The 72,089-nt window shown below is 32.4% G+C and overlaps 3 protein-coding genes across 3 annotated transcripts; all 3 read left to right on the top strand.

Annotated features, from left to right (window-relative positions):
- Positions 1-42,117: 42,117 nt before the first annotated feature.
- LOC108453483 (receptor-like protein kinase 7) lies at positions 42,118-46,024 on the top strand. Its single transcript, XM_017751607.2, has 2 exons — positions 42,118-45,311; positions 45,414-46,024. The coding sequence occupies exons 1-2, from the start codon at positions 42,758-42,760 to the stop codon at positions 45,809-45,811; spliced, it is 2,952 nt and encodes a 983-aa protein (XP_017607096.1). The 5' UTR covers positions 42,118-42,757; the 3' UTR covers positions 45,812-46,024.
- An 11,228-nt stretch (positions 46,025-57,252) lies between these two features.
- Positions 57,253-60,745, top strand: LOC108450563 (receptor protein-tyrosine kinase CEPR1). Its single transcript, XM_017748242.2, has 2 exons — positions 57,253-59,895; positions 59,985-60,745. Exons 1-2 carry the CDS (start codon positions 57,411-57,413, stop codon positions 60,380-60,382), a joined length of 2,883 nt encoding a protein of 960 aa, XP_017603731.1. The 5' UTR covers positions 57,253-57,410; the 3' UTR covers positions 60,383-60,745.
- Positions 60,746-65,291: 4,546 nt separating this feature from the next.
- LOC108451886 (uncharacterized) lies at positions 65,292-66,371 on the top strand. The gene is made up of 2 exons (XM_017749589.2): positions 65,292-65,782; positions 66,093-66,371. The coding sequence occupies exons 1-2, from the start codon at positions 65,426-65,428 to the stop codon at positions 66,120-66,122; spliced, it is 387 nt and encodes a 128-aa protein (XP_017605078.1). The 5' UTR covers positions 65,292-65,425; the 3' UTR covers positions 66,123-66,371.
- The last annotated feature ends 5,718 nt before the right edge of the window (positions 66,372-72,089 follow it).

The following is a 72,089-nucleotide window of genomic DNA, read 5'->3' as shown; positions in this document are numbered from 1 at the left end:
GTCAAAAATCACTTTTAAAAATATTTTTAAGATAATGAAAGTCATTTCTATTTTCTGAAATCAATCGAAAAATTTTATAATTTAAAAAAAAATTGGGTTGTATAGTAATAACATAATTTGAAATTATATTTTATAATACTCAAGGTTTTATCACACTAGAATGCATCTTCATAAATTCCAACTTAAAATATCATACAACTTGACATAATCTGAATTTTGATTAAATAGCATTTCAACTTTTAACATAATTCCTTGAGGAAAAAATTAAATAGCATTTCAACTTTAACATAATTCCTTGAGGAAAAAATTAACATATTTCTTATTTATATGTTTATATAAAATCATATCGCTTTTCACCTTGATAAGCAATATTAAATACACTCAACAATTTTAATAAATTTAAAATTAATGTTATTTTTAACTAAATAAAATATAATTACATAGAAATAATTAAATTTTGAAATTAAAAAGTTCCATGATAATTTGGTTTATTTGAAATTATTTTATATAAAAAATACTTTGTTTTACTTGATTAATTTGTAGTTTCCAGGTCATTTTCGAAAACATGTTGAAAGATTGAATGTTGACGAAACAATAGTGGACTATAAGAAAATAAATGGAATCGTTAAGCCTAGATAGTGACAATTAATATTACTATACATTTATTGTAACAAGTTGTACTTGTACCTTTACACCATTTTCTTGGTCAAATCTAACATAATCGATGTACAAATTTCTTCATCATGTATTCTAATAAAATGGATCTAACCCATAGATAATGATGTTTTAAGAGATAAAGATCACTAAAATTAAAGGGTGAATAATGGTGGATTAATAATAATTCATAAATGACTATATCAACTAAACTTCAACCTTCAAAATTATCATGATTAATATTTCATTTTTATGAGGCATGCAACTAGATTTTGAGATATAATTACTATCTGGATAGTTATACTTTTTTCGATGCGGAATTCTGGGATATACTGGATGGGATCCTCATTCTGTTAAATAAAAGTTATAAACGGGCCACAGTTCAGATTAATAATTCAAATGTGACTAAAGTCTTGATCGTAGAATATTCCAATATCACAGTACTTAGATGAGCTCAAAAGATTATGTATTTTGAAGGACAGTGGCAGGTTAGATATGTGCCCAAAGAGAGAAATCTAATTGTTGACCATTTGCCTAAACTCTATTTAGCCTGGAAGTCAAGCTTACAAATTTTCAATGTGCCACCTAATGAAGTGTTGGGAGTTTTTTAACATGATAAAGCTTGTGATACTTTTAAACAATTGATTTGATATAATTATTTTATTTTCTACCAAAAAATATATTTCATTTTTATCTTCATTTGAACATTAATGACTTTTTAATTTGATTTTCTCCAAAATAATTATAATTTATAAAAAAAAAAGAACGGTTGAAACTTAGACTTTATAAATGGGCATAGCAACAACAATGAAGTTGTTTTCTAAAGCACTAGAAAGATTAAAGCAGCTTTAAATAAATGCTAAAGAAAGGGGGAGAAATATAAAAGATAGGCCAAAGTAAAAAGTGAAAGTTGGGAAAGGTTCTTATCCAGAAAATACAAAGAAAAAGGAAGTCGGGAAAGTGGAGGGATGAATGGGGTGGTCAAAGTTGTAAAAATCAAGTGGGTTGGTGAGTAGGAAAAATAATTTGATAAACAAATAAGATCTAAGCAACAAGTGATGGGTTATAAGTTTATGACACAACATGCACTTCAATTATTGTCTATATTTTATAATTTTATACATACATCAATAATAAATGGACCCATGAATCATTTCACAATCAATAAGGCATTAGCCAGGTCGACTCCACCTATTTCTTTTGTTTTCTTCTTCCATTATAAATCTTGTTTTAGATTAAATATGTGCTTTCAGTGAATTTAGTCCTTTTTTTTATTATAATTATTTTTACTTTTTTCGATTTGTATTTTTACTTTATAATATTTTTAGTTAATTTTGTCAAAAAATTTGATATGTTATTTTTAAACATTAATTTTATTATTGGTTTTATCATATCTGTTTACTTAAAATTATTCATAGTCTCTCTCCCATCCTTAAATGAGATGATAATGTGATTTAGTACATTCGAACTCATATCCTCCTACACTGGCAACCAAGGGCGAAGCCAGGGGGCTGGCATGGGCCCCGGCCTCCCTAAAATACAAAATTACATTTTAGGCCCTTAAAATTTTTTAAAAATTTTAGATTAGTAAAGGTAAAATTACATTTTGACCTTTTAAAATTATAAAAATACGATTTAATCATTTACAAATTATAAAGATATAAACTATAAAAAATTAAAATTTCATCCGGCTCTCCTAAAAAAATTTTCTGACTTCGCCCCTGTTGACAAAAATATTGATACCAATCGAGTTAAGACTCAATCGACATATTTTTTTTAAACATGTAATAGACTAGTATATGCACTTAGAATTTTTTGAACTACTACATAAATTTTTTTTTACACATCTAAAGAAATTAAAAGAGGTGAGAAAAAAGTGTGCATTATTATTAATATTAGACGAGATCAGTTGGTTGAATTAAAATTAGTAGTTCAACATGTTCAATTGATACTATAAAATTGGGAAAAAATATTACATTTTTAAACCGAATTTAATTTGGTTTAAATATTTGATTTGATTTTTATAATTTATAAAATAAACATTTATATTTCTATCTATATTCTTTTATTTTTATGATTTAAAAAATTATTTTATATGATTGAACCGATTGAACTAAAAACTAAAATCACTACCTAATTTTTACAACATTGAGAGAAGATATATGTTTAACAACATAAAAAATTAAAAAACGATATGTGCCACATCATTACATTTTTAAAAAACAAATAAGTTCAAATTATTTGAAAAAATTATCATGAAAAATTGATCTCATGAATAAAAATACATATTTTAAAAATAAAGAGTAAATAATAATAATAATAATAATAGTAAAGAAAACACATAGCACAAAAACCTTTCATACCATTTAATCAAATTTTTTATATATTTAAATATTTTTAATGTACTCATATTATTTGATATCAAATATCATATTATATATATATATATATATATATATATATATTCAATTATTATTATTATTATTTTAAAATTTGATCATAAAGGCATATGAAAAAGTGATGGGAGTGGATTATGATTCCGATCTAAGAGATGGGGGACAGGTGAAAGTGTGGAAAAGGAATCCAAAATTTGGATCTACACCTCTCACTTTTGAGTTGTGATCATTGTTGATGTGTGTTTGTATATGCTGCATTTTCAGAATGATCATCTTGGATTTTTGTGCTTTTTCCTTATTTAATTCCAACTCTTAATCAAAGGCAATCCAAAAGTAGAAAAAAGAAGGTTTGATCTTCTAAGCTTTGTTGCTATGTTTTGAGCTTGATTAAACACAAGAATCTATTCTAATTTCTTCAATTACCATCTTTGTAACTGTTCATTCCATTTGTCAATTAAATATTAGTAGGTTGGATTTTTCCTTTCTTTTTTGTTCATATAGAGATTGAATGATTGTCTGCATCATTTAACAGTCCCAGTTTTCAAGTGAGAATTATTTTTTTTTGTTAAATAATGATGTGGAAGGTTAATTTAACTGATTAATTATTAATTTAGTCCCTAAATTATAATTAAAATGTTATTTTGATTTTTAGAATATTTTTAATAAAATATTTAAAATATTAAAATTATGTTAAAATATTTTATAAATAAAAATATAAATAAAATTTTCCAAAATTTCAAAATGTATATGTAAAAAATTCTAAAATATTTTTAAAAATATTAAAAAAAGTCATCAAACTTTTGATTCGAAACTCAAAAACCACCGTCTTTTACAAGATTTTCTTCCTTATTTTACAAAACCCAGAAAAATCAAAACAATTTCTCATGCTTGATTGAAGCCAAAAAAAAAAATTAATAACTTGATTGAAGCAAAAAAAAAAAGATTGACTAATGATTACTCACTTTCAAATTTTTCATACTTTCAACTAAAAGATGCATAAAATATTATTTAATATTTACTTTTTCTACTTTAGTAAATACTCATTTTCGCAACTCTTAAACTTTTATATTTCTTAATGGTGTGCAATCATCATTATAAAATTTTGATTACTCATTTTCACATCCTCTTAGCTATTACAAATTTTCTCATTTGAAGATCTCATTTGAAGATATATGCATAAAAACTTGAAACGATTAAAGAAAAGCAGAATAAAATGATGAAAAGCAGACGAAAAACGGGTGAAACGCAATGAAGTGATCGTATATCAAAACCAAATTCTCAATTTTCGAAAAAAGACAAAAGTTGATCAACTTGTGGCTTGACTCTCTTATAAAAGTCCCCAGTGGAGTCGCCAAGCTGTCGTAACCATTTTTTGAAAAAAACGGGTATCGACTTGGAGAAGAAAAAAAAAATGAAAACAGGAGTCGTCACCAATCTTTTTAGGTGTGATCGGATCACCTTAAGTTAATCATTTTAATAAAAGTTAAGATTTACTAAAACGATAATTTTTGGTCTACGAAAATCGAAAATGAGTTCGGAGTCGATTCACATACGAGGAAGGATTAGCACCCTCGACACGCCCAAAATTGGTACCTAGTTGATTAATTAGTGTCTTAGTGTCGAAAATTTGAAAACTTGAAAGAATTTAAAATCGATCCCTCTTTGTAAAGAAAATGCTCAAATGTTAAGGACCTTCTCGTCTCACAATATAAAATGTCACATCCGTAAGTTAGGACACGACATCTTGAATTTTCGAGAACGAGCTTGCCTTTTATATAAAAATTGTGTATTTCAAAAGGTTATTCAGTTAGTTAAGGTGAACGAGGAAAATCGAAACCCGAGTAAGTTAGGGCACGTTTCCTCGAATTCCCAAACACCGAATATTGCCTTTACTTGCAAAAATCTTATTTCGAGGTAACAAAATGCCATACCCGTAAGTTAGGGCACAACACCTCGTATCTTCGAGAATAAGTATTTTCAAAACTCATGTCATGATTTAAAAGAGTATTCCGTTATTTAGGTTAAAGGAGAAAATCGAAACCCAACAAGTTAGAGCACGATTGTCTCGAATTACCAAATCGGAATATTACTTTATGAAAGAATTATTATTGGGTTGGATATAATGATAATAAGAATAATATTAAAGTAAAGTAAACAATAATACTATATATAAATATATATATATATGTATATAATAGAAATACACACTACTATATAATAATAATAAATATAGAAATACAAAAGCAAATATAATAAAATATTAAATTAAAGTAATAAAAACAATACTATATATAAATATATATATATATACATAAAATATACACTAATATATAATAGTAATAGTGATAGCAAAAATAATGAAAATATGAGTAATATTAATAATATATTAGAATACAAAAGTAAAGTAATAACAATAGGGTGATAATAATAATAATGATACAAACAATAATACATATATATAATAATAGTAGTTAGAAATAAAAATAATAAAAGTAACAATAATGATAGTAATAATATAAATAAATATGAAGAGGGCATATATAATATAATAATAATATAAATAATAATATATACATGAGGAATAATAATAATAATATAAATAATAGTAAAAATAATAAAATAATAAAACAAAGCTCTCAACTCTCTTTCTCCTCTTTTCTAAATCCGCCGTTGGTCCGCTTTGCTTCAGTCATGGACCCCACGGTCACATCGCCGCCAGCTCCACCACACTACAATGGGACCTCAAAAAAAACTTTTTTGGTAATGAAAATATGGGTAAGCTTCTTACTTTTATTTTTACTTTCGTATAAAAAAACAAAATAAAATTGAAAGGAAAACAATAAACAAACAAAGAACTAAAGATAAGAATAGACAAAAGAAACCTCTTTTGCTTTGATCTTTGATTAATCTCCAAAAACTAGCCTTTCCAAGAAACAAAAATAACCTTCTTTCCAAAAAAACAAAAAAACCTCCTCCAAAACAAAGAACAATCCTTCTCCAAAAAACCAAAAACCCACCCCCTAAAACAAAGTCTTGAATGGCTTTTATAGCCAAATTTTACAAGTGGAGTGGTTGGGGTGGTTTAGGTGGCCAAGGGTGGTGGAGTTGGTGGCCAAGGTGGGTGGCCAACAAAGGTGGTGGAGTAGGTGGCCAAGGTTTTTATTTATTTATTTTTTTTTTTGTGTTTGGGTTGGGATTAGGTTGGGCCAAAATTGGGTTTGGGCTTGTAGCTGGATAATAGGCTAGGTTTAATTCGGGTTTGGTTTTATTGGGTCCCGGCAAAATTTGGGTCTTCTAATGCCCTCTTTGCTCATTATCGTAACGAGAATGGAGCAAAGACTACAAAAAGACCAATTTTGCCAGGGCTCGCCGAGTCTTGAGTTCTTGATCTTCTTTAAAATGGCCTCTTGACGGCTTCAATCTGCTTCACTACAACTCAGGAAGGCGATATCCGCTATCTTTGATCTGCTTCACTATAAGCACAGGAATGTCAGATTTGCTATCTTCGATCCGTTCCTATAAGCAGGGGATGCCAAATCATTGTTTTCAACTTGTTCCTATAAGCACGGGGATGTCATGCTGAAATCTTCAATCTTCTTCACTGTAAGCACAGGAATGTCAGATCTGCTATCTTCGATCCGTTCCCTATAAGCACAGGGATGCCAAATCTGTTGTTTTCAACTTGTTCCCTATAAGCACAGGGATGCCAAATCTGTTGTTTTCAACTTGTTCCCTATAAGCACAAGGATGCCAAATCTAATGTTTTCAACTTGTTCCCTATAAGCACGGGGATGCCATCTTTGAAATCTTTGATCTGCTTCACTGTAAGCACAGGAATGTCAGATCTGCTATTTTCGATCCATTTCCTATAAGCACAAGGATGCCAAATCTGATGTTTTCAACTTATTCCCTATAAGCACAGGGATGCCATGCTGAAATCTTTGATCTGCTTCACTGTAAGCACAGGAATGTCAGATCTGCTATCTTCAATTTGTTCCCTATAAGCACAGGGATGCCAAACCTGATGTTTTCAACTTGTTCCCTATAAGCACAGGGATGCCATGCTGAAATCTTTGATCCGCTTCACTTGTGAGTACAGAATGTCGATCTGCTATCTTCGATTTGTTCCTATAAGCACAGGGGATGCCAAATCATTGTTTTCAACTTGTTCCCTATAAGCGGGGATGCCATCTTTGAAATCTTCGATCGCTTTCTTGTAAGCACGGGAATGTCGATCTGCTATCTTCGATTTGTTCCCTATAAGCAGGGGATGCCAAATCTGCTTTTCAACTTGTTCCTATAAGCACAGGGATGCCATGCTGAAATCTTCGATCGCTTTCTGTAAGCACGGGAATGTCGATCTGCTATCTTCGATTTGTTCCTATAAGCATAGGGATGCCAAATCTGCTATTTTCAACTTGTTCCTATAAGCACGGGGATGCCATCTGAAATCTTCGATCTACTTCACTTGTAAGCACAGGAATGTCGATCCGCTATCTTCGATCCGTTCCCTATAAGCGGGGATGCCGTCGATGTTTTCAACTTGTTCTCTATAAGCAGGGGATGCCATCTGAAATCTTTGATCCGCTTCCTTTGTAAGCACAAGAATGTCGATCTGCTATCTTCGATCCGTTCCTATAAGCACAGGGATGCCGTCGATGTTTTCAACTTGTTCCCTATAAGCACGGGGATGCCATCTTTGAAATCTTTGATCCGCTTCACTTGTAAGCACAAGAATGTCGATCTGCTATCTTCGATCCGTTCCCTATAAGCACAAGGATGCCGTCGATGTTTTCAACTTGTTCCTATAAGCACAGTGGATGCCATCTTTGAAATCTTGGATCCGCTTCACTTTGTAAGCACAGGAATGTCGATCTGCTATCTTGATCTCGCTCCTCTGTAACTTTAGGGAGATAAGACTTGTTTTAATCTTCTTCCACTTTGAAACTTCAAGGAGATCTGCTGTGGCTTTTAGCGCTCCAATGCCATTTCGGAAGAAGAGGTTTGCTGAAACTTCAAGGAGATCTGTTGTGGCTTTTAGCGCTCCAACGCCATTTCGGGAAGAAAAGATCCTTTGAAACTTCAAGGAGATCTCTTGTGGCTTTTAGCCGCTCCAATGCCATTTCGGGAAAAAGAAATTTGTAATTTCTAGCACATTACCCTACTACTTAGGGGTTTAAGGCCCATCATCTTCGATCTATTTCTCAACTACTTAAGGGTTAAGATCGTAAATCTTCACTTGTTATCCTCTTGCTCGGGGGTTAAGGCTTGTAAATTTGGCTTGTTACCCTCTTGTTTGGGGGTTAAAGCCCATCATCTTCGATCTGTTTCCCCGCTAGAGGGTTAAGATCAGTAAATCTTGACTGTTACCCTCTTGCTTAGGGGTTTAAGGCTTGTAAATTCGACTTGTTACCCTCTTGCTTAGGGGTTAAAGCCCATCATCTTCGATCTGTTCCCCCTCGCTTAGGGAATAAGATCTGCAATTCGATCTGTTACCCTACCGATTAGGGGTTTAAGACCCTTCGTCTTCGATCTGTTTCCCTCTTGCTTAGGGGGTTAAGATCTGTAAATCTTCAGCCTGTTACCCTACTGCTTAGAGGTTTAAGGCTTGTAAATTCAACTTGTTACCCTCTCGCTTAGGGGGTTAAAGCCCATCATCTTCGATCTGTTTCCCTACCGCTTAGGGGATAAGATCGCAATTGATCATTACCCTACCGATTAGAGGTTTAAGACCCTTCGTCTTCGATCTGTTTCCCTCTTGCTTAGGGGTTAAGATCGTAAATCTTGACTGTTACCCTCTTGCTTGGGGTTTAAGGCTTGTAAATTCAGCTTGTTACCCTACTGCTTAGGGGGTTAAAGCCCATCATCTTCGATCTGTTTCCCTACTGCTTAGGGGGATAAGTGTAACACTCCTTACCTGAGACTGTTTCCAGAATCGAGCACGAGGCATTACTAAACTTATTCTATCCCTTAAATAGGTTTAAATTGTTTATTTAAGCATTTCGGAATGTGCTGCCATTCTGCGTCGTAGTCGCCTAAAAATTCATATCTTGAGTTCCGAAACTCGAAATTAAGATCCGTAAATTTTTCCTGAAACTAGACTCATATATCTATCTACTAATTTTTTTCATAGATTTTTGACTTGGCCAATTAGTACAGTTTATTAGTTAAAGTTTCCCCTGTTTCAAAACTCGACTGCACTAACCTCTTGTTACTACGAACCATGTTTCTTCCTGTACAAAATTCATATCACTAAGCCGTTTGTTTCTCTTAAAACTAGACTCAACAGGGATTATAACCATATAAATTATACCTTCTAATTAGTTTTGTACAATTTATGGTGAATTTCCAAAGTTGAAATAGGGGTTCCAAAAATTGCTCTGACCCTATTTCACTAAAACTCAGATATATCATGAAATATAATACCTTTACCTATTTTTCTTATTCCATAAGAAAATAGACATAATAAGCTTTAATTTCATATATTATTCATCTTCAAACTATGTTTATAAAATTTTAGTGATTTTTCAAAGTTACGTCATTGCTGTTACTTGAATCTGTTTTAGGTTACTTTCACATTTTTCATAATTTTCATGTGATAATCACCATTCAATCATACATATTAATAAACATGCATATCATCGGCCATTTTATTAACTAATAACTAGCAAGTATTTACACATCATTCATTGTTCATATTATACCAAAAGTGGCTAAGTTTCTATACATGCCATACACAAAACAAAACGTCTAATTATACCGAGTTATTTCTTTGATAGTGTGATCGGCCTCCGACGTTTCCTTCGATCCCCAGTGGCTAGATAAGTACTATAAGAAGAAGAAAATAAAGAGATTAAGCACTAGGCTTAGTAAGCTTACAAGCAAATAAATCACAACATTCAACATAATGGATAATTATGCATAATATCATCTAACATCATAAATTTCTTTACTTCTCAATTTCTATCTTCTTCTTTATTCCCTTACCTTCTTTCTTACCTGACCTTTCCTTTTCATAAGTATAATCTACTTTTCCTTTGCTGTTAATTCACTGTAATTTAACTCGTATCCTGACCCGTTGAACCACTCGGAATACTAAGGATACTAGGGTCGTTCCTGTCTATCAATATCCTGCCAATGCCATGTCTTTGACATGGACTTACATGAATTATTCCTGTCTCCAATGCCATATATAATATGGACTTACATGGCTCAATCCTGTCTCCAAAGCCATATTTCTAATATGGACTTACATGGCTCATTTCGTTCGTCTCCATCAACCCTAATATCCTAACATTCCTAGGGTTCAACCGGGCTTTCTAACACTTTTCCTCTGTCACTTCACCTTAAATTCGACTTTAAATATTTTCATAACATAAATATATAAATGCTGAAATTGACAATAATAATGTAAAATAAAAGAATATTGCATTTATTTCTGTAAACTTACCTCGATACAAAATGTGACTAAACTTTACAATTTAGTCATTTACTTTTCTTTTCCCGATCTACTCTTGAATTTCGCTCTTCTTGATCTATAATAGCAAATTTAGCTTATTTAATATCAACATTTATCAAAACAACCCTTTACTCAAACTTTGGCAAAATTACATTTTTGCCCTAAACTTTCACATATTTGCACTTTTGCCCCAAGACTCGTAAATTAAACTTCATCCTATTTTCTTATGTTTTATGACATGCTGATCATTTTTCCCTTCTATGGCAACATCAAATTCACACACTAACATGTACTTATGACTATTAGGTATTTTTACTGATTAAGCCTTTTACTCGTTTTCACTTAAAACCAAGTAGCAAAAGTTGTCTAACATAATTTAAAACCTCATATTCCATCATAAAACATCAAAATACACAAATTTCACCTATGGGTATTTTTCCAAATTTGATTCCTAACTTAAATTATTGCTAGCATAAGCTTTATCGAGCTAGGGACTTCAAAACGTAAAGATCATTAAAAGCGGGCTTGGAATCACTTACTATGAAGCTTGAAAGTTGAATAAACCCCAGCTATGGAGAGAGGTAAGGTTCTGCTGGTAACTTGAAGAAGATGATACAATTTTATCATCTTTTCACCTTTTATTAATGTTAATAACCAAATGACCAAAATGCCCTCCTTACTAAACTTTCAAAAATTCCTTCCATGTCCTAATTTTGTCCATGAACTTAAAATTGGTCAAATTACCATTTAAGATCTCCTAATTAATATTCCAAAATAATTTCATACTAAAACTTCTAGAATGCAAGTTTTGCAAATTATTCGATTTAGTCCCTAACCTCAATTTAAGCACTTTATGCATAGAATTTTATCACGAAATTTTCACACAATCATGTAATCATACCATGAACCTCAAAATAATAATATATATATATATATATATATTTTTACCCTAAATTTGTGGTTTCGCAACCTTTATTCGTTTAGGCCCTATTTCGGAATGTTACAATAAGATCTACAATTCGGTCTGTTACCCTACCGATTAGGGGTTTAAGACCCTTCGTCTTCGATCTGTTTCCCTACTGCTTAGGGGGTTAAGATCTGTAAATCTTCAGCCTGTTACCCTACTGCTTAGGGGTTTAAGGCTTGTGAATTCACTGATTCTAGGGACATCACCTGTAAAATCAGTTCCATATATCTATGCTTATGTCAAATGATTAGGATGCTATGATCGAAATGAATCAAATGCTCCTAACCAGATGTGTTATGAATGTGTCAAATAATTAGGATGCTATGATTGAAATGAATCAAATGCTCCTAACTAGATGTGTTATTATATGAATGTAGAAATGTCATGAGCCCTTTTTAAAAAGGCTTAAGGTATCATCGTGCGTTGTTCATTAGGACATTATCGCTGACGTATTATGCTGGCATCTTATTCAGCTGGTATTCTTGATAGAAAAGTTAAAGAAACAATCACATTTTGCTCGGAAAGCTTGCCCAACTGTAATTTCAGAGTCCCTTCCACTGTACCTTTTGGGACATAAAGTTTGTGCCTCCTACTGCAATTTCAGAGGAATAACATTCGGTTTCTTCCATCCATTCCGCTGCAACTCAAAGGTATAGTATTTGTATCATCTTCAATCAGTTTGATCTGTTACACTATTCCCTGGGTGTAATGACCAGATGTACATGAATGCAAAGTATCATTTCTTTTCTCGAGAATGACCCTCTTTTACACTTAGGTTGACATTACTCGTCATTTGTCGAGGTTATATCACTGACGAAATGTCTTGTCTTTTGGTTCAATCAATAAAGAGTCCAAAGAGATAATATTTCCAACCCTTAGGCTTGGTGAGTTCTAAACAATAGTCTGTTTGGGTTCTTGTGTTATTTAGAAACTTCCAGAGTAATATGTAAAACTTCTTTTGTGAAAGTGTTATTAGTCCATTAATCGTTATTTCAATGCAAAATACTTGAAAAAGATCAAAACAATTAAAAGAAGGAAATTGATTATGAGCATAGCTCGAAATGGATAAATTAATCAAAGATTGCAAATGCAATAAGAATGAAATCAACTCAAAACGAATGATTTAATCAAAGATAGCAATGCAATAAGAAGAAAATTTATTTGGACATATCTTGAGAAGAATCAAAGATAACAAATTCAAAATGGGCAAAATGGAAGCTAGATGCCCCAGATATCGCAGCCTGAGCTTCTCTGTACCAACTTCTTGAGGACCTTTCTGAGTTTAATATGTGTTTAGGGGATCCGGAGTACTTTGTCGATGCCCCAAGACGTAGCATACTTCTTCATTGTTAATTTAGGCATAGCAAGACTAATGTATGCCCTACTTTGATCCAAATTTGAGCTGCTCTTTCTGGGTTTTCAACTCGAATCCCTTTTGGTCTCAAAGTGCCCTTTGCGGGTTTTCACTTTGGCCTCTCCTTTTTCTTCTTTTTCTTTTTTTTTTTTTTCTTTTTTTGGTCTTAAAGCGCCCTTCGCGGGTTTCTACTTTAGTCTCTCACCTTCTAGGTAGAATACACTCCTTGATTGGATTTGAATTCACTGATTTGGGCAAATCTTTGCCATCAATTTTGGTTAATATCAATGCCCCTCCAGAATAGGCATTCTTTACTACATAAGGTCTTTCTCAGTTCGGCATCCACTTTTCTCTGAAGTTCTTTCGTATAGAGAGGATCTTTTCGTTATCAAGTTCCCCTCGTGGAATTCTCTAGGATGAACCTCTTCATTGTAAGCTCACATCGTTCAATGGACCATGACGGAAGGCTTTCAACCTCCTTTCTTCAAATTCAACTGATCGTATTGGGATTGGATCTATTTTGCCTTGTCCAACTTCAGCTCTGACAAGACTCATAGACAAAGAAGCTCTTCTAATAAAATATGTTGCCCGGTGAAGGTCTTGTAGCGTTCGATGAGTATAGAGGGTAAATGGTGACTTATTATGCCAATCTTTACAAGTCTCGGTCATCTTCCCATGATCTTTAATTTGTTGTTGGGTCTTTTTTTTTTTTTGCTATATAGCGCCTAATCTTTGAGCATTGCAACCTTTTGAGATTGTACAATTTGTGTTAGACATGATTTTCGGCACTCTTTGTTGGCACCTTTTTTTTATAGAATTTGATGATTGTCGACCTAGTGACATTGGCATATGAAACAACTTTTACCCTTTCCGAGGAGTAATCGATGACCCCAAAGGCGAATCGGTATTGGTTAGAAGCTTTCAAAGAGATCGGCCTATAACCTCCATGCCCCACATAGAGAAAGTCAAAAGAATGAAGGGCACATGAATTTTCTCTCTATAAATTTGGCATTTACAGACATCTTGATGCAATCCCTTTCTATGGTGGGCAGTGAGAACCCAAATCTCATGATTAGCTTTGGCCATCGTAAAACCATTAGCATATGTCATTCAAAACCCCGCAACATCCTCCTTTCTTAGTAGCGGGCATATCTTGATATGATCGTGCAAAAAATCTTTAAATTCTAGGAAGTGACTCACTGACGTCTCGCTTTGCCTTTGTGGTAATGCAGACTCCGATGTTTGCCTTTTTCTCTTGTCTTAGGCCTACTGTCTACTGCCTTTTTGTAAGAGAGGATCTGTTTTCATCTTACTTTACCATCCTTAACAAATCGGAGAGTAATCTACATCTCTGTCATCTTCAAAGTGTTGAGATCCCTTTAGGCCCATATTTCGCTCAAAAGGAGACTCGGAGTTAATGACAGCGTTACTCACATCATTGATATCTAGGGACCCGCTGAAGGCAGATTCCAAAGAATAAATGATTCTAAGGATGATTATTTGTATGGTATGATTATGAATAAATGAATATTTGAAATAAGTTCCAAAGAACAAAAGAATCTAAGAACAATTATTCGTATAGTATGAAATGAAACAAGAGAATATTTGCTCACAAAGATACATTTATTGAAACAAAGATTTAGGACACAAGCCTATTTCACAAAAGGACTTTTGTTGCTTCTAGGCTTAAAGCAACAAGCGTGTTTTGAATATTACTCTAGATTAGCTCTAAAAATACAGGGATCTTTTCCACAGTCCCATTGTTCAAAACACTCCCAAATATGCAAAAGTTTGGAGACTTTTATTCCTCAGTTCCCTTTTCAGATATATCATTGAAATTCATCGATATTCCTTTCAGGCTTTTGACTTGTTCAAGGCATTGCAACTCTTTGTTCATTGTCGTGTAATGTAAATATGCCTAGTCATTTGACTTTTGTCGGTTTCCAAGTTAACTGAGATAATTTTACCTAATTAGGGTCCTTTTAGGAAAAGTCTAATGCAAAATAATGCAATGCAATGCAAATGCATGAAATGAATGCAAAAGAAAGGAAGGTGTTGATTCTAAATTCAATTCTATTAGAACAATTTTTCTAGAAAACATATTTCTTTACATGAAAATAGATTACATATGTGGTCTTGCCCTTCATAGTCCAAGTAAAGGCTAATCTTTTCTTCATGGTCGAATCCTGTAAATTCTCTAAAAGATGCCTTTACTAGTTCCTTGCTGCTTAATCTGAGCCTCGATCTCTTGCTCACTTATCTCCATGATACTCATCAAAAGTGCCGGCTCTTGGATAATCTTCGTTGGCAATTAAATCAAGTCAAGTATTCCTTCGTGGACTTCCGGCTTTCTCTCGTCATGCCTTTGTTGGCTTGAATCTCTGGCAATTACATCATGTATTCCTCCATGAACTACCGTATTATAATCCACTTTATCAAAAAATTCATTTTCTTATGACAAACTGTTCTATTTAGCAATCAAATATGAATCAACACCTCCTTCCTAGGATGATGTAATGTAATGCAATTATAAACAAAACAAAAATAAAACACGTTAGTGCAGGATAAATAAATAACAAATAAAGCAATTCGGGTGACCACTAGGGGTTCGAAGTGGCTCTACCTAGGGTGGGCTCCTAGGTTTCTCTATATGTGGTTTGGTTCTAGAGTAAGGGTACCTGAACTAGCAGATTCCTTGATCATCACCCATTATAGGCTCATTTGAATCGAGTTCAATTCAGGAGAATACATTTCCCTATGGCTACACGGAGATGAAAATCTCACGAAACCATAGGTACGGATGTATTCCGAAAGTGATCCACTATCCTGCACGAAGGTGAAAACCTCACGAAGGCGTAGTTTCTCACTCCCACTTAAGGGTGTGACCACAACGGTCATGCAATGCAATGCGAGAAGATATATGCATAAAAACTTGAAACGATTAAAGAAAACAGGAATAAAATGATGAAAACAGTACGAAAAACGGGTGAAACGAAATGAAGTGATCGTATATCAAAACCAAATTCTCAATTTTCGAAAAAAGACAAAAGTTAATCAACTTGTGGCTTGACTCTCTTATAAAAGTCCCCAGTGGAGTCGCCAAGCTGTCGTAACCATTTTTTTGAAAAAAACGGGTATCGACTTGGAGAAAAAAAAAATGAAAACAGGAGTCGCCACCAATCTTTTTAGGTGTGATCGGATCACCTTAAGTTAATCATTTTAATAAAAGTTAAGATTTACTAAAACGATAATTTTGGTCTCGAAAATCGAAAATGAGTTCGGGAGTCGAGTTACATACGAGGAAGGATTAGCACCCTCGACACGCCCAAAATTGGTACCTAGTTGATTAATTAGTGTCTTAGTGTCGAAAATTTGAAAACTTGAAAGAATTTAAAATCGATCCCTCTTTGTAAAGAAAATGCTCAAATGTTAAGGACCTTCTCGTCTCACAATATAAAATGTCACATCCGTAAGTTAGGACACGACATCTTGAATTTTCGAGAACGAGCTTGCCTTTTATATAAAAATTCGTGTATTTCAAAAGGTTATTCAGTTAGTTAAGGTGAGCGAGGAAAATCGAAACCCAGTAAGTTAGGCACGTTTCCTCGAATTCCCAAACACCGAATATTGCCTTTACTTGCAAAAATCTTATTTCGAGGTAACAAAATGCCATACCCAGTAAGTTAGGGCACAACACCTCGTATCTTCGAGAATAAGTATTTTCAAAACTCATGTCGCGATTTAAAAGAGTATTCCGTTATTTAGGTTAAAGGAGAAAATCGAAACCCAATAAGTTAGGGCACGATTGTCTCGAATTACCAAATCTGAAATATTACTTTTATGAAAGAATTATTATTGGGTTGGATATAATGATAATAAGAATAATATTAAAGTAAAGTAAACAATAATACTATATATAAATATATATATATATATGTGTATATAATAGAAATACACACTACTATATAATAATAATAAATATAGAAATACAAAAAGCAAATATAATAAAAATATTAAATTAAAGTAATAAAAACAATACTATATATAAATATATATATATATATACATAAAATATACACCAATATATAATAGTAATAGTGATAGCAAAAATAATGAAAATATGAGTAATATTAATAATATATTAGAATACAAAAGTAAAGTAATAACAATAGGGTGATAATAATAATAATGATACAAACAATAATACATATATATATAATAATAGTAGTTAGAAATAAAAATAATAAAAGTAATAATAATGATAGTAATAATATAAATAAATATGAAGAGGGCATATATAATATAATAATAATATAAATAATAATATATACATGAGGAATAATAATAATAATATAAATAATAGTAAAAATAATAAAATAATAAAACAAAGCTCTCAACTCTCTTTCTCCTCTTTTCTAAATCCGCCGTTGGTCCGCTTTGCTTCAGTCATGGACCCCACGGGCGCACATCGGCGCCACGTGACACTATGACGGACCTCAAAAAAACTTTTTGGTAATGAAAATATGGGTAAGCTTCTTACTTTTATTTTTACTTTAGTATAAAAAAACAAAATAAAATTGAAAGGAAAACAATAAACAAACAAAGAACTAAAGATAAGAATAGACAAAAGAAACCTCTTTTGCTTTGATCTTTGATTAATCTCCAAAAACTAGCCTTTCCAAGAAACAAAAATAACCTTCTTTCCAAAAAAACAAAAAAACCTCCTCCAAAACAAAGAACAATCCTTCTCCAAAAAACCAAAAACCCACCCCCCTAAAACAAAGTCTTGAATGGCTTTTATAGCCAAATTTTACAAGTGGAGTGGTTAGGGTGGTTTAGGTGGCCAAGGGTGGTGGAGTTGATGGCCAAGGTAGATGGCCAACAAAGGTGGTGGAGTAGGTGGCCAAGGTTTTTATTTATTTATTTATTTATTTTTGTGTTTGGGTTGGGATTAGGTTGGGCCAAAATTGGGTTTGGGCTTGTAACTGGATAATAGGCTAGGTTTAATTCGGGTTTGGTTTTATTGAGTCCCGGGTAAAATTTGGGTCTTACAGGTTTAATCTTTAAGTCATTATTGTACGTTTTAAAATATATAATGATTAATTAGCTTATTTTTTCTCTAGAGAGGCTCAAATGCAAATTGTCCCTAACTACAGAGGTTTCCCTAATACTTTTTACCTTCATTTTGAACGTGTTTAATATGATTAAAAAATGAGAGAAAAATAAAACAATTATCGTTATTTTTTATCTTAATGTATAAGAATAAATAATTTCAAATTAGAATAATAAGAAATGAAAAAAAGAAGACAAAATTGTAAGTAGAGTTAAGAAATTTTAATGTTTCCCATTTCTTTTAATATTTCATCATGCTCTGAACTTTTTTATATTCTTTCAATATTTTCATCCTTTTACCGAACATACCGATAGAAAGAAAAATTGCGCACATCTCTTTATCTTCCTAATTTTCTATTCTTTCATCAAGTAAAACATAAAAATAGCCGACAATGAAATTAAAACATATATTCCAAGATAAGACAGAAAAAGAAGCAGAAGGAATAAACAAGGTGCATAATTTAATAAAAAAATGGTAATTTAGGATAAGATTCATAATTAAACAAAAATATTGAAGTAGCCAATAACATGGGTTGGCAAAAAGTCCTTCACTCGGCTGATGGAAGCAGCACCATAATAAAAAGTAAACAAAAGCTAGAAAGAGAGCATTTGATGTATCCATTATTTCGAAAGATGTGGCTAATTGCTTCGTGCCTGACCCACACACCATCAACCTTCAACGCGATTGCCCAAGAAAATTGCAACTTGGATTGCTCTTCTTTACTACTTTTTTCTCCATTCCCATTGCCAGCGGTGACTATTGAGTATAATTTTTGAAAATTTTTTCTATTTATGTTCGAATTTTGGTGGAATATTGAGGTTGAATAGGTTTTTTTTTTTAAAATATTTTTAAGATAGATAGCAACAGCCAACAATCAAAGATCTAAGTGTGGAAAACATTTCAATATAGAGTTTGATGGATCACGTTCAACCAACATCAAATGTGGGGTAACAATTCAAGTACCATATGTGGAAAAATATGCGTCTCCAACTAATAGATGATTTTTCTCATAAAAATATAAAATTATAATACACTCATTATACGAATAAAAAATATGTATATTTTTTTACACGTGCATTGTATAGGATTATTGTATGTATACAATAAAATTTTGTATATTGCACATTTTATATATGTTAAAGAAATATTATACTTTTTAAAAAAATTGAAATCTATAAATATATACAAATTCTATTTTTAACTTTTTATTTTAAGTAGTTTTTATCAAATTTATTTTAATTTTGATATTCACAATTACACATTGAATAATTTTTAAATCTGAAGTAAAAAGCGTAAATTGAATAACTTTCACATAATATATTAATAATTTTTTTAACAAAAATAAATTAAAAATGAGACTCATATCATACTTATAGTCAAAATGTTTACTAGTACATCTTAAAATGTGTTACTTGCCCTAATATGAAATACTCCATATCCGGGCACAGGTTGAAAATTTTGTTAGAGGAACTAAAATTAAATTTTAATTTTACGATAGTATCATAAAAATACAATTTTACCATTTGAATAGCCTATATCTTTATAACTTTTAAAGGATTAAATCAAACTTTTATTATTTTTGGGATGTCAAAGTACAATTTTACTTTTATCGATTTAAAATTTTAAAAGAAATTAAAAAGCGTAGATAAAAAAAATTATTTTTGGAAGGGACGGAATACTAATAAGCCCCCTTAACTACATGTCGATTGACATAAGAAAACATTCATAAATGTGTGTATACCTTGTATATATTATATTAGTTTACATACCCTTATATTGTATGAATTGATTGTATTGATTAATTAATTAAAATAGATTAACTTATTTTTATATTAAGTTGTGATTATTTTTATAAATTGTACATATAATACAATAAAAAATGTAATTTTAAAAAATCAATCAACCACTACTACAATATGACTAAAGCATTAAAGATAACAATTAGAAAAGTACTTTATCATGTGAATCATTTATTAGATTAAGTGATAAATTTAAAATTGTAATTATATTAGTGTTAACAAATTTAATTTATATAAACAAAATATATATACAACTAATAGGAAACACACCATTATTAAACTCAATTTACTAATATCTCAACCAATTAATGGTAACACTTGACAAGAGAAGAACTAATTTAGAACTAAAATTTACATAAAATAATTTAAATTAATTCATCTCTAAGTTTAAATTAAATATGTTGGGGATCGACTTGATTAAGCAACGAATAAATAAAAAATAACAAAAGAAATTGAGAAATTAAACACAAATTTAACGTGAAAAAACACTTTAAAGAGGATAAGAAACTACGAGCAAAAATAATTTTACTATAATGACAAAAAAACGAAGAGTACAAAAGATGGAAATAAAAAACTAAAGCCCGAAACCAGAAAACAAAAATCCTCAAAACATAAACATAAAATTCTCCAAAAATCTTATGAGTTCTAATATTTAATGGGTGTATTTTCTAATTGTAAAAGAGCCTATTTATAGGCTAAATTCGTAGTTTAAAATAATAATAAAATAATCTAAACTAATCAGAGTTTTACTAAAACAAATAAATAGAGTTTAACTGGGAGAATATCTCTAAAATTTGATTAAAATATGAGGCATACTCAATAAACCTCCACATTGACTCGTATTTCCACAACATCATTGTAACGGCCTAATTTTCAGTAGTGTCGGAAATGGTGATTTGAGATCACTAAATCCGACAAATAAGATTGAACAAGATAATAATTTAATATTTATGAGTCAAGTAAGAATTTAGAAGAATTTGTGAAATGGTGAAATTAGTGAATTAAAAGAATTTATTAGGTCAAACGGGTCAAAAACGAGGTATCGAGACCTCAAATTTGAAAATCAAGCTATAAAATATTTTTATAAATATTTATGAAGTTTCATTTAGCTAGTATTAAAGTTTGGTTGAGAAATTTTAACTATTAGGTAGTCAATTAAATAAAAAGGACTAAATTGTAATAAAAATAAATTTTGCTAAAAGGATTAAATAGCTCAAGTGTTAAAAGAAGGAAGATTTAAAGGGAAATTAAGCCTAAAAGTGAATAGGCTGGATGGCAAAGGCAAGAAAATCAGCAGAAAAATAAGGGAAATAAGGGCAAAATTGGAAATTTTACAACTTTAACATATAAAATAAGAATAAAATTGAAGAATCTAGAGATCTCTTCATATTTTATCAGCCAAAACGCCATAGAAGGTCTGGAGAAAGCTGGTTTTTCATATTTTACATCATATCAAGAAAACGAACTGAATCGTGAAAAGGAGAAAATTTAAGAATAGTCCCTGAATTTCTACTACTTTTGCAAATTAGTCCAGGTAAGTTCATATGGCAAAGTTCAATGTTTTGATATGAAAATCTTATGATTGTTAAAGTAGTTTATTGTTGATGAATACTATCAATTTGCATTAACTAATAAATAATGTGTAACTAAAAGTACAAATTAGTAGGAACAATGGATTTGAGTGCTTCTATTCTGTGACCCTGATGAATTGACGAAAAATATGTGATAAGTGCGCCCGTTTAAGATCATAGCTGGGCTATGGCATCGGTGCAATGTTATAATGTGACTCCGTATAAGACCATAGCTGGGCTATGGCATCGGTATAATGTGATAATGTGATTCCGTATAAGACCATGTCTGGGATATGGCTTCGGTATGATATGTGAACCGTGTAAGACCATGGCAAGGCTATGGCTTCGGTGTGTGATGCGTAACAATGTGAAAGTCCATAGTTTACTATGGCAATGTGATAATGAAGCACTCAATTCCCTTATTGTTCCCTAATTTGACAATGAAGTAAATGAGAAATGGGCCTAAGGGAGTTAAATTGTGAGTAGCCATATGGAAATTATTCCAATGAGTTATTAATGAAATTGTGATTTGGAGGATGAAATAGTTAAACTAATAGATATATGATTGTGTACAATATTTGATATGATTTATGTTTTTATGCCTATGAGCTTACTAAGCTTCAATAAGCTTACTTGTGTGTGTTTGATAATTTCTTTTGTAGATTGAATTAAAGAGAAGTTAGTAGATCGGATCAACACAACAGGGCACACTATTTAGATCAATTCCGGTAGTTTTTGTTTTATGTTTAAAGATTTATATGGCATGTATAGAGTTTGAATGAATTGAAGTAAAGATGTTATAAACTAGTTAACAATATTTGTACCAAAACAGTTTTTGGTAAGTAGCAGTAGTTTGAATTTGAAAATTCACCATAAATTGTGGAAATTGAGTTAAGGGCTGAAAAAAAAATTAGATTAAAGCCTAATGAGTCTAGTTTCATATAGAGGAAACGGTGCATGCAATTGGATTTTATGTTATGAGATATTTAAATTGTGGTGAGATAGAGTCTGAATGACTTCGAGTTCCCCTATTCTGATTTTAGAAAATCATTAAAAATTTCAAAAAAAAATTTATGAGTCATACTGTATATGTATGGATTCCTCATTGGGTCTATTTTTAAGAGAAACAAATGGCATGACTATTTGAATTTTGTACAGAGAGAAATTTGGTTCGTAGTGCACAGGGGTCAAAGTAGCCAAACCCTGAAACAGGGGAGGATTTAACTAATAAACTGTACTAATTGGACCAACCAAAAATTATATAAAAAAATTGATAAGTAGATATATGAGTATAAATTCGGGAAAATTTACGGATTTGGATTTGAGTTTTATAACTCGAGATATGAATTATTTAGCAACTATGACGCAGTTGGACAGCTTGTCTGAAAAGTATGATATAAATTATCGAATTTGGTTAAGTGCTCAAATAAGTTTAGTAGTGCCTTGTACTCGACTCGCAACAGATCTCGGGTAAGGCGTTACATTTATTGGTATCGAGCTTCATTTAGCGATTCTCGGAATATGTATGATGTGAAAAGTGTCTAGAATTACATGCCATATAAATCTGTGATAGTGTCTTGTGTATGATCCGATCTAATCCTTGTTTTTATTATAGATTATCTTGATTTGAAAAGATGTCGATAGACCGAACAAACTGAGCAAGAAGAAGTTAATAGCGAGTACAAACCTCTGAACAAGGAACAAGTAGTGAAGCTCGATTTCATTGATGCGAGAACAAGAACTCAAAAATATGATTTATGGATTCATGAATCGGTGGTATAATGAGAATGTGCGAGAAAGAAATCGACTCGCAACCTCCTCCTCTATCTCAACATCTGTACTACAGGTTGCTCCTCCACCTCCTCCAAACAACTGAATCGCAAACGTTCTCCATTTGAAAAGCTCGAGAAAACATGGGGTTGAAGAATTTCGGGAAGAACAGATGATGACCCGTTAAAGTGAATATTGGTTACAAAGTATAATGAGGGTTTTAAGCAAATGGCGTGCTCACCGGATGATTACTTAATATGTGTCGTGTCATTATTGAAAGAAGAAGCTTATAACGGTGGGAAACAATAGAAGCTGTTGTGCAAATTTGAGAAGATCACTTGGGAATTTTTCAAAATGAATTTAAGAAGAAATATGTCGGTAGAAGATATCCGGATAAGAAGAAAGAGAATTTCTCGACTTGCGACGGAAACAAGTCGGTGGCTGAATATGAAAGAGAATTTGTTTATCTCAAGCAAATATGCTCGAGATATAGTACCTTGAAGAAGAAATGTGTATCGATTTGAAGAAGGGCTTAATGACGAGATTAAAATGATGATAGGGGCATTGAGATACGAGAATTTGTTGTTCTATCGGATCGTGCTCGAAGCTTGAAGAAGTATATAATAAAAAGATGCAACGAGATAGAAGAAGTAAAGAATCTTTCAAAAGAAGTACATCTAAGTCATTTTAAACTTTACCGGTGAAGAAATCTAAAGAGGAATTCAATCGAGCCACTTCAAGACCGGAAAGATCGAGGAAAAAGTAGGCCAAGACAATCGATTACAAAGCATCCGAGCGGACCTCTTTGTTAGTGTGGGTAGTGTACAAAATACCCAAAGGCCTAAGTGTCAACATTGTGGAAGAAGTCACCCCTGTGAATGTAGAAGTAAGTTAGGGGCTTGTTATAAATGTGGGGCCACTGATCACTTTATTCGTGATTGTCTCCAATTACAAGTAGAAGAAGTGGAACAGAGGGAGAAACAGAAAATTCTTCCTCAAAAAGGAAGACGTTCTGGTCAGAGCAGTGCTATAGGGCTACTCGTTCGGGTATGAAAGATACTGCTAGCCGATCAGAAGTTAGGGCTCCTGCTCGTACTTATGCCATTCGAGCAAGAGAAGAAGCAACAGCTCCAGATGTAATTGCTGGTACTTTCTATCTTTATGATGTTCCTGTGTATGCTTTAATAGACCCTGGGTCTACTCATTCATATATTTGCACTATGTTAGCATCTGAAAAGAATTTATTTGTTGAGCCTACTAATTATGATGTACAAGTTACAAATCCATTAGGTCAAAGTGTGGTAGTTAATTTAATATGTCATAACTGTCCACTGAAAGTTAAGGGCTGTGATTTCCCCGCTGATTTGATACTGCTACCCTTTCGTGAATTTGATATTATCTTGGGCATGGACTGGTTAATGAAACATGACGCGGTAGTGAATTGTCGAGAAAAACGAATTAGCTTGAAATGTTAAACAGGAGATATTATTTTGGTTGAGTCTGGAAATTTGGATGACATGGTTAGAATGATTTCCTTTATGTCTGCTCAGAAATTGTTGCGTAAAGGAAATGAGGCTTATTTAGCCTATATTCTTGATACTCGAAGTTCTAAGTCAAAGTTAGAGCAACTATCTGTTGTAAATTAATTCATGGATGTATTTCCTGAAGAATTACCAGGTTTACCACCCGATAGAGAAGTTGAGTTCGTGATAGATGTGCTTAGGAACGGCTCCCATAATGATGACACCGTATAGAATGGCTCCATGAAATTAAGAGAGTTAAAAGCGCAGATTGCAAGAAGCTGTTAGACAAAGGGTTTATCGAATCGAGTATGTCACCATGGGGTGCACCTGTCTTATTTGTGAAAAAGAAGGATGGTTCATTGAGGCTGTGCATAGATTACAGGCAGCTGAACAAGGTAACGATTAAAAATAAATATCCTTTGCCTCGTATTGATGATTTATTCGATCAGCTTAAGGATGCTACAGTGTTTTCAAAAATAGATCTCAGATCTGGGTATTATCAGTTAAAGGTAAAGGAATGTGATGTACCGAAAACAGCTTTTAGAACTCGGTATGGTCATTATGAGTTCTTAGTTATGCCATTCGGTTTGACAAATGCTCCTGCTGCTTTTATGGATTTAATGAATCGAATTTTCCAGTCTTACCTGGATAGATTTGTGGTTGTGTTTATTGACGATATACTGATCTATTCAAAGACAGAATCCGAGCATGCTCAGCACTTGAGAATTGTACTACAGATATTAAAGGAAAAACAATTATATGCAAAATTTAGTAAATGTGAATTTTGGCTTCATGAAGTGGGATTCTTGGGTCACATTGTGTCAGTTGATGGTATACGGGTAGATCCGAGTAAGGTGTCAGCGGTGATTAATTGGAAAACTCCAAAGAATGTTACGGAAATGCGAAGTTTCCTTGGATTAGCTGGTTACTATCGTCGATTTGTGAAAGAATTTTCACTGATTGCTTCACCGATAACTAAATTATTACAGAAGAATGTTGCGTTTGTATGGTGCGATGAGTGCCAACGAAGTTTTGATCAATTAAAGAAAATGTTGACAGAGGCTCGGTGTTAACTCATTCAAATCGGTGTGCCATAAGTAGTATATAGTGATCGTCTCGAATGGTTTAGGTTGTGTATTGATGCGATCGGGAAAAATTGTAGCATATGCTTCTCGACAGTTGAAACCACATGAGAGGAACTACCTACACATGATCTTGAATTAGCTGCCATAGTATTTGCTTTAAAATTTGGAGACACTACCTATATGGAGAGAAATGTTATGTGTATCTGAGACCATAAAAGTTTGAAATATTTAATGTCGCAGAAAGAGTTGAATTTGAGACAGAGGCGATGGTTAGAGCTGTTGAAAGATTACGATCTTATCATTGATTATCATCCGGTAAGGCAAATGTAGTGGCGGATGCACTTAGTCGGAAATCATCATTATTTGCTATTCGGCGTTAAATGCTCATTTGTGCATTAATGAAAATGGTTCTATATTAGTGAATTAAAGACAAAACCATATTCTTTCAACGAATTCGGAATTGCAAGATGAAGATCCGAAGTTGGTGTTGAAACGACAAATGGTTCGGGATAATTTGAACTTAGATTACTCTATTGATAATAGTGGTATGTTATACCATCGTAATAGAATTTGTGTCCCGAATAATCTAGAATTGAAGAAGGATATCTTATCAGAGGCTCATAGTAGTATGTACTCGATTCATCCGGTAGTCTGAAGATGTATTGTGATTTGAAAAAAATGTATTGGTGGCCTGGTATGAAGCGGAAATTTGTGAATTTGTGGCAAAATGTTTAATCATCAATAGGTAAAAGTGAACATCAAGTGCCTCTGTGTTTGTTACAACCCGTAATGATTCCGAATGGAAGTGGGAGCATGTGACGATGGATTTTGTATCTGGATTGCCAGTGACTCCGAAGAAAAAAGATTCGATTTGGGTGATAGTAGACAGATTAACTAAATCGGCGCATTTTATTCCGGTCAGAACAGATTTTTCACTTGATAAGTTAGCGGAATTATATGTGTCAGAAATTGTGAGATTACATGGGGTGCCGACATCAATTATTTCTGATCGAGATCCAAGGTTTACTTCGAGATTTTGGAATAAACTACAGGAAGCTTTAGGTACTAAGTTAAAATTTAGTACAGCTTTTCACCCTCAGACAGATGGACAATTAGAGCGAGTGATTGATTTTGGAAGATATGTTAAGGTCTTTGTATACTCGAGTTCGATGGCGGTGGGAAAGGTACTTACCTTTAGCTGAATTTGCTTATAATAACAGTTATCAAGCTAGTATCAAAATGGCACCGTTTGAAGCTCTGTATGGAAGGAAGTGCAGAACCCCGTTGTATTGGTCAGAATTAAGTGAATCGAAATTAGTCGGATGGATTTAATTCGAAACCGAGAGAAAGTTCAGATTATTCGAGAAAGTTTGAAAGTCGCCCGATTGTCAAAAGTCGTATCTGATTTGAAAAGAAGAGATATAGAGTTCAATGTGGGTGATCGTGTGTTCTTGAAAGTTTCTCCGTGGAAGAAAGTTTTACGGTTTGGTAGAAAAGGAAAGCTTAATCCACGATTTATCGGACCATCTGAAATTATTGAGAGGATCGGTCCGGTAGCTTATAGATTGGCCTTGCCTCCAGAACTTGAGAAGATCCATAATGTATTTCATGTATCTATGTTGAGACGATATAGATCAGACCCTTCACATGTGATTCCTCATACTGAGATAGAGCTACAATCAGATATGACTTATTCGGAGGAACCAATGAAAATATTAGCTCGGGAAGTTAAAGAACTATGGAATAAACGAGTACCGTTAGTAAAAGTGTTATGGCATCGACATGGATTGGAGGAGGCAACCTGGGAAACGGAAGAATCTATGAGATCACAATATCCGCATTTATTTTCAGGTACGAAATTTCGAGAACGAAATTTCCTAAGGGGGGAGAGTTGTAACGGCCTAATTTTCAGTGGTGTCGGAAATGGTGATTTGAGATCACTAAATCCGACAAATAAGATTGAACAAGATAATAATTTAATATTTATGAGTCAAGTAAGAATTTAGAAGAATTTGTGAAATGGTGAAATTAGTGAATTAAAAGAATTTATTAGGTCAAACGGGTCAAAAACGAGGTATCGAGACCTCGAATTTGAAAATCAAGCTATAAAATATTTTTATAAATATTTATGAAGTTTCATTTAGCTAGTATTAAAGTTTGGTTGAGAAATTTTAACGATTAGGTAGTCAATTAAATAAAAAGGACTAAATTGTAATAAAAATAAATTTTGCTAAAAGGATTAAATAGCTCAAGTGTTAAAAGAAGGAAGATTTAAAGGGAAATTAAGCCTAAAAGTGAATAGGCTGGACGGCAAAGGCAAGAAAATCAGCAGAAAAATAAGGGAAATAAGGGCAAAATTGGAAATTTTACAACTTTAACATATAAAATAAGAATAAAATTGAAGAATCTAGAGATCTCTTCATATTTTATCAGCCAAAACACCATAGAAGGTCTGGAGAAAGCTGGTTTTTCATATTTTACATCATATCAAGAAAACGAACTGAATCGTGGAAAGGAGAAAATTCAAGAATAGTCCCGAATTTCTCGACTTTTGCAAATTAGTCCGTAAGTTCATATGGCAAAGTTCAATGTTTTGATATGAAAATCTTATGATTGTTAAAGTAGTTTATTGTTGATGAATACTATCAATTTGCATTAACTAATAAATAATGTGTAACTAAAAGTACAAATTAGTAGGAACAATGGATTTGAGTGCTTCTATTCGTGACCACGATGAATTGACGAAAAATATGTGATAAGTGCGCCGTTTAAGACCATAGCTGGGCTATGGCATCGATTGCAATGTGATAATGTGACTCAGTATAAGACCATAGTGGGTTATGGCATCGGTATAATGTGATAATGTGATTCCGTATAAGACCATATGCAGGATATGGCTTCGGTATGATATGTGAACCGTGTAAGACCATGGCAAAACTATGGCTTGATTGTGTGATGCGTAACAATGTGAAAGTCCATAGTTTACTATGGCAATGTGATAATGAAGCACTCAATTCCCTTATTGTTCCCTAATTTGACAATGAAGTAAATGAGAAATGGGCCTAAAGGAGTTAAATTATGAGTAGCCATATGGAAATTATTCCAATGAGTTATTAATGAAATTGTGATTTGGAGGATGAAATAGTTAAACTAATAGATATATGATTGTGTATAATATTTGATATGATTTATGTTTTTATGCCTATGAGCTTACTAAGCTTCAATAAGCTTACTTGTGTGTGTTTGATAATTTCTTTTGTAGATTGAATTAAAGAGAAGTTGGTAGATCGGATCAACACAACAGGGCACACTATTCAGATCAATTCCGGTAGTTTTTGTTTTATGTTTAAAGATTTATATGGCATGTATAGAGTTTGAATGAATTGAAGTAAAGATGTTATAAACTAGTTAACAATATTTGTACCAAAACAGTTTTTGGTAAGTAGCAGTAGTTTGAATTTGAAAATTCACCATAAATTGTGGAAATTGAGTTAAGGGCTGAGAAAAAAATGAGATTAAAGCCTAATGAGTCTAGTTTCATATATAGGAAACGGTGCATGCAATTGGATTTTATGTTATGAGATATTTAAATTGTGGTGAGACAGAGTCTGAATGACTTCGAGTTCCCCTGTTCTGATTTTAGAAAATCATTAAAAATTGCAAAAAAATAATTATGAGTCATACTGTATATGTATGGATTCCTCATTGGGTATATTTTTAAGAGAAACAAACGGCATGGTTATTTGAATTTTGTACAGAGAGAAATTTGGTTCGTAGTGCACAGGGGTCAAAGTAGCCAAACCCTGAAACAGGGGAGGATTTAACTAATAAACTGTACTAATTGGACCAACCAAAATTATATAAAAAAATTGGTAAGTAGATATATGAGTATAAATTCGGGGAAAATTTACGGATTTGGATTTCGAGTTTTATAACTCGAGATATGAATTATTTAGCAGCTATGACGCAGTTGGACAGCTTGTTTGAAAAGTATGATATAAATTATCTGAATTTGGTTAAGTGCTCAAATAAGTTTAGTAGTGCCTTGTGCTCGACTCCGGCAACGGTCTCGGGTAAGGGGCGTTACAGTCATCTTTTCCAAAGCCTGCCATGAGCCTATATTGAACTATGCAGGGAATTAATTCAGTTAATTTTGTGCTTAGAAGCTAGAAGACTTCTAGCCTTCAACTTGTGCACTGCCAAATCAAAACTAACTCAGCTCTGATTTTCACAAACACAGTGCCCTAACTTTTCAAAACCTGCATACAAAAGAGAACCTCTCCTCAACGAAATAATCATGCATTTTTCCCTCCTATGACCAAGTTGCCTCTGCTCCAAATGATTTGACTTCGACTCCGTAACGGATGAGGGACTCCTGGTTTCACCGGTCACTATAGAACCTTCCAGAATATAAATATTGCCGGTCATTTTACCTTTTAACAAAATAAGATCTCATGAGGCACCTTAATGCCACTCGACTCGATGTTGATTTTGCAACATTTCCAGTCTAAAATACTTAAGAAAATTAGATTATTTCGTAAATCAAATACATACCTGACATTTGAGAGTGTCCTAATCGTCTCTTCGTGCATCCTAATTTTAGCAGTACCAATACTGATCACCTTACAGGATGAACCAATTCTCATGCGCACAACTCCACCTTCAACCAAACTGTATGTAGAGAATCATTCTCTTTTGGGACACATGTGGAAAGAACATCCCAAATCTAGGATCCAGTCGGACGTAAGTTTGGAGCTATCGCTCGTTGACACTAACAATAAATCATCACCACTTTCGTCGGCTAAATTAGCACTAGCTAATTTAATTGGAATTACATATAATTTAATTTATAAAAAAGTCAAATATAATTAGTTTTATAGTACTTCAATATGTGATTAAATTTTTATTATCTTATAATTAAAATTAAAAATGAAGAAATGAAATAAAAATACATAAATAAATAATAACAAGAGTATAATTATTTTTCATTTAAAATTTGCTTAGTAAATGGATATAAGATGTTTTATGGGATTTTGTTTAAACCAAAAAATTAATGGATATTTTTGAATCCATGGAAGGATAAATATATTTTACACTAAATTTAAGGGTGTTTGATTTGTCGAATCTTAAATTACGTTCTATAGTAAAATTATAAAATGTAAATTACCTTATTTGATTCATTTCACTAGAATGTAATGATTAGGTGGAAGGTAATATTACCTAGAAGCATATATTACTCGGTCTTCGTTATGGTGTTTGTTTTTTAACAAGTTTAGATCCTTAACATTTTCTACTCAACTTCCATAAAATTATGATCATTTATTACAATTCTTACTTTTTTATTATAATTTTTATATTAATAAGTAAATATATTATGTTGAAATAAATTTATAAATCACAATTATAATAATTCATGAAAAGTTATTGCAACACCAACCATAATTATAATTGTAACAATAATTAATATATTAATAAAATAAATTATATATAATAATTATAATTATAAAGTATGACATCTACAAGTTCACTATTAAGAAAAAAAATATCTTTTGTTTACTTTATTTAATAAAAAAACTTAAATTGATTAGGATGATAAAAATAAAGAGTAAATTAGTCCAAAATTTAAAATCACGCATGTAATCTAAGATTAATTAAGGAATGAACTGTAATGAGATTACACCATATATTATGAGATAGTCGAAATGTTGAAATTCAAACACTATAATTTTATTCTAAAATGTAACATTGCTAACTATAATATCATATCATAATCTAAAATTTTTAAATTCAAAACCATGGAGTAGGATAAAACAAAAACAAAATTACAGAATGAGGTAATTCATTAATGCAAATTTATACATTAACTTGGGTAATGGTAATCAAGGAAGATCCTGTTATTTTCTAGGGTTAGTCTACTTTACGGATATTCCTTGAGATAATTATATAATAATGCTAGTCGTTTGGGGTCCAACAACCATGATCCACCATCTGCCATAAGAATAAATAGAGGAGGGTAACTACATAAAATCTTTGAACAGCAATATAAATATTAAATGGAGGGAGTTGGTATTTCTAGAAGCCAGAGTTTAATTTAATTCTTCTATATATGCTTTGAATTTTAATATTCTTTCTTTCTCTCGAAATTCCAATGAGAAAGTCTGAATTATCCTTAGCTCTACTGCATTTTAATATTTTTTTATACCCAGAAAAAAAGGACAGAGATAAGCACTATAATTATTTTTTAATCTAGAATCATATCTAGTTGTTTTGAAATTTAATCTAGAATCATATCTAGTTGTTTTGAAATTTAATTTATGGTAATAACTAAGACTTGTCAAACATAGTTTTTAAAATGCCATTTGGCACATCTAGAATTATATCTAGTGGCATAAAAATCAAGTTTTAATCTTAATTTCACAACAATACGAAAGGTGATATAATTTTATCGTGGATAAACTATAAAAATAGTCACTCATATTATATTTTAATCACTTAGGTTTAAAATGTTATATTTTAGTCATTTATATTATCGTTTTGTTACAAAGTGATTACTCTATCGTTAAACTCTGTTACCTCCCTAACGATAGTCCTACGTGGCAGTCCAAATGGATTTTAAATGCCAACTTAAATGTCCAGTTACTGGGATGAAAATAGGTTTTTCATTAAATAAATTTAGTTTGGACGGCCATGTAAGATCGCCATTAAGGAGGTGTGAGAGTTAGTTATGAATTGGTTATTCTGGTACAATAGTTGTTAAGCCGTTGAGGGAAAGCTAGTCAATAGCAGTTTCTATAAACCTCAGTTGTAAAGTTTCAAGAGAGAGGGATATGAAATAAACAACATACTATTTCTTTCATTAAGTTCTTCTTTGTTTTCTATTCAAGATTGTTTCTTATCTTAGGTTCTTTCATGGTATCAGTCGCCTAGTTCCTGGTCCCTGTGCTCCCGTTCATCTTCCGCTCATGGATCCATCTATTGCATCTCCGACTGGTGGTGTTACTGCTTCTTTTACCAGTTCACGCATAGTGCATAGTTTTCATCGCCATGAAACAGTCAAGTTGGATGAGACGAACTATGTTCAATGGCAACATCAAGTTCGTTTGATCGTCGAAGGCTATGATCTTCAAGGTTTTTTGGACGGTTTTACTCCTACTCTGCCGAAGGTGGTGGCTACGCCAGATGGCACTCTCGCTCCAAATCCGGATGTGATTTTGTTCCAACAACAGGATAAGTTGTTGGCATCATGGCTTCTCTCTACAGTTACTTCTTCTCTACTCTCTTATTTCATTTCTACTAAAACTGCAAGTGATATTTGGAGTGCTGCGAGTCATTTGTTTGCAGCTTCATCAATCGAGAAGGTATCTCAGATCCGGCATGATCTTCATGCGGTTCGGAAGGGTGGATCTACTGTCAAAGAGTATGTCTCGCGCATCAAGACTCTATGTGCTCTTCTAGAGGCATCGGGTTCGGCTGTGTCGGAGGCAGAAAAAGTGGAGGTACTCCTTAGTGGTCTTTCTTCTGATTTTGATTCTGTGTTTATGTTAGTCTCAGTCACGTCGGAGCCATTATCGTTTCAAAAGCTTGTTGATGTGTTGATGGCTTTTGAGAATCGCCAAACACGGGCTGCGAGGGATGTTCCGATGGTTGCGCATGTTGTTGAAGCTCCTGCTGCGGTTGCTGAATATGAGTCTCGTGGTGTGCGTGGTGGGCGGTCATCGACTGGATCTCGCGGTCCCCGTGGTTTCCGTCCTAGAGTGCAGTGTCAGATATGCAATCGGCTTGGTCATGTTGCGCAGCACTGCTACTATCGGTTTGACCGAGAGTTTGATGCCTCCTCATTTGGTCGTGATCCTCTGGCTGTTGGTGGTGAGTTTCGACCTCGGGCGTTCACTCCGGTGCAACGTGTTAATGGAGAGCAGTGGGTCTGGCAGCATCATTCTGCTACACCTGCGTTTGGATCTGCATGACTGAGCAACGATGCGGTGGGCGTATATGTCATTGGGTATCTGGTGGGCCATATGCGCCCCGTGTGTATGCACCTGAACCTTACACTCGTCTTAGCAGGCCAGTTGTGGGTCGTGGGGCCCAGTATGATATGGGTCCAATGCAGTATGCTCTTAGGCCAAATCTTGTTAGCCGAATGCTTGGGCCACATGGTCTTCCTGCGCAGCGTCTTGATCCGGTTCCTGGTGCTCAGCCCGTGCCTCAAGATTCCCCTGGGTCTCCTGTTGTGAATTTTGTAGGCGTCCCGACCGTTCCTCCGGAGGTTCCGTGGCATACAAAACCTCGTGCTCGGGTGTTTGATGTTGATAATTCTGAGGATATTGGATTGCCTCGCATTCTTGATTTTCATGCATCTGATTTTTCAGATACGTCTCGGTATGACTCGAGTTATGGTAGTCTGGATCCTTATGTTCCCACACTAGTGGGGACTACGTCCTGGTACCCGGACTCTAGCGCCTCACATCATGTTTGCCAGAATGCCACCGATTTAGATGCCACTACTCCTTATTCAGGTACATCTAAATTATTAATGGGCAATGAAGTTTCTTCTAAAATTTTGTCTGTTGGAAACATGGTTCTTTCTTCCAATTCAAAGCTCTTGCGGTTGACTAATGTGTTGTGTGTTCCAAGTATTCGTAAGAATCTCTTATCTATTTCCCAGTTTGCTAATGACAACGATGTGTTTTTTGAGTTTCATCCCTCTTATTGTGTCATTAAGGACATCAAGACGCAGGCAATCTTGTTGCGGGGCCAAGTTCGTGATGGACTCTATCATTTCTCGGTTGCTTCCCCAGTCTCATCTGATCCAGTGGCTGTAGTTCATAATGTTGATGTTCAACATTCTTCATTGATACCTGATGATTTCACGCTATGGCATCATCGACTTGGTCATCCGTCGGCTAGGACTGTTAATAATGTTTTAAATAAATGTGGAATTGTTACTAATACAAAAACTCTTTCTAATGTTTGTATTGCTTGTCAGAAGGGCAAGTATCATAAATTACCTTTTTCTCGGTCCAGTACTGAGTATGTGGAGTTGTTTTAATTAGTTGTCTCTGACTTGTGGGGTCCGGCATCTGTTAACTGTGCAGGGAATTTGTACTATGTTTCATTTGTGGACATGTACAGTCGGTTTACATGGGTTTACTTGGTTAAATGTAAGTCTCAAGCAATAGACTGTTTTCTTCAATTTTAGAAATTGGTTGCTACTCAATTTGGCAAGCAAATTAAGAAGTTTCAAAGTGATTTGGGGGGGAGTTTCGTGCCTTTGCCTCCGTTCTTGCTGATCAAGGGATTTTACATCGGTTATCTTGTCCTTACACTTTTGAACAAAATGGAGTGGCTGAGCGGAAACATCGGCATATAGTAGAAACTGGTCTCACCTTACTTGCTGAAGCTAATCTTCCTATGAAATATTGGGGTTATGCGTGTAACACCCCTAACCCGTATCCGCTGCCAGAACAGGGTTTTGGAGTATTACTACCATTTACATATCACTAAAAAAAATTTAAATACTTACCGATTCAATGCATCATATAAATAAATATATTACCATTCAATCAACAGTTTGACAGTTGTATAAGCATCAAACAGCAACATTGTTAGTATACTTGCACATATCTCATATAAATTCAACACTAATATATCTATTTTCTCGACATATCGCACTTGAGTTTAATAATAGTCTCAATTACATAATTTCCTTGTATCAACATATCAAAGATAATCATATATGTACATGTCATGAAACATATCATGCTCTTACCGTTTCTTCATAAGCATATATCATTCATTTCATTATATCAATATTTCATGCTCCATCATTTCCATATATTTTATGTATATTTATTCGGTAATAGCTTATATCAAACTTAACATAAATTATATTTCATGTACTTATACTTATTTCGTTTATCTATCTTCATAATTATTTCATATAACCATTCGTCATCGATACATATTACCGAATATCAATTGTTCAACAGATGCTAGGCGTCTCCGTCCACGGTCTTATTTATCTTTGACATGATGCCATAGTGTCTTTCAACTATGGTCTTACTCATTTTCTGTCATGTTGCCATGGTATCTTTCAACCATGGTCTTGTTCATTCATATCACATTGCCATGGTATCTTTCAACCATGGTCTTACACATTTCATATCGAGTTGCCATGGTATCTTTCAACCATGGTCTTACACATTTTATATCAGTTGCCATGGTATCTTTCAACCATGGTCTTACACTCAGTTGCCATGGTATCTTTCAACCATGGTCTTACACATTTCATATCGAGAGCACACTCCAATGAACCTCATCCTTGCGGCGGGATTACGGTCGAGCTAAATCCTCGCAATATAAACTCATAGAGTATTGTCGGGATTACCGGTCAGGCTAAATCCCTTGCAACGACAATTACTCTAATGAGATTGGATCCAATTACCAGTCGAGCTAAATTCAGACCCTAATTCGGATTACCCGTCCGGGCTAAATCCATTTTACACGTATTCTTCGGGAGGGCTATATCAGGATAGGATCACCCGTCCGGGCTAGATCCTTTTTACCGTCAATTCCTTTTCAGAGATCCATCGAATTTTCCTTTCATTCAACCGGGATTTCTTCCCATTTTATCAAATATATCAATGTTTTATAAATTTTCATACAATGAACATTCAAATCATATTCACATCAATAACATACAATCTCAAGCATTTCAGAATATAATTCAAGTTACACGAACTTACCTCATTGATTGCTCGTGTTTATTATTTCATTATTCTGATATATTTTCTTTTCCATGATCAAGTCTCGTATTTGTGTCATCCAGATATTTATAAATAAATTTGATCATCATTTTCATTCATTTCATATTCTAATACATTTAATTTATGCTCTAGGCAAAATTACCATTTTGCCCTTAAACTTTTAATTAATGATGATTTCATCCTTAGGGACAGGAAAGTAAAATTCTTGCAATTTAATCCTTATTTCCAACTATTATTCTCATATATATTGATAACAGTCCATGAATTCTATAAAATATCAAAATTTTCCATAATTTCAACACTTTTCAATTTAATCCCTAAAACATGTTTTCCCCCGATCTTGAACTAAATTGATAATTTCGTTAAATTTTTGTAATTTAAATAATAAAATAATCTATTTCATGCAATTTAGTCATTTCGACATTTTTACAAAATTGCCCATAAAATTTTACTTTTATTCAATTTAGTCCCCGAGCCTAAAACATGAAAATTAGCCATGCTAGATGAATATTCATACATATTTTCCTCCTCCTCCTCTCCATTCCACATCCTTAATTTATATAACATACAACAAGTAACATTATCAATAATTTCACTATTTACTTATATGTACATTCAAAACTGTCCATTTGCGTCATAGTCACTAAATTATTTATATATTAAGCTACAGAACTCGAAATTAAGATCCGTTAATTTTTCCTGAAACTAGACTCACATGTATTCTTATCATAAAATTTTCAGAATTTTGGTTTAGCCAATTAGTACAGTTTATTCATTAAAGTCACCCCTGTTCTGCTGTCTGACAGTTCTGACCCTTCTTCACTAAAAATTAGTTATCTCCTTTTACAGAATTCAAATGATGTTCTAGTTTGTTTCTAATAAAACTAGACTCATTCAGGATTCTATAAATATAAATTTAAGTCTCTAATTATTTTTATTCATTTTTTTATTTTTCAAAGTCTGAACAGGGAACCCGAATTCATTCTGACCTTGTCTCACAAAATTCATTATATATAAAATTTACAAATTCATTGCTTACACTGTTTCTTCTATGAGAAACTAGACTCATTAAGATTTAATTCCATATTTTTTCATCTTCTAATTCAATTTATAAAATTTATGGTGATTTTTCAAAGTTAGACTACTGCTGCTGTCCATAACTGTTTTAGTGCAAGATATTAATTACCATGTTATAACACCCTTATTTTCTTTTTCTACACCATTTCTCATCACTTTCTCTTATTTTCTCTTCACTAACATATCAAGAACATAGGACCTTATGTAATAAAACTCTACTATAACATTATTTCCATGATTTATCAACAATAACAAACTTAAAACGTATTGAAATCTTGATGTACTTACCTTATTCTCTTGATACCAATCTTTAACTTGATTTTATCTCTCCTCCAGCTTCTATTTCTTGAATCCAACTTGATATTCTAACTCCCCATGTTCTCCTTAACATTTCTCTCTCTTGGTAGCTATGGAAATTCATTTGATTTTTGGGTGAAAATGGTGAATTTTTGGTAAAGGACCAATTTGTAAAGAAAGTAAAACTTTCTTTCTTCCTCTCTTTCTCTCACGTTAGTTTGCATGGAAAGGAAAGATGATGAAAATTCTTCATCTTTCTTTCCTTATATACTAAATAAATAATAATAAAATAATATTAAATATCTCATAAAATATTAATAAAATAATATTTATCTAATTAATTAATTTAAAATATCATTAACATAATCATTACATTCTAGAATTCTCTCTCTTACTAATTGACCATTTTGCCCTTCACGATCTTTTAGAATTCCATCCTTGAGTCATCATTTAATTTGGTAAAATTGCAATTTAGTCCCTCATAGTTCTTCACTTATTCAATTTGGTCCCAATTCATCCATTTTCCTTAGTTTCTAGATCATTCTACCCTTAAAATATTTACACTATTGGTCCTTCAACTTTTCATATTTACACTTTAACCCTTTAAGTCTTGAGTATTTACTCTTAGCAACAAAACTTTTCTAACTTTTACAATTTAGTCCTTTCCGAATCAAGATATCATAATTTACTTCCCAATTTTGCCATAACTCAAAACTTCCCTTTTTATCACTTTATTTCCTTATTTTATTATATTAAGGATAATATATTACTGTAAAGATTTTCAGGGTATTACAATGCGTTCAGCAGTGCTGTTCATCTTATTAATCGACTACCTACTTCTGTTCTACAAGGTCAGTCACCGTATCAAAAACTGTATGGATGTGCTCCTCAATACGATCATCTCTGGATTTTTAGGTGCTGTTGTTTCCCGTATCTACGCCCATTCTTACGTCATAAGCTCGATTTTCGTTCTCAACCCTGTACGTTTTTTGGGTTATAGCTCTCAACATAAGGGTTACTTTTGTCTTACTCCAGAAGAGAAGGTGATTATTTCTCATCATGTTGTGTTTGATGAACGTCGGTTCTTGTTTTTGCCTCCGGTGTCGACTAGTGCTGCTTCCTCTATGCAAACTGTTACGTACGTTCCTCTTATTCGTTCATTCTCTTCCCCGTCTCCGGATACTCTTGTCAGTTCTTTGCAAGTTCCTGGTGTTTCTTCCCCATCTCCTGTGCCTGACTTTGCTTGTGCAAATGTTCACTCTGATTCTGGCTCTCCGTCTGCGTCTTGTTCGCTCCCAGCCGCTGTGGACCTTGAGTCTCGTGCTGTTGTTGCATGTAATGAACAGAGTAATTGCCCTTCTACTTCGGTATCTTCTGAGCAGTTCACTCCTGTACCGGTGCCCTGCGTTCCTTCAGGAAATACTCACACTATGATCACACGGTCGAAGGCTGGAATTTTTAAGCCCAAGGTTTTAACTGCTGTCGCTGTTGATTTTGAGCCGTGTTCTATTGACGAGGCCCTTGCTCATCCAGACTGGAAGGTTGCTGTTCAAGCTGAGTTTGATGCACTCATGGTTAATTCGACCTGGGATCTTGTACCTTCTCCTCCTGGACAACGCGCGATAGGGTGTAAATGGTTATTCAAAATTAAGAGAAATCCTGACGGTTCTGTTAATCGACGAAAGGCTCGATTAATTGCTAAAGGGTGTTCTTAAATACCAGGTTGTGATTTTACTGAAACCTTTAGTCCTGTCGTTAAACCGGCTACTATTCGTGTTATCTTGTCTATAGCTATGTCAAAACGATGGTCCCTTCGTCAGGTTGATGTAAATAATGCTTTCTTAAATGGGGATTTGGATAATGAGGTGTTCATGCAACAACCTCTGGGGTTTGTTCAGTATGATTCTGCTGGGCAGCCTTTTGTCTGTCGGCTGAAGAAAGCATTGTATGGGCTTCACCAAGCCCCACGAGCCTGGTTTGATAAACTCAAGCGGTTTTTTATATCCATTGGGTTTGTCGTATCAAAGTCTGATGCGTCCCTATTTATTCGTATTGCATCTGATTCCATCCTATATGTTCTTGTGTATATTGATGATATAATTATCACTGGTAGTGTCTCGTCTGTTATTGCTAAGTTCATTGATCAGTTAAATGCTGCGTTTGCTCTCAAAGACATGGGTGATTTACATTACTTTCTTGGGATTGAGGTTACCCGCTCGTCTACTGGGTGCCTTCACTTATGTCAAAAGAAATATATTCGGGATCTTCTTGCTCGGAGCTCACTCTCTAATGCCAAACCGGTTCATACGCCTATGATTTGCTCATCTCGATTGTCCAAAAGTGATGGTGATCCGTTGAGTGATCCTACCGAATATCGGAGTCTTGCCGGAGCCCTGCAGTACGTTGTTCTTACTCGTCCTGACATTACTTATGCTGTTAACCGTATTTTTCAATACATGCACACTCCTTCTACGATTCATATGGTTGCATTGAAGCGAATATTGCGATATTTGTGTGGTACACTCGATTATGGTGTTGTTTTCCGTCCTTCTTCCCGGTTGTCTCTTGTAGGATATGCTGATGCTAACTGGGGGTTGGGTTTTGATGATCGTCGTTCTACGTCTGGCTACTGTATGTATTTTGGATACTCGCCAGTTTCGTGGTGCTCTAAAAAGCAACAAGTCGTCTCTCGCTTCTACGGTAGAGCCGAATATCAAGTCTTCTTCTGCAGCTACTAGTGATGTCACTTGGTTGCTCTCTCGCTTCAAGAGTTCTGAGTTTCATCTGTTGATACTCCTACTATCCGGTGTGATAGTTCTAGTGCCGTTCTTTATTCTTCGCCAATCTCGTTCTTCACTCTAAGTTTAAGCATGTGGAGCTTGACTTGTTCTTTGTTCGGGAGAAGGTTGCCGCCGGTACTATTGTTGTTGGTGAGGTACCTGCTTGTGATGAAGTTGCTGACATTTTTACCAAGCCACTTTCCTTGGCATCGTTTACTCGGTTTCGACAGTTTCTTAGGGTTTTTCCAGTCAAGAAGCTGGATGCATGTGAGAGTTAGTTATGAATTGGTTATTCTGGTACAATAGTTGTTAAGCCGTTGAGGGAAAGCTAGTTAGTAGCAGTTTCTATAAACCTCAGTTGTAAAGTTTCAAGAGAGAGGGATATGAAATAAACAACATACTATTTCTTTCATTAAGTTCTTTGTTTTCTATTCAAGATTGTTTCTTATCTTAGGTTCTTTCAGGAGGTAATGGAGCTTAACAGTAGAGTGACCATTCCGTAACGAAATTAAAGCGTAACATTTCACACATAAGTGACTAAAATGTAATACGAGGCCAACAGAAGTGACTATCTTTGTAGTTTACCCTTCTATTATTTAGGTAATGGAATAAAATGTTTAATTTTAGATTGTCCTTTTGCCTTTTTATCCTTGGATAAACCATAATTCATAGCTTTTGATATAATGGTTTTTCTTTTTTTCCTTTTTCAAATAAAGGCAAAAGAAGAAAGTATACTTTATTTAAAAGCGAAATGTGAGTCCAATATAAAAAAGTTAGGCTTTATTAGTGCCAACCTTTCATGGTTTATACTTTCACCCTTTGTTTTTCTTCACCTACTACAAATCATTTTTGTTTTGAATGGTATGCAAAATGATAATCATTAATAGTAATCTCGTATCAATATTAATTTAACACATTAAATATCCATAGACAATGAAGTTGAGCAAAAGTAGAAAACAAAATTATCAGGACAATAAAATGGATTATAGGATCCATATCATCTTCATAAATTTTAACACGCCATATTCTAGTATAGTAAAGTGGAAGCGGTGAATAAAATGAAAACGCTTGAAAAATTGGATCATCATATGGACAATTTACCCTACCAAGAAGGCACGTGTAAAATATTTAAATATTGCCTTCTAGAACGCGAGATTCAATGTATTAATCTTCTTTTTGGAACCAAAAGGAAAATACACCAACCTTCTTCGAACCAGCGACCTTTCATAATTTTATATGATTGTTAGGGTCAAAGAGAGATGTTTTACCACGCGCCCGACAGGAGCGTTTCATATTTCATGTTGTCCTTTTTGTAGGGTCACGATCATTATCATAAATACATATATAGCATTTTTGTTTTTCTCTGGAAACAATTCAACATCTGCGGCTCCATGAAATTCCACACATCTTCCACGTCATAATTAATTGTAAATAAATTCGTGGAAAGTAAAACCCACTATTGTCACTCCATACTTGCTTACTGCAATCCCTTTGCAGTTATTATATAAATTAAAAAAAGGAAAAACGTCCTCTTCCATTACCTTTTAACAAGATAGGATCAGCAAGAACAATAATCCAATGAATCTATAATTGCTTTAACATCACGTTGAGAGATCACTGAATCTTTAAAAAAGAAAAAAAGGGGTTGTGTTAACTTCTGATAATGTCATATTCAAGACTTTCTTTCTTGGCTGTTTTGCTAATTGATTAATAAATTTTGAGTTATTCTGTAATATTTACAACAGGTTAAACTTAAAAGCTTGTTGTGTTCCGAACAAATGTGCTTTTGCCATTGTTTTGTTTTGTTTTGTTTTGTTTTGTTTTCTACTTCTTCTAAGAAATTTTCTACAAAACAACAACGGTTACAAACAGACGAAGAAAAAGGAAGTCCCTTGTCAACCCTGTAATAATAATTAAACTGCCTTCAATATAATGACAACTTTCGTCTCTAGAAACCGGCCAATTTCCTTGTTCGTCACTATGCTTGCTTGGTCTGGCAGATTAATGTGAACGCCAAACAGCCATCTTTTTTTCTTAAATGCCACTACCTTGAGTCCACTCTTTGTTTCAATTCTTCTTCTTTCTCTGTTTACTTGTATAAAAGAAGGGTCTTCCCTTTCTTGTCCGTTTCTTCAAATCGCCCGGCATGTCCAACGCCTGTTCCCACCGGCAAATTTTTCTTTCTCTATATTTCCTGTTCTGTTTCACCTTCCCTTGTTATGTAAAATCCGATGAACTTCAAATACTGATGACGTTGAAATCAGCTCTCAATAAATCAAGCACCGATGTTCTCGATTCATGGGCGGCTACCGGTTCCTTTTGCAGCTTCAATGGAATCACCTGTGACGGTGGAGGGTCGGTTAAGGAAATCGAGCTTTCGAATCAAAAGTTGACTGGCGTTCTTCCTTTGGATTCAATATGCCAGCTTCAGTCCTTGGATAAGCTTTCCATGGGGCACAATTCATTGTATGGTGCGATCACCGAGGATTTGAATAATTGCTCAAAGCTTCGATATTTGGATCTCGGGAACAATCCTTTCTCGGGTCCATTCCCGGATATATCAGCTCTCAGCGAGTTGCAGTACCTTTATTTGAACGGCAGTGGATTTTCGGGTCGTTTCCCATGGAAATCGCTAGAAAACATGAACAATCTTACTGTTCTGAGCCTGGGGGACAACCTTTTCGATCGAACCCCGTTTCCGGATCAAATCGTGAAGTTGAGGAAACTGAATTGGCTTTATTTGGCGAATTGCAGCATTGAAGGGAAGATCCCACCCTCCATTGGAGATCTCACCGAGCTTAAAGATTTGGAGCTCCAATTGAATTATTTATCAGGTGCTATTCCATCGGAGATTGGAAAACTTCGCAAGCTCTGGCAGCTGGAGCTTTACGGCAATGAACTCACCGGAAAACTTCCTGTTGGATTGAGAAATCTGACAAGCCTGGAATACTTTGATGCCTCGATCAACTATCTCGAAGGGGATATCTCGGAAGTGAAGTATTTGACCAACCTGGTGAGCCTGCAGCTCTTTATGAACCGGTTTAACGGTGGAGTACCGCCCGAGTTGGGGGAGTTCAAGAAGCTGGTGAATCTGTCACTTTATACCAACATGTTGACTGGTCCCCTTCCTCAAAAGCTAGGCTCTTGGGCTGATTTTGACTACATCGATGTATCGGAGAATCTCTTGACGGGTCTAATTCCTCCAGATATGTGCAAAAAGGGAACCATGAGAGGGCTCCTTATGCTTCAGAATCGCTTCACCGGTGAAATCCCGACGACTTACGCGAGTTGTGCCACTATGAAGCGGTTCAGAGTCAGCAACAACTCGCTTTCAGGCATAGTTCCTGCCGGAATATGGGGATTGCCCCAAGTGGAAATAATTGACATTGCTTACAATCGGTTTGAAGGTCCAATTACATCTGATATCAAGAATGCAAAAGAGATTGGGATATTGTCAGCTGAGTTCAATCGGTTATCAGGTGAGGTACCTAAAGAGATTTCAGGAGCCACGTCTTTGGTTAAAATTGAGCTAAATGACAATCAGATGTCGGGAGAAATCCCTGATGGAATTGGGGAACTGAAAGCATTGAGCAGCCTTAAATTGCAGAACAATATGTTCTCTGGTCCCATACCAGACTCATTAGGCTCTTGTGCTTCCATCAGTAACATAAACATGGCTAACAATTCTCTTTCGGGCAAAATCCCGTCATCTTTAGGTTCTTTGCCGACGTTGAACTCTCTGGATTTGTCTCGAAATGAACTTTCGGGTAGAATTCCAGAGAGCTTGTCGTTTCTCAGGTTGAACCTTTTTGATCTGTCCTATAACCGTTTAACCGGTCCTGTACCCCAGTCTCTTGCCGTCGAAGCGTATAACGGTAGCTTGGCCGGAAATCCAGGCCTTTGCAGTTCAACTATCAAATCTTTCAAGCAATGTCCACCGGATTCCGGCATGTCAAAACATGTTCGTACGCTTATAGTTTGTTTGGCCGTAGGTGCAATCATGCTTGCTTCACTTGGATGTATCTTATATTTAAGGAGGAAGGAAAAGGATCATAACCGTTCATTGAAGGAAGAATCCTGGGATGTTAAGTCTTTCCATGTGTTAACTTTCACTGAAGATGACATTCTTGATTCTATCAAGCAAGAGAATCTTATTGGGAAAGGAGGGGCCGGGAATGTATATAAAGTTATGCTTTCTAATGGTGTAGAACTTGCTGTGAAACACCTATGGAACACGGATTCTCATGGCCGCTGGAAGAGCCGGAGTAGCACCCCGATCCTTGGCAGACGTTCGGGAAAGGAAAAGGAGTTCGATGCGGAGGTACAGACACTGAGCTCAATAAGACATGTCAATGTGGTCAAGCTTTACTGCAGCATTACTAGCGAAGACTCGAGCCTGTTGGTGTACGAGTACTTGCCTAACGGGAGCTTGTGGGATCGGTTGCATACGAGTCGAAAAATGGAGCTCGATTGGGATACAAGGTACGAGATTGCAGTCGGTGCAGCTAAGGGACTGGAGTACCTTCATCATGGATGCGAAAGGCCGGTGATCCACCGGGATGTCAAATCCAGCAACATATTGCTGGATGAGTTTTTGAAGCCTAGGATTGCAGATTTCGGACTTGCCAAGATTGTCCAAGCCAATGGTGGCAAAGACTCAACCCATGTCATTGCAGGCACCCATGGATACATAGCTCCTGGTAAGTTAAATTTCAGTTGTTTACTTCCCAAATGAAGCATTGGTCACAAAATTATCTTTTACAGATCCTGTTTTATTAATAGTACAAATGTTAATTCTGCAGAATACGGTTACACATACAAAGTAAACGAGAAGAGCGATGTGTACAGTTTCGGAGTAGTATTAATGGAGCTAGTGAGCGGAAAAAGACCAATCGAACCAGAGTTCGGAGATAATAAAGACATAGTGTCTTGGGTTTCAAGCAAACTAAAGAACAAAGAGAGTGTTTTAAGTATAGTGGACCCTAGAATCCCAGTTGCTTTCAAAGAAGATGCTGTGAAGGTGCTGAAAATAGCCATTTTGTGCACGACCCAGCTGCCGGCACTTAGACCCACCATGAGAAGCGTGGTTCAAATGCTGGAAGAAGCTGAACCATGCAAATTGGTCAGCATCGTAATCAATAAGGACGGTGAAGTGAAGAAAAAGGAAGCCATGGATTCTGCCGATAAGTTCAACCTATAGTCCCAAAATCCTGCAACATTGCCAGCTATTGTAATAACCATTTTTGTATCATACTGTAAAATTGAATCAGTTCTGATCACTTGTGAAGTATTAGCTAGAGCCTGTGATAGTGGTATTAATTGTACGCTTTATAGGAGACAAGAAATGCCAGTTTTCTTCTCTTTTATTTTCAGCTGAAATCTGCCAAAAACAATAAACACTGTTATCATGAAATCTTATGACATTACTTATCTGAAACAATTTGATCCAACAGGTTTTGGAAGCTACAAAAGATTTCTGTTGTATCTCGTAACATACAAGATTATATTTAATCCAACTAATTAGTTGGAAGGCGTTGCGTCGGAAAACAAATTCCATATCTGTTAGGACTTAGCTGACCAATCAAGCAAGAGCCAATTTAGATGATGATTCTAATTCTAGAAGCCTAGGCTTGATCTCAACTTTATATTATTTCCAAGGCAATGGTGACCCTCTGATTATTAACTAATTTACCATAAACTTTGCATAGCTGTGACGTAATACTTGTGTTATTTTAAACCATTTTAATTTACTTATACGCAACAAAAAAGGGGCAATCAAATGCTGATCGAGGCATATAAATAATTTTAGCAATTTATTGAGTATTAACTTGACACACATTCATATATGTTTCTCTATTTAAAATGCAAATTGACATAATATGCATGAGATGTTGTTAATTCTAAAGGTTTAATCTGTTTAAGTATTTAGCAATTTTTACTTATTTTAATCCTGATATGATATAAAGTTTATAAAAATAAAATAAATCAAAATTAAAAAAATTTAAAAATAAATAGAATGAAATACACGAACGGAGACAACAAAATTTAAATTGTAGAGTCAAATTTTGAAAAGTTAAAATGTTTGTAAAAGTCATATCAACTAATATACCTTGATAAAACAAATATGCCTCTCTTTCATTTGGATGATAATTTGTAATTTTAGCTTGTAATTTTAGCTCTCAATCCTTGACTAGCTAGAAGGCTTTAAATACTAAATTTGATTAGTTTGACTTTTTTTTATTTTTATATTGGTTTGTATTTTACTTTGGTTATTCATTCTTTTTTTTTGTTCTTTTCCTACTTTATTTGTAATTTTTTTAAAATACATTTAAACTTTACACAAAAAAGTTTTTACGAAGTCAAAATACAACTAATTATTTTCTTTCACAAAATAAAAATTATTTAAGTGCTTTTTGGTGTCATGATAATACAATATAATAGTTTTCAAACACAAGATTCACAATAATTACATTGACAATAATAATTTCTAAATAAAAATACTAAATTTTTAATCAATATTTAAAAATATCAAGATTGTAAATACAACCAATATTAATTTCTTCATGATTTGTATTAGTTAACTTGTACAAATTATTATCCAATAAATATATTAGGAATTTCATACAAAATTAATATCCCAAAATCATTCAATTAATAAAAAATTAGATCTTGTATAAAAAATCTTAATCTATCACAAGAAAAGTCGAATTACCAATTAGGGAGATCTGTTTGAAAGTATTGGAAGATTATCATTTTTTTTTAGAGAATAAGAGAATTTTGGGAGAAAAGTAATAAGTGTTAAAAGAAAATAAAATAGATTTTAGTGGATATGGTTATTCTTTTGTTTTTATGTAAAAATATTTTTACAAAATAATTATTTTTAAAATTTGGGTAAATAATTTTAATTTTTATGGGTGAATTTATCAATTATGTAGTTTTTTTTAAATTTTAAGAGTAAAATTTCTTTTATTTATTTTTCTTTAATTGCCCTACAATCATGCATGTGGCTTTGTCGATGGGTACACGTGGACTGTCATGCAAGTTGTCGTGTTTAAAATTTTAACATTTTAGTTAGTATTCTTGTTAGAAAAATATCATTTCGACTTTTTTTTTAAAAGATTGATGGTTAAATTTGACTCTTTCTAAAAATATGTGAGCCAAATTTAACTTTAAAAAAAAAAAAGAACAAGAGTCAAATTGACAAAAATATGTAAATTTTAAGGGTTAAGTTTATCATTATGCTAGATGCTTTCAATGAAAAAACCTTTAGTTATTTGGGTTTTTTTTTGTTAAACTTTGCTATCAATCCTTATATTATCCATAAGTTATGGATTCAATCCATATACTTTAATTTGGTAATTTTAATAATGATATTTTACAAATTTTAAAATTTCAATCTTAACCCAATAATAGACATTATATTCATAAAGTTATGTTATTTCCAACATGCAACACAAAGAACATATTATTGCCTATATAATGCTATGTCATGTTGTTATTTTTTATATATTTTTCACTAAAAGGTAGGCCAAATGATTTAACGGTTAATACTTGTGTCAATACTAAAATTTTGTAATTAAAAAAATATAATAATTGAAAATGATCCAACACAAAATTTGAAAAATTAACGAAATTAATATTCAATAAATATTGCTAGCTAGGTCGGATCTTAAAATATTGCATTTATTATAATATTTTCCTATTTATTAAATATTGAATTTGTTGGTTTTCAAATAATATCATTAAAAGCAAGTACGGCTAGGTCACCGGGCTTTAGCCCATTTAGACAAGATTTTCAATTATCAATGCCTGGGTCTTGAGCTTATAGACTCAAACAACCCAAATTGATATCAATTAGTAATTGTCTAAAAAAGGAAATTGGGTATGGGCCTAGATGGATGTAGTTGGAGTCGTATTTATATTTACATGTAATACAAATTGTTGGAATGATGTTATATTTACTTGCATATAAATTTATATATATTGTCAATTAATTTATGTTTGACATTCTAATAGTTGGTAACATTATGCTCGTAATTTAGGTAAGCACACATGGTTTATTTTGACGAGGTATTTTTGTTTTGTTGAATTTATTGTCTCAAATATTCAGTTTTTAAATGAATGATATTTTAAAATTTATTCGAATGAGTTAATTTTATAATTAACATATTAATTAAAATATATTTAGATTTATGTTGATAATATGTTCTGGACATTTTTAATCATGGTGGAGTAACCAATTAAAGTATTTGAGTCTAGGTTTAAAAATTATGCTTGTTTAAAATATTGTAAATCTATAAGATATTTTATGTCTATTTTAAAGCACTCTTTTAATTATTTCATATTGACATTTGTTTTGAGTATTATAAATTTATATAATTTTTCATGACATGTTTGATATGTGAATGTTGCACTCATACTATTGTTGTCATTGTTTTTTCCCTTTTCTATGTCATGTTGTTTTACATAGTTTATAATAATAGTCCAACTTAAAAGAATATTATATCTATTTTTATTGTGATTTAATGAATTTCATATTGTACATAATAACTCGACTTAAGAGGAAATTTTATAATTTGTGTCATCTTCATATTATTCATTTTATGTATTTAAAAGGTTTATATGCATTTTATGTAAATTTTAATAATATGTATTCTATTTTAATAATTTTCATATCGTGTTTCAATGTCTCTCGTATTTTCATAATTTATCATAATAATTTACTTATAATCATAATTTACTTATTTGAGAATTAAACCATAACATTACTTAATATTAGCTATTTTAATGCATGAGATAACACAATTCAACGTCCAAGAAGGAGTCATTTATGTTGTTAATTAAAGTATTTAAGAGGATAAGTATGGTAAAAAAAATTTAATAATTTTATTATAGTCTCTCCAACTCATAAATAGAAAAATAAGACTTTCAAGATATTCAATTCACGTCCTTTTATATTGATACGCTTAAGACTCAATCAACTAATAAATAGAAGAATAAGACTTTCAAGATACTCAATTCACGTATTTCTATATTGATAAAGTTAAAATTCAATCGACTAATTATGATAAAGTTAAATATGATCAATATTATATTAAAATTATCCCATGAAGTAATATTTCTGATATTTTATATTATTTGTTTCTTTTAAAAGTAATATTTTTATATCATACTCATAGTTATGTATTTTTAGGTTTTATAAATCCTATTACTTTTATGTGTGGATATCGTATTTATATTACTTTTATATATGTTATGTTTTGTATATATACTTATAGCGGTTTAATTTAGAGAATAATTTATTTACATATTTTTAAAGGTGAGAATAATTTATTTAGTAATATCATATTCATGTTATATTTTAATCCATAATATATCTCACAAAATGTTTCATAGGTTTTTTTTAATGGAGTATTTATTTCATGTTGATTTTAATTATTTCAATTTTTTTTATTAAAATTAACTCTAAATTTATTTTTTTAAGAATTAAATCACTACAGTAAACTATTTTAGAAATCATAACCAAACCTTTGAGGATTCCATAGGAAATTAATTTAGGGAATGAAGCTTATATTGGAAGCAAATTTAAAGTATATCTAAATTATTTATGTGAAATATCTTAGTTGATTCTAACATACACGCTCAAAAGTTATTCTCTTTTCTTTATTTATTAATCATTCAGTCACTTTGATTGATGAAATTAAATAGACAAGAAAACTAATTTTCTTTTTCCTGGAAAAGTTGGTGTGAAAGAAAAATGATTGTTATGTATCTAAAGTTAGGGTACACTATTTTATTATTTATGTCCACTTTCATCATTTACCTTACAATTTTTTTAATGAAAAACAATATGTAATTAATAGTGAAATTTATCGTATACGAAAACATGGTTATAAATTGAGTCATTAGGCAAACCCTAATCCTTATTTTCATCATATTATGGAAAGTAAATCAAATTGAAAAAGGAATTGAGCCTCCAAAAAAAAATAATATCATTCTCCCCCCTATATAATAATAATAAAGCAGATTTATTATATAGAAATAGGGTTAGCACTTTAGGAACATTATTCAGTGTTCGGTTCACGGCCTGCCGTATCTTAATTCAGCTAAAATTAATTACTGTCTGGTAATATTTTGACACCTATTCATCTATTTTTTTTCTTAAACGTTCAAAATAAAAAATAATAATTGAATCTTTATAAAAAATATATACTTAATTGTGTTCTCAATGACCCCTCAAAAATTAATTGGCTTTTTCCATTAATGAAAATTGTCAATGATCAGTTTTTATGTTTACGTTATTCACATATTTGACAGAAGTCATCAGAAATTGCCAAACGGCAATATGTTGACGTAGCATGTTATGTCAGAAATTTTTTTTAAATAATTAAAATGTGCATATAAAATGGTATAAACAAATGGTTAACCAAATTTATTTTGGGTGAATACAAAATTTAAAAAACTTCAAAATTTATAAAAAAATATTAAAAAATTATTCATATTTTAAACATAATTGAATATCACCCGTATGCTTTATCTTCAATAGTCTCATAAATTTCTCTTCATTCTCTGCTTTCTTGATTTCTCTTGCATGTTCTCGTTATTTGTTTTGAATTTTACACATTTTTAGAGTAAAAAAAAATGAAAAAGGTTAATATTTTTAGTCGACCTACGAAACACATACTTAACCCGATGAATCACCTCATTCACTGTTCTGTCCACAGTCTCCACTATAGTAGAAGAAGTGTGGTAATTTAATGCGACCGCAACTCTTGCAATAAGGCAGATGGATTGTAATTACACTTTTTTTTTTCTTTTTCTTTTTGCTTTGAAGGAAGGTCATGAAAGGCACATGTTTTATATCTAATTCCATCATCTCCTTAGTCTCCAAGAGTTTTATAGGGTTAAATCTTACGTTATAATTTAGTTTTGTTTAATATTATACTTATTTCTGTGCCTATGGGAATAATTGAGTTTTTTTATTAAAATAGGACAAAAAAAAATCAAAATAATACAAAGTAAAAACTATGTATCAAAATGGTACATTTGGGGTGGTGCCGCCTATGGCAGAGGCATGACCACCCCATGTCAAATCAGAAATTACTGTAGCTGCCGGTCAAATTGCGGTACAGGACTAAAATGTAATAATATAAAGTATTTAGGGACCTGTTATGCAATTGTTCCATTTATAATGGCTGCTAAAAAAAGGGAAAGGGTGCCGCCTGGCACTGTGGCAGCACCAAACTTTAAATAGGGCGAATTTCCTTGTAAGCCCTCATTATTTATTATTTTCTTTTTATTCCCCTTCAAATTACTATATTATTTTAAACAAGCCCTTAACCTATTTTTGTAGTTAAATAAGCCCTTAACTTATGGTTTTTACTCATAAAAGCCCTTCATTTTAATATTAAAGTAAATATATTTTACCCAAAGTAAAGCTATTTAAAATATATAAACTAATTCACATTTTGGTTGATGTGAATAGTTTATTAAATAAAAATAAAATTTTAAAATTTCTTGAGAGTGCTTATGTACATGATATTCTTAACTACTCTTTCGAAAATTTTGATTATTTTTTAGATTTTATGTTGATGTTAAAGTGTATATAATTTTATTGCATCAAGAAAAATTTAAGATAAAAGCTTGAAATTCAAAATATATTTACTTTAATATTAAAATAAAGGGCTTTATGAGTAAAAACTATAAGTTAAGGGCTTATTTAACTAAAAATAGGTTAAGGGCTTGTTTAAAAATAATATAGTGGGTTGAAGGGGGAATAAAAAGAAAATAATAAATAATGAGGGCTTACAAGGAAATTAGCCCTATTTAAAGTTTGTAGCCGCCACACTGTCAGGCGGCACCCTTTCCCCTTTTTTTCAGCAGCCATTATAAATGGAACAATTGCATAACAGGTCCCTAAATACTTTATATTATTACATTTTAGTCCTACACGCAATTTGACCTAGCCACAAGAATTTTTGATTTGACATGGGTGGTCATGCCTCGCCATAGGCGTGCACCACCCCAAATATACCATTTTGGTACATAGTTTTACTTTGTATTATTTTGGTATTTTTTATTTTTGTCCTATTTTAATAAAAAACCAAATAATTAAATTAAGATCACTGCTTTTGTAATTTCTATTGTCAATATTAAAAATAGTTAGTATTAAAATTGTTAATATTCTAAACATAAATGAAAATTTTACAATCTTTAATTTTTTATAATTTTTTTAGTTTTGCACTCATTTAAAATGAATTTGTACAACTAATGTCCATATTTATTTAAATCTGAACAACAATGTGTCTAAATTCATTCTATATGCACATTTTACTTAATTATTTATATATATATATATATATATATATATATATATAATATACTACTTTTTGTTGATGTGGTAGTCACATGACAGTTTTAGTGGCTTCTATCAATTATGTCAATAATATTAATAATTAAATCGGTCAATGACAGCTTTTATTAAGAGAAAGAATTAATTGATTTTTTGATGTTATTTGAGAGATCACTTAAGTATACTTTTTTCTTTTTAAAGACTCAAATGATTTTTAATTTTTACCAAAGATTTTTTTACCATTAAACCCTTATTCATCTACTTTAGATCTAATAATTTGTATAAGTTTAATTTTACTTTGGGAAAGACTAACATTTACTCTTACAATTTGTCAATTTTTCTTAATATGCTATTTGATTTTTTTCTTGGTTGATGTTAGTTTTGAAATTTGGTAATTTTGTTGTAAAATTTAATTTTATGATAATGTGAGATTTCAAGTTCTTAAATTTTAAGAAAATATTTATTTTTAGTGTTGAGATAACATTAATACGATATTAAATTACTATGCGATTGTAAAAATTAGAGTTTGAAGATAATGTGGACAAAAAAGAAAAATTCAGGGACTAAGGATTACTTTTATAGGTGATAATCATACTTTTTGTCTAATTTTGTCTCTAGTCCCTCTAATATTTGGACTTTTGAAAAATTCATTCTTCTGCTTTAATTCCAAGAATTCAAACTCCTAATTTTCTTGTCTAAAAATTAATATCTAATATTGATAACACGATTAATTAATTTCTTTAAATTTGAATACGTACTACCAATGGATTTCAATTCTTAATAAGAACTTGGAATATTAAAATATAACATATTCAAATTTAACAACAATGTTTCAAATCGGAGATGTAAAATGTAATGACCCAAAAATTCACGGGCACCGGAAAAGCGAGTTATAGGGTCTCCGTCTTAGTAAACCGAGTTCTAAAATATTTATTAGGAATATTTGTGAGTCTAGTTGTGTGTTTAATTAGACTTTAATTAAGTAAATTTAGCTTAATTAAGAATAATTAAGGAAAAGACTAAATTTAATAAAGGGAAAAAGTTGAATTATAGATTAAAAGAAAATATAAAGGACCAAAATAGAAATTATGCCATTTGTCCTAATTGAGGCAGCAAATATATTGAAAAAATCTAAGATTTTTCTTAGATTTCATACGTTAATTAAGTTATTATTATTATTTAATTGATACTATATTATTATATTAAGAAGTAAATTAAAATAAAGACAAATGTGTGGTAATAAAAATATACACGTGTAATAATTATATTTGTACAATTGTAATATATTTATTTAATTACTTTTATTTAAGTAAATAGATTTTTATTATATTAAAATATTAAATTATATAAAGTAAATAAAATAAATAGAATAAGGACAATTGGATGATGATGATAATAGACAAGTGTAAAATATATGTGTACAAATGTAATATAAACATTTGTTATTAAATAGATATTTATTATAAAAATTATTATTATTTTATTAAATTAATAAAGTAAATTATAAACATAAAAGAATAAAGAAACTAAAAGAATAAAAGAAAGGAATGAAGGAGAAAAGAAACAGAGAAGCATTGGAATAGGGAGAAAGAAAAAAGGAAAGAAATGAAAAGCGGGAAATTAAGGTTTTAAAGCTTGGAGTTTAAATTTCTAACAAAGAATCCGAGGCATCGGCATCGGCATCGGCATCGAAAGGAAAGGAGAAAGTTATCGAGGACTAAAACGGGAGATTTACAGTTTGTATTACTATAATTCAAGTTATTTTTATTAAATGTTAAATTTTTTAATTATATGTATGGTAAGTAAATTATGAGGTAAGTATTATTATGGAATTGAAAAGAAAATTGAATTGATGATGGATAAGTATCAATATTGAATTGAATGAAAATGTATTGAATTGTGAAAATGTGTGAATATATGGATTGAATATTGATTGAAAGGTGGAAAAATGATTGAATTGAAAATGTGAGAAATTGTGATTGAATTGAGGATATATGTGATTTGAATACCCTATTAACTAGTCAGGCTGAGTCGAATATAGTTGGCATGCCGTAGGATTGGAAGAGTTCAGGGATTCTTCAACCTTGAGTCGATGAGACACTGGGTGTTACTATATTTCTTCAGATAGATTCGATGAGGCACTGGGTACCAACTTTCTTCAGCTTTGCCGATGAGACACTGGGTGTCAACTATTACTTAGAACTATCCATGAGGCACTAGGTGCCATACTGGAGTATTTGGTTGGATCCGTGTATCCGTCACGGTCCGAGTTTTGTTAATAGAGGTAAATAAATGAAATGATAAATCTCAATTGAAATTGATTGAGCCATTGAAATGAGAGGAGAAAATTGAATTATGAATTAAGATTGAAATTGAGATAGAGAATGAAAGGTATGAACTAAATGTTCATAAAGTGACTTAAATTCAAGTTTACGATATGTGTATTGAATGATGAATAGTTAAATTGAATTGTTATTGTGAAATAATGAAAGATAAAGAATGAATTAGTATATAAGAAATTAAATTGTTACATGTTTAATATTTATATTTTATTATTGTTAATATAATTTGAATTATGGTAATAGAACTGAGTATACTCATACTCCAAGTACGGTTGTTTCCGTGCGCAGGTCAGTAGAAGCCAAGAGTCCCGAATTAGCATCTAGAGTAATCCCGACTTCAAAGAAAATTTGGTGATATAATCTTTCTTTTGGGTAAAAGTGGCATGTATTTAGGAGTTGTATAGGTCACTCGAACATGTCTTATGTTTTGGTTGTAAAGGATGATTTATAATGTTTGGATGTTTAAATGAAATTGTAAGAAAAGTTATATGACACTTTGGTAATTTTGATACTAAGTTAAATAGAAATGAAGGAAATTATCAATAAATTTTGAATGATATTATGAATGCTTATTTAGTTAAAATATTATGTTAATGTTTTAGATATAATTTAGGTGTATTTAAATGTGAATTGGATTGGTTGTGATTTTTGTTTGGATTGGTCTCGATTTGAATTTACAGAGAAGGTTAGATATTTATAAAGGGGTTATATTGAGTTCGCACAAAAAAAATAAATTCCCAAGCACCGAATTAGTCCCTAATCACTCCTAACTCATATTTTGGGCCTCAAGGGTTCATCTAAGGGACTTTAAGATTATTTTATATTATGTTTGATAATTATTTGTATATTAATTGTAAATTGTCCGATAGGTCCCATAATGCTCCATAATTCTGTTCCGGCGATAGTTTGGGGTTAGGGGGTGTTACATAAAAGGACTAAATTTTATGGAATAAAAGTAGAAAAAGAAAACTAAATTTCAAAGGTTTGAAGAGTATAAGGACTGAAGTCAAATTAAACCTAATATGTTAAATATTTAGCTGAGAATCAAAACAACACCAAAGACTTTATGAAGAGTGGGCATCTTTGCTACAAGCTATACATCCTTGAGCATATCATCTCTATTCCCCGCTCTATCCAATCCAATCCAAAGATTCCCTTAAGCTTATAGCATCGTGAATATAGTAATTATATAAGCTTGTCAATTGCATCCATCTTAATTTCCATGAATTATCGTGCTAACTTCAATCACCTACTGGTATTGTAGTGTTTTTCCACTTACTTTTAGCGTTAGATCAGTTGGAAGGTGATGAGCTTTCCAGCAACTCAATTCTTTCTTTAGAACATTTGATTCGATCTTTATGAAGTCAATATTGAGATGTAAATAGAAGCTTACTTAAAATTCTTAATTTGGTACTTTAACTTAATCTGATCCAGACAAACAAAAAGAGGATTCACTGTACTATATCATATTATATTATATATGAATCTCACACGTGAGAGCAAAATCCTGTTGGGACATGAAATGAAACAATGATATGAGCATAATTTTCCACAAGCAAATTAACAGCTAGCAGCATTATAAATGTATAGCAGTAGGACCCCTATAAAAGGAATTTATATGTTCGTACATTATTGCACCACGTACAGCGATAGAAGAAGAATCATGGTATCTTTCATGTAATGCCAGAAAAGCAGTTGGCTTTTGATTACAAAAATACATTACACACATGCTCATGCCTTGAAGAAATTTGTATATTTGATGCATGTAAGTGGCAATATTGGCAACATATAGACCTGCAAATTTGTGGAACTTTGGGCCATGGCCATCCACGAGAAAGCAGGACTGATCACATCAAGAGCCAAAGGGATGTCATTCCTGTATATGATATGAGGTAGTGGGGTATAAAACATTGAAAATAAAAGCCTCTTTACGCAAAAAGAAACAAAAAAGAACAGGGGAACCTGCTTTCTTTTCCATCATCGAGGGGTTATTACGGTTGTACCCCATGATCCCCTCAATCAGCTCATTTATATACTCACTTTCCACCTTTCTCTGCTGCAAACAATTGCCTTAACATTAAGCTTCTTTTTTTATTTTCTATGAAATGGCACCAAAATTTATTCATCTCCTTCTGCTGCTGGCGGTGCTTAGTTTTGTGTTTTATGATTCTTCTCAAGCTATAAGAGATGATCAGTTTCGGTTCTTTAACCTCATGAAGGCCTCTCTATCAGGAAAGGCATTGTCTGCATGGGATGTCAGTGGAATGAAAAGTTTTTGCGATTTCCGTGGTGTCAGCTGCAACAATAGAGGCTACGTTGAAAGCATTAACATCTCAGACTGGTCCCTCTCCGGCAATTTCCCGGCTGACGTGTGCTCTCATCTACCGGAGTTGCGCGTTCTCGATATCAGCCGCAATAATCTCCGTGGCAACTTTCTTAACAGCATCGTTAACTGCTCTCTCTTGGAAGAGTTCAATATGAATTCCGCATACCTTAGAACAACACTTCCGGATTTCTCGAAAATGACTTCTCTGCGTGTGCTCGACTTGTCGTACAACCTCTTCACAGGTGACTTCCCCATGTCGATAACCAATCTCACCGATCTCGAGGTGATCTACTTCAATGAAAATGATGGCTTGAACTTATGGCAACTTCCGGGGAACATTTCTAGGCTCACAAAGCTCAGAGTTATGGTCTTCACGACTTGCATGTTGTACGGTTCAATCCCGGCATCGATTGGGAACATGACATCTCTTGTTGATCTCGAGTTGAGTGGTAATTTCCTTTCAGGTCAGATTCCAAAGGAGCTTGGATTGCTGAAAAACTTGCAGCAGCTCGAGTTATACTACAACCAGCACTTATCTGGCTCAATACCTGAGGAACTGGGAAACCTTACAGAGCTCGTAGACTTGGACATGTCGGTCAATCGGTTGAGTGGAAGCATTCCAGAATCTCTATGTCGACTCCCCAAACTTCAAGTCCTTCAACTTTACAACAACAGTCTTACAGGAGAAATCCCTGGTGTTATTGCAGAGTCAACAACCTTGACCATGCTGTCACTCTATGAGAATTTCTTATCAGGACAAATTCCACAGAATCTGGGGAAGTCCTCCGCCATGGTTCTTTTAGACTTGTCGGAGAACAAGCTATCAGGTCCATTGCCTGCAGAGTTATGTCGGGGTGGAAGGTTACTGTATTTGCTTGTCTTAGATAACAAGTTCTCTGGAAAGTTGCCCGATAGTTATGCAAACTGCAAGTCTCTTATTCGGTTCCGAGTTAGCAAAAACTACTTGGAAGGCGCCATACCAGAAGATCTTACAGGACTCCCTCATGCTGCAATTATCGACTTGGCTGACAATAGTTTTACAGGTCCTTTTCCAACTTCAATTGGAAATGCCAAGAACTTGTCCGAACTGTTCATGCAGAACAACAAGTTGTCGGGTTTTTTACCTCCTGAAATCTCGGGAGCTATAAATCTGATGAAGATTGATCTCAGTAACAATCTCTTGTCCGGTCCAATACCAACAGAGATTGGTGATCTGAAGAAACTGAATTTACTGATGTTGCAAGGGAACAAGCTAAGCTCTTCGATCCCCAGTTCACTTTCTTTGCTGAAATCTATCGGTGTTGTTGATCTTTCCAACAATCACTTGACTGGGAATATCCCAGAGAGTCTGGGTGAACTGTCGTCTAACACCATCAACTTTTCAAACAATGAACTTTATGGTCCAATTCCTCTCTCGTTGATTAAAGACGGGTTGGTGGAAAGCTTTTCAGGCAATCCTGGTCTTTGTACTCCTGTCGAAGTTCAAAGTTTCCCCAAATGTTCACACAAGCACAACCAAAAGAAGCGAAATTCTGTGTGGGCAATCATGATATCAGTCACTGTCTTTACTATCGGAGCCATCCTGTTCCTGAGACGTCGTTACAGCAAACAAAGAGGTGTAGTAGAACATGAACATGACGAGACCTTGTCTTCATCATTTTTTCCGTACAATGTGAAGAACTTCCATAGAATATGTTTTGACCAGCACGAAATCCTCGAAGCAATGATTGAAAAAAACATCGTGGGCCACGGAGGGTCTGGCACCGTGTATAGAATCGGGTTGCGAGGTGGAGAAGTTGTTGCAGTGAAGAGGCTGTGGAGTAGAACAGCAAAAGACACCACTCCAGAAGATCAATTGATCTTCGACAAAGGATTGAAGACCGAGGTCGAGACTCTTGGAAGCATAAGGCATAAAAACATAGTCAAGCTCTATAGTTACATCACGAACTTCGATCGCAAAATGTTGGTTTACGAGTACATGCCGAATGGGAACCTTTGGGATGCTCTTCATAAAGGATGGATCCATTTAGATTGGCCAATTCGACACCAAATAGCACTTGGGGTCGCACAAGGCTTGGCATACCTTCACCATGATCTGTTGACACCTATTATTCACAGAGACATCAAGTCAACCAACATCCTATTGGACGCCAATTATGAACCCAAAGTTGCAGATTTCGGAATAGCCAAGGTTTTACAAGCCAGAGGAGGCAAAGATTCAATCATTACCGTCATAGCAGGCACCTATGGCTATTTAGCCCCAGGTATACATCTTGTTTATTCATATATTTCTAGTACTATTTTTTTTAAAAAAATTGTTCAATTAAGTTCAATCAATGTGTTTGACGGACAGAATATGCGTATTCAAGCAAAGCAACGACCAAGAGTGATGTGTATAGTTTTGGAGTGGTGTTGATGGAACTAATAACCGGGAAGAAACCGGTGGAGGCAGATTTCGGGGAGAACAAGAACATCATATATTGGGTTTCAACAAAGCTGGATACGAAGGAAGGGGTGATGGAGGTGTTGGACAAGCGGGTGTCGGGGTCATTCAAGGACGAGATGATTCAGGTTCTCAGAATTGCGATGCGTTGTACATACAGGAATCCAACCCAACGTCCACCGATGAATGAGGTTGTTCAGCTGTTGATTGAGGCTGACCCTTGCAGATTCGATTCTTGCAAGCTGTCAATTAATAAAACCAAAGAAGCATCAAATGTCACCAAAGTAAAGAGCCAACCAGAAGTATGATCTGATCAGCGGTGTATGATGAAGCAGCAGCGTATCCACCATCCGCCCACCCTATGTCATTCGGATTAGGATGTAAGTTTCAAATATAAATGTTTGAAGTTATTTCATGTATCTGGAAGTTTTTACCTTGGTATTCATATAAATATTTGTGTGTGTAAAGACCAATCAAGCTCTTTTTTCTTTTGTTTTGCTCTTGTAAGTTGTAATCAACTTAAGTGCTTTATAATGATGCATAGCTTCCGTATGAAATAATTGTGTATATAGCTCTTAATAGGCTTTTCCCCCGCCTCATGAGAGTGATTATTAAGGGGCTTTTATTTATTGAAATGGAGTGGGGGTAGTTCCTGGTTCTGATTATAAAAACTTTAAGGCAGGCATGATTCCCATGGTGGGGTCCACACCATACAAACTATCCATTAAGAGATGATGGAATTACTTGAATTTTGAAGAAGCATCCATTGTCTATACATGTAAGTAAGAGACAGACAAAAAAACAGAGATGCCTTCAGGTTTCTTTTCTTTGATTCCATTTGTTCTTTTTTTATTATTATTTAGCTGATTTCCACGGGACATGCATTAAGGATTCAAAGGGTTGGAGCTTGTTTCACCTTAGATAGTGAGCCACAAACCATCGTCCACTCACAAGTTGGAGTACACTTTCATTTCTTGAAAGGTATTTTTACAAGAACAGGATTCCTCCATTTTCTACATCAAAGTTCATTTAAATATCTTCACTAACAAGTTTAAACTAATAATACATTATCAGTAAATAAAACTATATTTAAACTATAATAATGATAATAATCCACTAATCAAGTAACGAAAGTTGATGGAAGCTGGTATAGTAGCTAGAGACATGTAGACATAGTTGAATTATTTGCTTCAAATAATGTAAATAAAGTGTGTATGGTCTGCGGGGTCCCCATGGAAAGAATAAGATTCAATGGCAAAACATAGTTGCTTTCAGAGATGGTGGAGAGTCCATATGGAAAAGTGGGGAAGCTGTGATCAATGGAATTGTTCTCTAAAAATCAACCAAAAGGACAGGTTATTAAAAGCAAGCTCGGGCTTTCCAACAAAGAAGAAAAAAGGCTTGACTATGAAATGAGAATAGAAGCTGCTTTCCAGGTTAAAGTACAATTTAAGGATAGACAAGAGGCACAGAAAATGGTAACATTTTTCAATCACATCAATCTTCCAATTAAGGGGAAGTCAAAACTATATGAATGATTCTTATCAAATTTACAGTTTCCAACTAGGGTTCCAGGCACAGAAAACGATAATGAACTACCCAGAGGTCAATTAATTACAGATTCTCTTATACTACAGGGTTAAACATCTGATACCAAAATAAATAAGGAATAATACAACATTTAGTCCTTGAAATTTGTAATTTTTCGTTCTTTTTTTAATTCACATTAGTCTTGGAGATGAATTTGGATTGTGTTCAGATATTATAACATGACGCTCTGAAATTGTACCACATCATTACTTGAATTTTTTAAATATTTTGTATTTTATATAAAATTTATATTTGAAATAATTTATCACTTTACTTTTGTAGTAAAAAAATCAAATAATAAAATTATGAAATAATTAGTTTTCAAAAATCAAGATTTACTATCATCAAATAATGTAATTATATTCAATATTTAATTTTTCTAATATATACATTGCAATGTAAATTTAAAGTACTACAAATTCAATACTCACATTTTCATTTAATCAAATAGCAATTTACTTATTAAAAAAATGATCCAAAATATATTTAAAGGGCTTATTTAAAATGATCCAAATAACAATTCACTTATTGAAGGACTTATTTAAATAAGAGTTTTTTAGTATTTTACCTAAAATAAAATGATTGGAATAATTTTTTTTAGCTGCGATGATCCAAGGCTGAAGTTAGACAGCCCAAATATTATAAATTATGGGCTCAAGCCCAAATGTTTTTTCCCCTTTTGGTTACGACTACCGAATCAAGAAAGTGAAGCTCAAATTTTTAACTACTTTACTTGATTGGACAATTTCTTTTTTAGTAAACTACACAAACTGTTAGTTAAATTTTGTTGAAATTTAGATTTCGGTATTTCAACTTTTAAAAATTATATGACAATCATTAACCTTATTAATTTGTTACTTTTTTGTCACTTGGTTATAAACTTCCATTAAAAGAGTAATAACGCATCTTAATTCAAAGGATTAATAATTAATTTATTTTAATATTTTAAACTGAAAAGTCATTTTGATATTTTAAAATTTTTAAAATTAATTGTACAAAAAATAAAATAATACTTAAAAGTAATTAGCATGAACTTATTTTAATTGGAACATGAGTTTTTTAGAACTTTACCGATGATTAAATTAGTCAAATAACCTACTCTCCATCCAATAAGTTCAAGTAGTCTATTTAAAATAATTAACCTGATTCATCCAATTCATGAGTCAACCGATCCAACTGTTTATTCGATTTTGAAATAATTAAAAAAAATCCAAATCTAAAAGATGGAGTACTCGAATCCAAAAATATTTAATCTTTAGCTAATTCAAACTCGAGACTTGTGGTTTTATTCCCTGAGGTCCAATCCTTATTGTCCAATAAGTTATTTCAATTGCTTAAACAAAACAATAAGGCTGTAGAGAGCCCAAAAGCCTTAGTATATATTGGGACTAGATTTGATCATGGGTCGGGTCGTCCAACCAGACTCAAAAGTCCACCGGAAAAATGAGAGGGTTGGACATAAATTTAAGCTCAAAAATGGGCTTGGGCAAAAAATGAGGCCCATTTTTAAAACAGGCCAGGTCTTGAGTATGTTTCTTGCCTAGGCTCGGCCCGACCTAAACTTTTATGACTGATTTTTTAAGGATAAACTGTCAAAATAGTCACTTTTGTTTTCCTTGAGTTACATTTTAGTCGCTTATGTTTAAAATTTTATATTTTAGTCACTTACGTTATCGTATTATAACATTTTAGTCACTGAGCCGTTAATTGTTGTTAATAGTGTAACGGTACACGTTAAATCATCACTTTAAATGAAAATTTTAGGTTAATTATACAATTGATTTCTATATTTTTCGTTTCAATCAATTTAATTTGTTTAACCTTCTTTTTTTTTTCTTAACTTTCCATTCTCTTTTGCTTCTCCCTCCTTCTCCATTTCTTTTAACATAGTTTTTCTATGTTCTCCATTTGTTAAAACTAGCCCCTATACATGTATTTTGGTATTGGGTATTTTATGTACATTCTGTTTAATATTCCTTTTGATTAGTTTTTAATATGTTTTTAGCTTAGGGTAACAATTTTGTATTGATCTTCAATGAGAACCTGAAATAAAGATTCTTTTTTTTTAATCTTTTTATTATTGTTATAGACAATTATGTATTGGGGTTTTTGATATTTTACAGTTATTGCTAAAGCTATACAGAGGATCCAAAAATAGATTATTGTGGGGATTTTATAGATTGCTTGGACTTGATATTTCAATGAAGATTCTCATGAATTTGCTTAACCATTGATCTCATTAGAGTTAGCTTGGTTTCTCGTTCTTGGCATCAAATTGGTAAGCAAATTAATGTATTTGTTAGAATTTAATTTGGTATTCTATTATATATTGAAGAAGAATCGATATTGCTTAATTCAATAGGATCAATTTTATTCATCTTACAATGATAAAAAATCGTCTCTAAATTTACACACAAAGTATGTAATAAAATATATTTGGCTTTAATAAATAAAGAAATAAAAAGAAAAAATTAAATTGTTCAAAAAAAAGTAAAGAGACAAATTTTAACAAAGGAAAACATAAAAAATTACGTTAAAAGAAATGGAAAAATGAGGAAAACAAAAGAAGCAAAAGAGAATGAAAAATAAATGAAAAGAAAAGAAAGTTAAAATAATATAAAAGAAAAGAATTAAATTACTCAAAATAAAAAAATATAAGGACCAATTATATAATTTAACGTAAAATTTTTGTTTGAAATATTAAGGACAAAAATTAGGGTTTTTGGATTGTGATTTTGGAAGTGGCTTTGTTGAATTCTACCCCGAAAGTTTTGTTTTTGTATGTAATGTAATTAGTGTTTTGTTTGTGATTCTTAAATATTTAATGTTGAATAACTTGATGCTTTCATTTTTGTTCTTATAATTTTTGTTGTCTTGTTTGCAATACTAATTGGAATATTAGATATTTGTTGTATTTGTACAGTCGTATTATATTTTTAACTTAAAGCTAATTTGATTCAATTTTCTTTAACACAATGGATTTCGAATCTTTAATATTTAAGTGTACAGTTGTAAGTTTCTACTGGTTTGATTTGGTTTTCATCAATCTTTTGTCTCTTTCCTTTTGCGTTGAATGTTTAAATGAGAAGCGGAAGCAGGAGGTACGATCTCTAATGAAACTCCATTATCTAACTTGAGCCTTACAAAAAAAGGCCATGAAAAACTCCAAGTAAGCTTCTCCTCCAAATTAATAGTTGATAAGGTTTCTTATGTATGGTAGTGGAAGGGACCAAACTATAATATTCATAAAACTTGAACTTTCATCACAATTGGTTGCAAAATTTGAACAACAAATCATAGGATAAACATAGTGTTGGCTGCTTCAGTTGTTTTTCAGCTTCATTGGGAAACTGCAACAAGACATTTTTTTTTTCAAAAGCATTTGGGTATTTATATAGCAAAAAAGAAAGTGTAGCTTATCATATGTTTTCAATACTCAATATTTTGATTTTGATTTTTTTTTCTTTTATGCTAATTGTTATATATTTTAAATTTATTTTATATATTAAATTTTTTAAAAAATAATATGAATCGAGTCGAGACTCAGTATTTATAATCCAAGTCAAATTTGGATAAAAATTCAAGCCTATTTTCAGTCCAAGCCTGGGCATATCATTTGGGCCTAAAGTTATGTTAGAACCGACCTGGCCACGATGACCTCTAATTGGGAGTAAATGACTCAAATGGATGTTCTGTGGAAATTAGAAGCGAGTTGGCTGAACCAAAACTCCTAAGAGCAAACAATCCAACTTTGGAAGAAGATGTTGAAGTTTCTATCCAAAGTGAAGATCGAGTTCAATGCATTGGACCCACGCATAGCTTCATGCATGGAATTCTTAGCCCAGTGCAATGCCCGCAAAGCTAAAGAGTCCAACCCCGCCTGCCAACTTCAGGTCAAGCGCCGAACCGACGATCACCCACCCCAAATCACCGTTACTTTCGTCAACGGAGTGGAAGAATCTTTTGATGCCACTTCCACCCCTGCTCAAACCATTAGGACCATGATCCTCGAGAAAGGTCAGATGCTTGAGACTGAGCAAATGTTCCGTGAAGCAGGCGAGAAGTGGCCCGTTATTATACCCGAGGAGGAACTTCACCAATCCTTTCCTGGAACCAAGGTTTGGGCATTTTTCTCTTCTGAGTTGGTTTTCAATTGTTGTGCTTTCTGTTTTGTTGGTAGAGGCATTTTGTCGAATAATTGGTATGTCTTGGTAAGTTGTGGAATTATCACATAATGTGGTCTGACTTTGACTCTATTAATATTCTGTTTGCTTAAAATGATAAAACTTAAGGTTATCAAACCTGATGATAAATAGTTATTCCAAGTATTTGTCTTTTGTTTTTATTTTATGCTGTTATTTTGTTTAATCTCTCCAAATATATACAGTAAATTTTTATATATACATGGTTTTTTCCCTTTTTCTTCAGCCAAGGAAAGCAGAAGAGAAGAAGCAGTAACTCCAATCTGTGTGACCATTTTACTGGATGTCACTTTGGAAGATCATAAATATTCCATTGTATGATGAAGCCCGAGAAAGTACCCTATATGAACATTTTGAAATCTGATTTGTGGTGCTAGAATGTGTTTTCTTCAAATTTTCTTTATCAACTTCAATTGAACTGTTACTGTTTGAGCTAATCTTTAGAACCCCGTTTGGGGATTTGATTTCAACTATTCAATGTCATAAGAAAACTTTGCTTGCTGCATTTCGCTGTAGTGGTCTGCAAATAATAGCTGGTTTGCTATCATATCATATGACATTGTTTCTGTTTACAAATGAATAAACTGTGGCAGGCTATATACACCCTATCGCTGAGCACAAGGGTTGAAACAGGCATCAAAGTAGTTAAAACTTTATGTCCCACATTATATTATAGTGTTGGCTTTTCTTTATATTCAATTGATTGGTGTTGTTCTTGATGAACTCTCATCAATCATATGCTTCATCATCTTCTTCTTAGGTGAATCATCTCAGTTTGCAGATCTTTTTAAGTCAACCTGGCTAGGAGCAGACACCACTGCTCTTGCATTAAGGCCTTAAATGATTTGGTTACCTTGACATTTACTCCGTGAAAAATTCTCTTTTTCTTGCATGATTCTGGACTTGTTTTGCAGTCTTACTACCAATCTCGAACTATGGTTTCTGATGTCGAAGGACCTCTGATATCTATGTTTGCATTCGCTAGCATGCCTTATTGTTTTTTATCTTTAGAAGAAGAAACCTTACCTTGTTCATTCCTATCATGTCTGGTTTTCCATGCAATTTTATGAAAGAATTGCATTAATATGTTGTTTTGTTTGTTGGTCTTTGACTCATTTCCATTCACTAATAAGAACCCAGTTCCCTTTATAAACTTTTTTCCGCAAGGCTCCATGTTTCCCATATCCAAACTCAGGTGAGTAGTTAGGCATGGAGGCAAAACCAAGTCTAGAAGAAGTGGGAAATTTTAATGAATTTTGTTTTTATTTTTTGTCCCTTGGTTTAGTAAATTTATTTGCAATTCTAACAAGGTTAGAATTGGTAGGACATCATAAAGCAGGGCAAGTATTTGTTAATCTATGTGGATATATAACACCACATTGTTTGCTATGTACTGATGTTATGGATGTAGGAAAAATTTTAGCTGATCATTCATCAGCAACGCTTGCATTAAGTTATAGAAGCTGGATCAGCTGATTACGAGGTAAAATGTGAGCTTGTGCCCCCAAAAAAGACATAGTTAAGACTCCAAAGGTTGCCTAATGTATATGTGTATGAAATATGATTACTTCCTCCCAAGGGTCATCCCCAACAAGTAGCCCCTTAGGGCCAAACATGCATTCAGTTGCAGAGATATCTTCGGACTTCGTACTTCTTAAAACTCCTCACATCCAACGGATCCTGCCATCTGAACCAATGATAATCAGAAACACAATTAAAACAAGTATGTGACTTGCCCACTCCAGCGACTGAAGTTAATTGGTTGGGTTGGGATCAAAACCTACAACTATACAGCTGGTGATCCCATGTATCCTGACCTCCTGTAGTTAAGGGGCTACTTAAAGTTATTTAGCAAACTAGAATTATTGCCCATTCTTGCAAGAGCATCGGCCAAACAGTTTCCTTCACGAAAAACATGGATCAAACATAATTATAAATTATTTATATATGTTCAATTAGTGCTTTTTGTTATCTCGGTATAATCTCGAAGGTTTGCGTTTGGATCAATGAGATAAATAAATGAAAATGAAGAATTAGAAAAATAGATCGTATGTATCACTATTCGCACTGAATATGTTTTAGCAGTATAAGCAAGAGATAACTTGGAGATTAATTAGTTTTTTGAATTATTATTTAATTGATAATAATTAAATAATTAAAGTTCAAGTAGAAATTAACTTAATTAATTATTGTAGTTTCATTGAACAAAATAATTAAATTTATTTATTTATATATTCTAGTATGATAAAATTGTCATTATTTTAATGGAATCGAATTTATTTAAAATAAATAAATAACATTTTGAGAATATAAAACAAGTTATTGGTTTGGTAAAATTATACAGATTGATTAAAAAGACCATCAGAACTATTTAATTGTACCTGATACATGAAAAAGGCTTAGTAGGCCCAAAATAAATGGGATGGGCAACACACGGGGTTCTCGAAGGCAATGTGAGTGCCGCTACCCACCTTATTATCCTAGTAGGGATATGTGTTTTTTGATTAAAATATTATTATTTTGCTTCTCATGTTTAACTAAAACTCTTGTGATTTTCTCCTAAAATAAAGATTATGGACTAGGTCAAATATACAATATTAAGCTTTAACACTCTGTCAATTTTTAGTGAGAATTATTCTTCAAATAAATTCTAGTTTTGAGAGGGTTTTGCTTTTGGTTTTTAGCCCTTAGAGAATTATCAATCTTCTCCACTAGAACATCCATAAGGTTTTCATTGTGTTCATCGATTCATAAATTAGAGCTTGTACTCTAAATAAGTTGATGTTCGATAATAGTAGAGAATATTGTATTAGTAGCAAGTCGAGAAATGACTCAGACCACCTATTTCAAAACATGTACAAATTTAGTAAATGATTTATTGCCGTAAATAACATAATTGATCGGTTTTAGACAAAAAAAAAAAATCATTGTGCAACAAAACTTCTTTCTAACTGAAATTTTCTAATAGAATGATAGATGGTATACAAAGATTTGACAATGGGTTAGTTGAGAACAATTTACTAGGTTTTTTTCCCTAAAAATTCCAGTTGCTAACCCCTCGTTCTGTGTTGCAAGTATTGTTTTATCCTATAATTTGAGAGTAGCTAGCTGAGACGTGACAATTTTGCAATTGTTGTGTAGTTGGTCAAAGAGTACCGCTGCATTGGTTTCACTAGGGTGACAAGGTCATCACTTGCCACTAATTATGAGTAAGTAAAACTTAATTCGATTCGAAAAAATAAAAATTGAATTTTGAGTTATTTAAATTATTCAAGTCAATTTGAATAACTCAATTTAAGTTCGAGTCGAGTTGAATTCCAAAATTCAAATAGCTTGAATATTTCGAATAACAAATTTGTGTAAATACTCTTTTGGTCACTGTCAACTTTGAAAATAAGCAAATTGGTCTCTATCTAAACAAAAATTACAAAATAATTTTCAAATATTTAAAATTAAAATATTTATAAAAATTTTAAAATTTAAATTTTTCTAAAATAATAATTTTGGGAACCTAATTAATGATTTAAATATATCATCTTGAAGTATCTTATTTTTATTATTATTTTGCTTTGAAAAAATTCAAATATATATGGTCTCAAAGTTATGTGCTCTAACATGGAATTAGTTATACTATAACAAATTTTTTATTTGACATGTTTGCCTTTTTAAATTTAATTCGATTTGACTCAGTTCGAAAAAAAAATCAAATTGAGTTAAGATGATAAAATATGACTTGTGAACTCGACACATTTTCACTCGATTGGATCGAATGCTCACCCCTAAACCTGTCCATAGGCCGGGCCACCCGGCCCAAAAGCCTGTTCGAAAAATGGAAGGGTTTAGGTAAAAATATAGGCTTGAAAAATGGGCTTGAGCAAAAAAAAAGACCTATTTGGAAAAGGAGTCAGGCCTCGGGTAAGGCTTTTTAACCTGGGCCCGGCCCGAATATGAAAACAAAAAAAAACCTATTTTTTAAAACTTTTTTTTGCTATTTTTTATTATTTTCTTGCTATTATCTTATTTTCTTTTTCATTATTTTGTTACTATTTCACAATTATATTCTTGCTATTTTGTTGTTATTATTTAGATATTATATAACTCCTGTTTTATTGTTAATTTTGTTATTATTTTCATATTTTCTTGTTAAATTACATTTACTTAGTGTTATTTAAGTATACATATTTTTTAAATTTTTTCAATTTGTTGAGAAATATTTATTTTAATATTTTGATGTATTATATTTTTAAAAATAATATAAAAATTTAATATAAGCAAGCTGAACTTGGGCAAAATTTCAAGCCCATTCTCCAAACTGGGTCTAGTAAACAAGCCTAATGTTTTTGTTGAGTCTGATCCGAACGCAACCCCTTTACGGACACCTCTACCGCCAACAGTTAAAGGAACAAAAGGGAAAAAAAAAACATTGACAAAATGAGGTTTCTTTTTATAAATATTTTTTGGTCTTTTTTCAATCAAGTTTTAAAAGTTCTAGAATTTCAATCCATTAAGTTTAGTAAATTCATTTCAATTTTTATTTAATAAAAATTAATACAATGTCCTTTTTCTCCAAAAAATGATAAATTTTAAAAATTATAAATCTTTCCTTACCATTTTATGAAATATTATTTTCATATTAAAATTCAAAATTCAAAAAATTATAATACAATATATTTTAGAAAGTGATAAAATATTTTTCATTATTTTATAAAATAATATTTTTATTAATACACATAAATATATTTTAAATTATAATTAATAAATCTTACTAAATTAAGTAATTCTAAAAAATTGAAATTTGAGGAATTACAACGATAATTAGGATTAATGAGTTTCATTTTTTAAAAAGTTTCTATTACATGTGTTTCCAATTTATATTAGTAATCATAAAATGAAAAAATAAAATATAATTACAACAATAAAATAGTTTACTTAAAAAAAAAATAAAAATGTTTTTTTATAGTTTCATACCTTTGATGCATGTTACCGACAAAACTACAAATAACAAAATCAACCTGACAAATTTGTAGGGATCTTTTGTTGGCCCCACAGGTTTCTCCTGTTTTGTCTCTTGCAAACCAATGCATCGAGGATTAATTTTTCGCATAATAATTTATTTGTTTCTCTAAATGAATTTAATTCTTTATTTTTTTAATTTTTATATTTGTGTTTTATCAAATCACTCTAAAATTAAAAAATATTTTTAAATTTTTTGACACTGCATACACATAGTTGACACATCAATATTTAATCAATTTTTAAAATTTTAAAATTTCAATAAAATATATAGAAAACTATTTTAAAAAACTAAAAACATTAAAATTATAAAATTTATAAAATTTAATTGAATGCCGATGTGTAATCTATGTGGCAATCTTTATGTATGCCACATCAACAGAGTAAGTAAATGTTAACTTTTCTATATATTTTAGAGTGATTTTGAAAAAATACAAGTTTAAGAGTTAAAATGGGCAAAAAAATAAATGAAGGACTAAAATGATTTTTTGTAAAGTTGGAAGACAAAAAATCATTACTTTGGTTTTTTTTTCCTTTTATGGATTATTGGTTTTTTTATATTTTTGGATTAATCATATATATTAAAATATAAATATAAGTTGAGACAAAATTGGTATAACTCTAAATTTACTATATTTTTATGTTTAATCTCAAATGTAATAACACAAGTATTAGAATGTATCAAATTAATTGCATTATTGTATTAACTATATAGTATTCGTATAGCTGTTGATATTTTCTCCTCTAATTTTTAGACAAACGTAAAATAATATAATAATAAGTCACACTTTCAGCCTGTGTTTTAAATTCCTACAATATTCATGCCCCTTTTTTAATGTTTTTCCTCTTTAAATTTATCATATAATTAATAATAAATTAAAATACTTCAATCATTCTATTTTTACTAATCCTCTTATCTCTTTTTGTTAGAAAGCAGGTAGAATAAATGATAATGGAAGATAATGAGTTTTGATGATTGAATTTCATGCGTTTTATGGGCCCAAAGAGAAATTCATGTATTTAATATATATATATTTTTAAGTTTGGCGAATTAAATGTTAGTTTTATTGTCATTTATGCTATTAGTGTAAGAGGTAGTAAGTTTAAGTATATTGAATTATATTATTTTTTTAAATTTTAAATAAATTTATAAAGAAAATGAAAGTAAAGAAATACTGCTATATAAGCACTAGAGGCGAAGTTAGAACAC

Source organism: Gossypium arboreum, chromosome 5 (assembly GCF_025698485.1).
Source record: "Gossypium arboreum isolate Shixiya-1 chromosome 5, ASM2569848v2, whole genome shotgun sequence".
NCBI classification, from domain to species: domain Eukaryota; kingdom Viridiplantae; phylum Streptophyta; class Magnoliopsida; order Malvales; family Malvaceae; genus Gossypium; species Gossypium arboreum.
Note: the sequence above shows the minus strand (reverse complement) of the source record. Positions and strands in the feature narration are given on the sequence as shown.

Excerpts from the sequence above, each read along its gene's own strand:
- LOC108453483 (XM_017751607.2), top strand. The coding sequence starts at position 42,758 with ATGTCCAACGCCTGTTCCCACCGGCAAATTTTTCTTTCTCTATATTTC. Across the intron at positions 45,312-45,413 it reads CCATGGATACATAGCTCCTG|AATACGGTTACACATACAAA; the intron begins GTAAGTTAAATT and ends TTAATTCTGCAG.
- LOC108450563 (XM_017748242.2), top strand. The coding sequence starts at position 57,411 with ATGGCACCAAAATTTATTCATCTCCTTCTGCTGCTGGCGGTGCTTAGT. Across the intron at positions 59,896-59,984 it reads CTATGGCTATTTAGCCCCAG|AATATGCGTATTCAAGCAAA; the intron begins GTATACATCTTG and ends TTTGACGGACAG.
- LOC108451886 (XM_017749589.2), top strand. The coding sequence starts at position 65,426 with ATGTTGAAGTTTCTATCCAAAGTGAAGATCGAGTTCAATGCATTGGAC. Across the intron at positions 65,783-66,092 it reads AATCCTTTCCTGGAACCAAG|CCAAGGAAAGCAGAAGAGAA; the intron begins GTTTGGGCATTT and ends CTTTTTCTTCAG.